Source organism: Pleurodeles waltl, chromosome 2_1, assembly GCF_031143425.1.
Source record: "Pleurodeles waltl isolate 20211129_DDA chromosome 2_1, aPleWal1.hap1.20221129, whole genome shotgun sequence".
In the NCBI taxonomy this organism is placed as follows: Eukaryota; Metazoa; Chordata; class Amphibia; order Caudata; family Salamandridae; genus Pleurodeles; species Pleurodeles waltl.
Genome location: NC_090438.1, coordinates 16,341,409 through 16,413,497, shown reverse-complemented (window position 1 = coordinate 16,413,497; position 72,089 = coordinate 16,341,409). Strand labels below are relative to the sequence as shown.

At 47.1% G+C, this 72,089-nt stretch overlaps 1 protein-coding gene across 1 annotated transcript; it reads right to left on the bottom strand.

Annotated features, from left to right (window-relative positions):
* Positions 1-15,817: 15,817 nt before the first annotated feature.
* LOC138260390 (nicotinamide N-methyltransferase-like) lies at positions 15,818-66,414 on the bottom strand. Its single transcript, XM_069208830.1, has 4 exons — positions 66,355-66,414; positions 65,613-65,818; positions 42,349-42,556; positions 15,818-17,395 (listed from the first exon to the last, which is right to left on the bottom strand). Exons 2-4 carry the CDS (start codon positions 65,758-65,760, stop codon positions 16,945-16,947), a joined length of 807 nt encoding a protein of 268 aa, XP_069064931.1. The 5' UTR covers positions 65,761-65,818; positions 66,355-66,414; the 3' UTR covers positions 15,818-16,944.
* Positions 66,415-72,089: the final 5,675 nt, after the last annotated feature.

The window sequence follows — 72,089 nt, the reverse complement described above, 5'->3', positions numbered from 1 at the left end:
TTGCTGGGCACCCCCTCTGTCTCCTCATCCAAGTGGCGACATCCTGGTCCCTCCTGGGCCACAGCAGCACCCAAAAACCCTAACCGCGACCCCTGCAGCTAGCAAGGCTTGGTTGTGGTCTTTCTGCGTGGGAACACCTCTGCAAGCTTTTTCACGACGCGGGACATCCATCCTCCAAAGGGGAAGTTCCTAGTCCTCTTCGTTCTTGCAGAAACCAAAGCTTCTTCCATCTGGTGGCAGCTTCTTTGCACCCTCAGCTGGCATTTCCTGGGCATCTGCCCACTCTCGACATTGTCGCAACTCTTGGACTTGGTCCCCTTGTTTCTCAGGTACTCACGTCTGGAAATCCACTGTTGTTGCTTTGCTGGTGTTGGTCTTCCTTGCAGAATCCCCCTATCACGACTTCTGTGCTCTCTGGGGGTTATAGGTGCACTTTACACCTACTTTTCAGGGTCTTGGGGTGGGCTATTTTTCTAACCCTCACTGTTTTCTTACAGTTCCAGCAACCCTCTACAAGCTCACATAGGTTTGGGGTCCATTCGTGGTTCGCATTCCATTTTTGGAGTATATGGTTTGTGTTGCCCCTATACCTATTTGCTCCTATTGCAATCTACTGTAAATTTACATTGCTTGCATTACTTCCTTTTGCTATTACTGCATATTTTTGGTATTGTGTACATATATCTTGTGTATATTTGGCATCCTCATACTGAGGGTACTCACTGAGATACTTTTGGCATATTGTCATAAAAATAAAGTACCTTTATTTTTAGTATATCTGTGTATTGTGTTTTCTTATGATATTGTGCATATGACACCAGTGGTATAGTAGGAGCTTTGCATGTCTCCTAGTTCAGCCTAAGCTGCTCTGCTATAGCTACCTTCTATCAGCCTAAGCTGCTAGAAACACCTCTTCTACACTAATAAGGGATAACTGGACCTGGTACAGAGTGTAAGTACCCCTTGGTACCCACTACAAGCCAGGCCAGCCTCCTACAATAGGGATCTCCTGGAACCATAATACCCTGGATACCTAGGTACCATATACAAGGGAATTATAAGGGTGTTCCAGTGTGCCAATCAGAATTGGTAAAATTAGTCACTAGCCTGCAGTGACAATTTTAAAAACAGAGAGAGCATAAACACTGAGGTTCTGGTTAGCAGAGCCTCAGTGATACAGATAGGCACCACACAGGGAACACATACAGGGCATACTTTATGAGCACTGGGGTCCTGGCTAGGACAAATAGGCAAAAACAAACATACATACAGTAAAAATGGGGGTAACATGCCAGGCAAGATGGTGCTTTCCCACACAACACCGCCCCCCTCCAAACGAGGGACAATAAGGCTAACCTTGAGTGTTCATTGTCAGGGATAACTGGACCTGGCACAAGGTGTAAGTACCACAAGGTACCCACTGTAAGCCAGGCCAGCCTCCTACACTTTTGCCATCCTCGATGACATCATCCAGTGAGTGTAAGTGGTTGTATTGATGTGTTAGTGGAAGTGAGAGTAGCTGTACAGGTGAGTGTGTGTGTGTTTGCTTTTATGGGTTGAGTGACGAAGTGTGTTTGTGACTGTATCAGTAAGTGAATGAGTAACTCCGCGGCTGTAAAAGTGAAACAGTAGATGTACCACTAGGTTATTGCATAAGTGTGTTCTTTTATTAGTGTGTTTATGGGCATTGAATGGATGTTTAAGTAGATATACTTTTATCTATCTTATGTGGTTGTTGATTGGTGTTACTTTGTATATTTCATCTGCTTTTATGATTGTGAGATACAATCGAATAAAGTATTGTTTGATGATTAAGTAGATATACTGTTTATTCATTGGGTGTGTTAGTTTGTTTATTAGTGAGAAGGTGGGTGTATACATTTCTGCCTGGATACATTAGTGGGTCTGTGATTTGTTGCATAGGTGAGTAAATGGATGTATTAATGATTCTATTACTTTGTGGTTGGATGGTAACTGTATGGGTGAGTATGTGGGTTTATGAGTGACTTTATACAGAAGTGAAACAGTGCATCAGTGACTTTTTAGGAGAGTGAGTGTATGTGTGAGCAGTTCTCAGTAAGTGAGTTACTTTGTTAGTCTATGCATGGCTGAATGACTGGGTGTGGCAGTAATTGTAGAAGTGAGTGACGGGGTGTGGTCGTTCTTAAATTGCTGAATTTCTTTGTATGTAAGTGTCTATATCTGAGACTGACCAGTTGTGTATGTCACTAGATCAGTGAGTGTGTGGCTGTGTAATTGCTTAGATGTGTGTGTGCGTGGTTATATTAGTGCTTGCCTGAGTATGTTATTTGTTTGTTTCAGTAGTTTTACAGATGTATGAGTGTGTGTCTGGATGTGTGACTAGCTGTGTTGCTGTGTGATTAGCTGAGTTAGTAAAGTATGGTGAGTCAAATGTTGTCTTAGTGTCTATGTCAATGAATGAGTGTGTGTTTGTTAGTAGTGGTATTGGTGTATCAGTAAGTATGTGATTACGTTTGTGTGTGTGGATATGCAATTCCTTGTACAGCAGTATGAGAGAATGTGTGAGGTTTTTTGTGTGGATGATGTCATAAGTTATGTCATTTGAGATGTCATCAGTGATGTTACTGACCATGTTATGAGTGATACAATATGTGCGGTCATAAGCAGTGCATTACTGGGGCGCAAGGTACAGTTAGCTGACGTAACTATTGCTGGGCAATTTCAGTGGTTTTGTACATGTGAAATGAGAGCCTAACTATAACTTCACTTTAACCTTTGGGTTTTTTAGTGACTTTGTACGTTTTTTTATATTCCATTATATATCTATAACGTCCATATAACCTTTGTTTCTTTCAGTGAATTGCAAAGGTTTTTTTTAAAGATGTTTATGTATCTATAACATTCCAGTATTTTTTACATTTTCACTATTTTTTTCTATTTTTTGTCAAATGTATTTTTTTCTTCAAAAAAATAAGTTACGTACCGTATGTGAATCTTTGTGCACAATACGTGACTCCACCATGATTTATAAAAGTATAAAATGCATACATATATCTATAATAATATATGTTGAACACGTTCCACATGAGTTCATTAATAATGGCTTTATTTAACTTTGATACTAATAATTGTGAAAAGGTTCTTTTGAAATTCGCGACAATGTCACGCAGCATGTCTGCACGTATTTCCGGATTCGCAGTCGGTACGCGACTTCAGCATTTTTATAATCACCTTAGACACATATTTACTGCTCTATAATTTTGACATTGCATATACAAGTTTACTAGAATATCCCTAAAACTAACCTTTTTACACTAGAAAAACATTTCTAACAACATTTAAATACTTTTTGAGAATTCATGCTTCTGTTGCGGCGGAAGCGCGATGACGTTGCATACTTCATGTGACAAAATAAAAGATTTTGATTGGCTTAAATCATTTTTACCTTTCAAACTGTGACCCAGTCCCACCTATTTCAACTGATCTAGGGAGTGGATGTGTGGTTTCATACTTGTCTAGGTGATAATGCATGAGTAAGTAGGTGTATGGTTTAGTGACTTGGTGAATGAGTTACTGTATGAGTGATTTAGTGGATGCATGAGTGACTAAATATGTGAGTCTCTAGGTGTATGAGTGGCTGTACAGATGAGTGAGTGAGTGTCTCAGTGTCTATAGCAGTAAGTACATGGATGTATCAGTGCTGTATAGTTGAGTGACTAGGTGTATGCATGATTATATTGATGAGTAACTGCATGTATGAGTGCTGAATGGTGAGTGTCTGGATGCAGAACTGTCTGCGTGGGTAAGTGAGTGGATGTGTGAGTGCCTGCATGGGTGACTGACTTGATAAGTCAATGGCTTTACAGGTGAGTGACTGAGTGTGTAAGTGGCTGTATGGGAGAGTGACTTGGTGAATCAGTGTCTGTATGGGTGAGTGAATGGGTGCATGTGTGCCTGTATGTTTGAGTGACAGAGTGTGTGAGTGGCTGCATGAGTCAGTTACTGGGGGTATACATGTATTAGACCTGACAGCCTTAGGGTGGTCATCCCCCTACTTCTTGCCTGCCTCCCCCCATTATTCTGACTCTTACTCTGCGCACTTTACCACTTCTGTCCAGTGCTAAAGTGCATGTGCTCTCTCCCTTAAACATGGTAACATTGGTTCCTACCCCATTGGCAGATTTAATTTACCTGTAAGTCCCTAGTAAAGTGCAATACATGTGCCCAGGGCCTATAAATGAAATGCTACTAGTGGGCCTGCAGCACTGATTGTGCCACTCACATACGTAGCCCGTTAACCATGTCTCAGGCATGCCATTGCAAGGCCTGTGTGTGTGTAGTTTCACTGCCACTTCAACTTGGCATTTCAAAACTATTTGCCAAGCCTTAAACTCCCCTTTTTCTACATATAACTCACCCCTAGTGTAGGACCTATGTAACCCATAGGGCAGGGTGCTACATAAGTAAAAGGCTGGACATGAACGTACCAGTTTTACATGTCCAGGAAGTGAAAAATCCTCAAAGCCATTTTTCACTACTCTGAAGCCTGCTCCTCTCATAGGCCAGCATTAGAGAGTTCCTTATATGCTTTTAAGTGTTAATTTCTAATCTGAGAGAAATAAACTTTTCATATTTGGTATGGTTGGATTAGTACTAAGAAATCCTACTTTCCGGGGAAGTTGGATTTTACATTACTATTGCAGAAATGCCACTTCTATATTCATTTTGCACTACTGTGAGGCCTGCTCCTCTCATAGACTAGCATTAGAACAGCCCTGACATACTTTTGAGTGGTAGATTCTGATCTGGAATGAGTGGCCCTGTCATGTTTAGTATCGCCAGAATAGTAAAAGAAAATCCTGCTTACTGGTAAAGTTGAATTTAATATCACTATTTTAGAAATGCCACTTTTGGAAAATGGGCATTTATCTGCACTTACTGCCACCTGTGCCTTACAGTCTGTCTCCAAACAACGTCTGGTCTGTGCTGGTTGATAGCTCCCCTTGTGCATTCCACCCAGAGTCATAAACACAGGACACTCAGTCACATCTGCATTCATCTGCAGACTGAATGGATTTCCCTGGGCAGGAAGAGTGGGGGTGCTCCCTCTTACATTTCAAAGGCCAGTGGCCTGCTCTCAGACAAAGGACTGATAACCCCCCACATGGATCCTGGCAGACAGGACTGGGCTGAAAGTGGAGCCTGTGCACTTCAAAACCACTCTTTGAAGTTTCCCCCACTTCAAAGGCATTTTGGGCATATAAACTGGGTCTCTGACCCTACCAAATCAGACATTTCTGGATCTACACCTGAACTCTGACAAAGGAGCTGCCCGGCTGCCCAAAGGACTCATCTGGACTGCTTTACTTAGAAGGACGGGTGCCCTGCTTGTTGCCCTGCTGCCTGCTGGCCTCTGACCTTGATGGAAGGACTCTGCCTTGCCCAGAAGTGGTCTCCAAGGGCTTGGTTTGAGCTTGCCTCCTGCTTCTGAAATCTCAGGGCCAACAAAGACTTCACCTATTAGCTTCTAGCTAGTTTTCTGACTTCAGCACCAACTTCAGTGACTCCAACACCGCTGCCTGACGCCACACCGCTGCCTGCTCAGGCTCCATGCTCATTGTTCAGTTGCGTAACAAACTCTTCTAGATCTACAGATTCTTGTCTACCTTGTTCCATTGCAGTTTGCACTTCATTCATAGCTATTGTACCTTCACTTTCAAGAATACATTTTTCCAAGAGGATCCTGACTTGAAGGTGCTGAACTTTGGCTGCTTTGAGAGCTATCCTTAGCTACCTCAGCAGCAACCATTTCTTCCTGTTGAATCCGATCATTTAACATTTGTAAATAGATATTGAACATGGGACACTGAATACTCTCATTGACAGCATTAAAACAACCTTCGTAGCAGTCGTAATCCCCAAATAATTCCAATTCACTACGGCAAGTTTTGAACAACTGAAGGAGTGCTAGATAGATTCTCTTTTTTCATGAGTTTGACAGGTTAATTTCCGATGGTTAATTCATGTTGCTCTAAGCATCCATCACATCCATTAATTGTATATTTTCTTTCTTCTACATTGTCATAGACATTACTTCGATATCTGTAGTTTTGAAGAATTTCATAAAGACACTTTTCCTCTAGTTGTGGACATCCTATTCGATAGCATGTGTCCAACATATCTAATTTTACAATGTCAGTACTTTGAGGAAAAGTTTGCAATACTCTCTTTCTTGTGTGACACAGACCAAGACTAACCCACAAAATTCCTTTAGATTTTGAGTACAAACTTGACAAATGTAATCTGTCACAGGCCTTATGATTCCCATTTCCCTAAGAGATAGCATTTTCAAACTGGATGAATACAATTTCTTGTTAAGAGTCTTTTCTGCAGAAATCTCCTCCCACATTCCCTTCACTGCAGTTTTCTCAGATTTCGTGTTGTATGATGTCACGTACCAAGCCACAGCAATGGAGTTGTCTGTAAAAAATTGAATGTCCATGTTAGCATTCCACATTTTTAAAATCACAGGACTGTAGTCTTTAATATTTTTGGAATCTTCACTTCTTTTTATGTTATATGTGTTCTTTGGTGATTTCCGTGTTAGTGTATGTCTCACTGAAGACAAGAAGCTGTTTACTCTTCCTTATGAAATAACAGGTTGTGGAAATCCAAATCGACATTGTGTATAGAATTATTTTTGCACCTGTATCTCCAATGACAATGCTTCCCACATCTATGTGTTTGAAAACGCAAACCTTGTTCGCTGAGATCTTTGACAGCACTCTGTTTTGGTATACTACATGTGACATACTGATCTATAAAAGATAACTTTACTTTCGACTCCAAACGTAAGTGCGTCTCTTATCCATAGTAGTATGTGAATATGAGAAGCAACTCTTGCCTGGTACTCTTTCCACCAAAAGAAATCAGTTACTTCTCCAAGAGGAGGATTGGTTTTGTTGCAGTTAAAAGCTAGCATAACTTGGAACATGTGGTTGAAATAGCTGTAAACAATATCAGGATCTAATGAGCAGAGCTCCCCAGCTATCTTCAAATTAAAATCTCTTAGATTAGATTTTGCTTCTGTCAAGAACTCAATGAGATCATCCCATGCATACTCTGCACAACTCAATGTCAAAAACCAGGCTGGTGGTCCTAGTTTTGTCAATATACTTTTTAGTTTTCAACGATGACAGAACCAGTAATCATTGGTACCACATATGCATGCCATGAAATTGATTAAGTTATACTCCAGGTTTTCATCTTTTTTTAAAAACTTTGTTAACAAACTCTCTTGTAGACATATATTGAAAATGTACTCATGTTTTTAAGATATGATTCACTGCGTATGAGAGTCCAGAAAAGTCTCTCTCATATAAAAGGTTGTAGTAGTCGGACCCTCACTCTTAGGCAAGACTGCTTTTTTAGGGATGACAGAACTTTTGTTTGTAGGCGACTAAGTCACTCCAACAACAAGTCACAACGTTTGGCCCAACACCCCGGCTCACAAGCTGTATCCCACCAAAAACCCTAATAGTAAAAGGTGAGTCCTGTCAGCTTATGTATGGACTCTAGATTGTGACATCTCAGGGGAGTCATGGTAGAACGGCAGTTATCCTTTTCTCATGTTAACAATAAGTCTGAGTCACACACAGGCAATAAAGAAAATGCAGGAGAGTTTTCAATAGCTTTATTGAAAATACTGCAATCAATGGTAAAATGCATGAGCTGCAATGTTAAGGATAATGAACAATAAAAGAAGCATAATTGTTAAGATGAGAGTCGTGAATACAAAGACCCCCCCACCATCTTACGATAAACATGAGATGTAAAATCCCTAGCAAAGAGAACCTAATCCCTAACCTAATGAGAGCTAGATGTGACAAACCTAATCTGCCAGTACCATGTCCATGAGAAGCGCCCTTCAACCCTTGTTACCTTGGAATGAGGTCTCTAGGTCAGACTCTGCAGTGGCATGAAGGCTGAGTTCTGCATTGAGGTGACGTGCAGCATAGAGTGCGTAGATGCCATCTGGAAGGAATCCCTCTGATAACCTTGTTTGTGTGAGATGTATTTATATGGATTATGTAGGACCCCTGACGCAGATATGTTCCCAAACAAGTGATAAGGAGGCGGGCTTGTGGTGGCAATTATGTAAACAATCCCCAACAAGTGTACAGTATGTTACTGTCATGTGTAAGTGAGAAAGGGACATGATGTGAATACCTACGTACATCATTTGATTATGATGCGGATAACGACGCCATCACAGAGTGGCACTGATAACAAAAATCAAAACATTTCTCTAGAAACAACTGCAGCCATCTTAAAAGAATTAATAAAAATAAATGGGCTAAATCAGAGCAAACTAAGTTGGTTAAAAGTCACAAGGTGATGGGGGCACAGGTGTGAAAGCCAAATTGCTAAGCTAACCTCCTGTATCCCAATAAAACTAAATAGGATTCACCACAAGGTGGAATACATATGGAATATACTGTCTAAATGTTGGATCTTCTGAGTATAATCTTGTTATTGGTATTCAGCTGCTGGTATTTGTAGAGGCTGCTGGCCATACAGATCTCTTACTCTGTGGGAAACAAGTGTGGAAAGCAGCGAGCCTCCAAGCTCTTTTCCCACACACTCATTAGAGCTCCCTTAGCTTGTTTCTCCTGGTACCGGTCTAAAACACCACCAATGACTTCTTTTAATGTAATGGACGGATGTTGTAATATTCATAGCTTTTTTCTCATGAGGATGCATCTACTTTTTATATTTGTCCCCTCGAAGTTAAATTCTCATCATCTGCAGCAGCATTTTCAATATCATTCTGAACATCAACATTTGTATAATAAACATAATTTTGTACCAGATATAATGTTGCTTGTTTAATATTATTAAAATCCTCTTACTCTTGTCACATTGCCGTACTCTTAGTAGGTACATCGGTTACCAAAATAATAAGAGGTTCTTCGTTGTCTTTCTCTACTCCTAAAGTTTCAACATTTTTTAAAGTCTAATGGCAAATACAATACTCTTCATTTAAGGCCTTTCAATGCCTCTGTTGGATGTAATTTACCTGTCTTTGGTTCCAAATGTATAATTGCTTGAAATGGATGTACAGATTGTGTAAGGATAGATTCATACACATTTAAATCTTGTAGTTGGTCTGGAACAATTATAAGTTCGCTGGTGTTCTCTGATACTCTAACTTGTCATAGCAGTACTTACAAATTATTTGCTGAATCGACAAATCAAAAGGTTCTTCTACAAACAAATAAGCAGCAAGTTCTTGCCACTTCTCCTTGTTTTCCTCTTCAGTTTTTGAAAACACGTCTGCATTTCGTGTTTGTATCTTATAGTGAGTGCATCTACAGCAAATGTAAACATAGTTTGGCTTCTCAGAACTAGTTGTATTGAATGTTGTAATAGCTTCCTGGAAGTTCTCAGTACCCATTCCTGAACTCTCTTCTACAATATCTCTACCTACAAATTCCTCATTCACATTAGAATCCTCTACAGGACTAAAGAACAGAAACTGGACATTGTCACAAACTTTTTCTAGCTCTTGTACAATAACATGCAGAAGTACTCTATTCATCTCTCCTAGACATACTGCTGGAGTCTTCACATAGTAAAGTCTCCTAACCAAACTTCTTATATTTCAATGGTGAACTGCTAACATTCTAAAGTGATGAAAGGTGCTCTTTCACACTTTCCTAGATAAACATACTAAAGAATGTCCTTGTAAAAGTGTTAGAATTCTTACTTTGCAAGGATGTAAGCCTTGCAAAATTGAAATTGTTCTCTGAAGAAATTCACATACAAAAGCTTGTAATAAATCAATAGATTGTTGCCGAATGGTACAAATACTGCGACAGCTCCACTGGTAACCAGGGCCCTGTGTACGTCTCCCCTGAACATCTTCAGCTATCAACGTTTCCTTATCTCTGGGAACAATCCTTTATTTTTCAATTGGACTCACTTCCTTCATTTCATAACATCGGCCAGTTGAATCCACTGTATGTACTAATGTGTTCTTGTGCAAATATGCCTCTTCATTAAAGCAAGGTACTGTGCTGGATGTATGCTTCTATTCACCACTTAATATTTTACAAAAAATACTTCTAGTAACAAGTCTTTACCTTTGGTTGCATCTTATCATACCCAACACCATTTTGTCCAAGGCTCTCATCCTAATAAATATCAAAAGGAAAAGTTTCCTCTTCAACTCAAATACCTTATCATCTATATCCTCAACAATTTTGTTTTGTTTCAACACTTTTGTTCTCCTTCTGTATTTCTTCAAATTCTTAATAAGATTCTGAATTACTCCAGTATGAAACATCCTCACTATAATTTCCTTTAACTGTTGCTGTCTGCTGGGTGAGCTTTTGTCTTTCTTTTTTGACTTCTGCCCTCTATTCCCATAACTTCTTTTATTTTGCAAAACTGATTTAGAAGTTTTCTGTTTCTTTTCTTCATCTTGAAAATATTTCAGTTTGCCACACACATTTAAAAAAAAATGTTTTGGTTGCCTTACCAGCAACTTCTCTGTGTTTACTGACATTCTCCACATGTTGTTTCTGTTTTTCATAAGTTGCAAGTAGATAATATCATTTGCTCACTTTCTTTTTCTGTTGGATTTTCTTTGGCATTTTTCAAATGCCTTCTACTGCAGAAATGGATCTAGGCAAATTAAGAATATTTCAGAATTGCTTCTTTATAGAATAGTCTCATTTCGTCCATAACAAAAATATTATTTTCCACAGCTCAACAACTCATGCACCATGGTGAAAGATTCTCTGCATTAGACATACCCACACATTTCTACATCATCACAACAAACAGGAGAAATTCATGTTAATATTACAATTACTCTAACTTTTTTCAAATGCTAAAATAGAGTTTCACAACAATACACATCAGTACCTACACTTCTTTACAGCATAGCCCCTAGAAATCTGCACCTATATATATTTTATTATAATAATTTACTATACGCAGGGCCACTGAAAGTCCGCAATTATGAGGGTGTGGCAATTTTTGCATAAATACACATTCACCACATTTGCCACATAATCTATCATCTGCCACGTAATCTGCACATTTAAATAAAAATAAAAAAATGTGTTTCTAGCTCAAACTGTAAAATAATTAGTAAAAACACAGCACACTTGTTGCCACTCGGTGTAAGGCCCTTCCCATACTTAGATTTTTGTTGCTATTGCTATATTTGGGTGTTGAACTGGTACTAATTATGTCCAACAATACCCACACAATGTTAACAAGTTTCAAAATAACAACATAATTAAGTAATAGTATCAGAACATCCTGCTGCATTATTCCACATAATTTCCATTAACTTCTAACATAATTTACTCAATGCTGCCTCATAATTTGGCCCATCCCTCCCACATAATTCCAATGGCTCTCACTGTGCCACCTAAACCTTTTGAACCTCCTATTTCAAACATAACCTACATCAAGAAAAAATTTAAACTGTAATGCTTCACGTGCCTTTCCACATAAAAAGTAAATTTCAATTCTCAAACACTGTCCCTAAATGTTTAGTACCATCATATAAATACCTTTTGAACTGGGGGTCCTCTCCGCAATAGTGGGAGATCAACTCCACAGAGAAGGAATACATTACATACTGGGGGTCACTTTCCGTACTATGCAACTTAAACCTACTAATAAATTCATAGACCTGGCACTGATCTTAGGAAAGCGCCAACTGGCTATCTGACCTGCATGTACGTATATTCGCTGAACAACAGGAGGCACTTACTGCCTGTACCCGTGGTACCCCTCCGGCCAGGCCCCCAGACTGGCAGGGATTCCTGGAAATTGTTGAAATGAAATCTACTATACGAGTATTTTGAGTAGGCTCACTGTGCCTCACTGCGTACGGGTCCACATAGGCTAGACACACCACGCACTCGCGCTCAGGCAGCCCCCACCCCTTGATCATGACAGTCGAGAAGGAGCACCACAAACCATTATTACCCACCTCTTCTCCACCCTGATATGTATAGTGGAGCTTGGTGCGGGTATGGCGGGGAGCTGTCCACCCCTCACCACTTGCACAATGCACCACAATTTATAGTTTGCTAGACCCTCCACACGATTTGACGCTCACACAATTTAAATCTGTTCTCTATGATGGTTAATATGGTTAACATGGGTACAATGAGATTACATGCAAGGTCACAGGACACAGCCACCTCTGCCTGTGACACAACACTGAACAGACACTGCTAATGTCTCAAGTATGTTAGGTGTATCCACTTTCTGCCTATTCACAACATCTGGAATGTATATTATACCGCAATGTATGTTTATATGCGGTAAAAAATAGGTGTCATGTACTGTATTGTTTATTTATTTTTCTTTCAATTTATTAATGATATAGTAAAAAAACTAAAAAACTTTTGATGATAGATAAATATCGTTCAAAATGTCACTTCTTTTCTTTTAAAAAGTGAATAAAAACTTACACTAAGAAAGGTAGCCCACTCTCACTCCAAGGAAGAAGTAACAGCAACCTCTTCACCTTTGCTCTCTTTAATACTGAGATGATTATCAAATCACAAGCTCTGCTTCATGTTTTATTTATGTTACACTTCTTTTCAATGGTTACAGTGTGTTAACCCTATCTTGTGCTCTTAGTCAGAAGCCCAATTTCCTACTGTTTACTGCTGGTATCACGACTCCTTTGTGTCCCCCTGCACAGATCCCACGTGTAACATCATGACAGAGTCGTGAATCCAGTCGAGGATAAAAAAAATATTTCTCATTATTTTCTTCAACATTTTGCACTACATTATGAAAATACACATGATATTTATCTGGGAAAATCTTTTGTTTCAAAACCTACTCCACCATATTCTCTACGTTACTGATAAATGTCTCCTTTAAGAGCTGCTCTTCCCCCCACACTGAATGTCCACAAGTGCCATAGCAACCTCCTCTAGACCACTGTACTGTACCAGGAGTTCAAAAGTTCACTACATTTAGTGCTAACAGCGGCTCACAACATCCAATCTAATACATGCATTTTTGAAAAATCTGAAAGTCCCTCCATTTTAACCACCTCACATTTTCAGATCTTCTTCATTCAGCTGTAGCCTTCTCCTGTGTGCAACTGCTCGCTCCTTTCCTTCAAAATATCCAGAGTGTGGATTGTAGGTCACAGCTATGTTTTTTAAGCCAGTGAGTATGCAAGAAAAAGTGACATTAGCAGGGACCTGGGTTTGCCTAGTGTGGATATTACTTGGAGTGGCCAGAGAGGATTAAGGTGGCACCAATTGCTTCCATTGGTTGAAAGTATTAGAGGTACCCAGCCGCCTCACCTCATCATTGTGCACTGTGGTGGTAATGACCTGGGCACACTGACTGGAGTAGGTCTGGAAATACTAATGAAGGATACCTTTGTTCAACTAATGTACCTTTTCCCTTGCATTGCCCTAGTGTTCTCTAATAGATGCCAGATGCAGAAATTGAGTTGGTCAACTCAATTCTGTCCACAAAAACAAAGCCAGGAAACATGTTAATAAAACTGTTTCAGCATTTCTCAGAGACCATAACATGGGCTCAGTGTACAAGAATAGCCTCCACTTTGACATGGATGGTATATATCAGGAGAGATGGAGCGCACTTCACAGATGAGGGAAACAGAGTATTTCTGAGTAACGTAAAACTGTACATTTGCTCATACATGCACTAAACATATACCCAACAAACACAAAGGCTCTTCTTAGAGCCACCCTACATTCCAAACACTTTTAAAATTTAAAAGCAACTCAGATTTTTTTTAAAGAAAAACTTTGAGTCAAGACATCGCCACGGAATCGCAAACCAAAAGCACAATTCAGTGCACACAACATATTTATCATATATCTTTATTCATTATCTATATGTAACAGTACATTTCAGAATGCATCACGGAATTTAATATTACCCATTGTTAGTTAATAGAGAAGGTTCTGAGTGGGTTTATGAGTGGGTGGAAGAGTCTCTGAGTGGGTATGTGAGTTGGTGCATGAGTGTATGAATGGGTTTGTCAGTGGGTAGGGTCTCTGAGTGGGTGCATGAGTGCCTGAGTTAATCTGTGAGTGGGTCCATGAGTCTCTGAGTGGGTACGTGAGTGACTTTCTGAGTGTCTCTGTGGGTTTGTGAGTAAAATAGTGAGTGTTTCAGTGGGTATGTGAGTGGGTGCATGAGTCTCTCAGTGGGTCTCTGAATGGGTGCATCAGATTCTGAGTGGGCATGTGAATGGCTGCAAGGCTATCTGAGTGGGTAAGTGAGTGGGTGTCACAGTCTCTGAGTGATTCTCAGAGTGTGTGTGTGTTTCAGTGGATCTCTAAGTGAGCGCATGAGGCTCTCAGTGCATCTGTGAGTGAGTGTCTGAGTGTTTCAGTGGGTCTGTAAGTGAATGCATGAGGCTGTGAGTGGTTCTGTGAGTGGGTGCATGAGCCTCTGAGTGGGTTTGTGGGTGGGTGGAAGAGTCTCTGAGTGGGTCTCCGAGTGGGTGGAAGAGTGTCTCAGTGGGTGTCTCAGTGGTTACATGACTGTCTGAGGTCTGTGATTGGGTGAGTGAGTGTCTGTGTAGGTCTGTGAGTGGGTGCCTGAGTATCTGAGTGAATCTGTGAGTGGATGCATGAGATTCAGAGTGGGTTTTTGAGTGGGTGGAAGAGTCTCTGAATGGGTCTGTGACTGGCTGCACGTCTGCCCGCAGACAGACAAGAATGCATCTTCTCGCTCCCACAGAAGCACACTGGATTGCTGCCAGCACCTCCAATGAGGATGAAGTTTGTGGGGTGCCCGAGTGGGACAAGACACCCCCGCAAGTAGACATGCAGAGCAAGACCACTGTATAATGAAAAGAAACAAAGAGGAAACCTGAAGGGGCTGTCTCAGGCGCAGCAGGAGAGTCGCTGCTATGATATTCACCTCAATGCCAAATTGCCCCATAATGCCATGCCCAGCTAATTACCCTACATCAGTGGTTCCCAACCTATAGTCAAGGGAAGCCTGGGGGTCCGCAAAGCCTCCACAGGGGTTCCCGACTACTTAGAAAAGTAAATATATTAATAGATTAATAAGGTGCTTTTAAATAAAGTGGCTAAATGTACAACTGAACATTTTAAAACATACTGTAAATGTCAAAGATTTTGAAATTGGGGGCTAGAAAGTAAATTAGCATCCTCAGATTGATTTATGGGAGCAGTGCAGGTGCATGAAACAGAATTTGGTATGGACGATGTACGACTTCAATTGAATTTAAAAATGCTCCAACCTTCCTATTAAATTTAAACTTGTATTTTTTTATTTATATTTGTTTTCACATTAAATAAAATGTGTTATCATTTGTGATGCGTTTGATGAACGCTTGTTTCTGAATTTTTTGTGCATTGTTTTGCATTTTAAATCATTGACAATCTTTACGCTGGGGTCTCCGACTTCCAGTAATGACTCAGTGGGTGGTCACTGGATTACAATAATGATTCAGTGGGGGTCCCCAGGATCCAGTAATGATATAGTGGGGATCCACAGAGGTCAAAAGGTTGGGGAACACTGCCCTACATATTACATTATTGATGACATCTTCCATGGCATCATTGATATTATCACTGCAACATTTATAATAAAATTATTGATGAAAAAAGTGTGCATGGCGGGCGCACCCAGATGGACACAGATGGGCTTTCCTTTGGCGCAGGACCACCTTCCCCCTGCATGGATCTCTAGGGTCCTCACCCGAAGGTGGAGGGTACTCCTAAATTATCACTTCCCATTGGATTTCCTTCATGTTTTCAAGCACTCCCATGGCTGGAGCTTTTGCTCTGCAGCTGGGAGTGTTACACTCTCTAGGGGCCAGGTGTATGGTGACATTCATGAGGGTCTAGAAGTCCTAAAAGTGCATTTATGTAATGCTGGTATTATTACACCTTCTAATGGCCTCCGATATGGTTGCACTGCAAAGTTATTTTCATGTGATGCCCTATAGGGACTGTATTCATGAGTGGAATTTGGTATCAAATGCATGAAAAGTACACAAACACAGGATTTACTCTTGACAAATATTTTATTGCTTCACTACAATGATTTAAATTGCATTATTGATTATTGTAATAATGACAATGACTTCTGCAAAAGGTATCTAAATGTGTTTTATTCCAAAACAAAATGATTAAGCTCACTTGATATGTTTGGGTGACTCCTCTAGGGGGTCACTAGTGGTTACACAAATGTCACCCATGGTATGTTTCATCGTTCAATGTATATATTTGTATTTATTGTGTAGTATTTAGTAGTGTGTGTGCAATCAATGTACTTCTTCTGTTCTAATGTACTGACTGGACAATCATTTATTGAGGGTCACTGTTGAGTGCCAGTGATAGGCCTTGGACTACTCTGCTCCCCTACCCTGTGAGAGTTTAGCGCTACAATGGGGTGCTTAGATCCCAGGTAGGCCATCTGTGGATCTATTACTTGTGCAGTGACAGTCATTCAATCAGCTCTAGTAAGAAAGGATGCATCACTCCGTGTACAGACTGTGTGAACCCAATCCATAGGTGAACTCGACGTGCGTGGCTCCTGAGGTGGGTAATCTGAGCTCAGTACAGTGTGACTCTGTTGGTCAGATGAGAATGTGGACCTTGTCATTCATGCTTATATATACAATCACACAACTTGCCAAGAGAGTCTTAGGACAGAAAGTGGAGCAGGATGAGGTAGAGGGACATCATGGGTTATTGAGTGGGTTTTTGTTCCGACCCCCTGTGATGTTTGTATACTTTATTTTTACTCAACATTGTGTGTCCAGATTGCTAGATCATGTTAACCCCATGTTAGCATTCTGGTATTGCTTTAAAAGAAGTGAAAAAAGCAATATGAAAAACGTGATGCAGGTAAGATTTGGCCTCTTTGTTACAGTTCCCTCTGATGCCCCCTTTAAGTACCTGAACACTTAATATCACTTTCTTTGCATGCTTTTAAAATCATAACCGCCCTGTAATCTGCTATATCGTACAAACTGTTCATCTTCCGATTATAAATGTGATGCTCCTTAATGACAAAACCAGCATTGGTGAAAGCATCCCTCAGAAACCCCTCATTTAAGCAAAGATGAGGAAACTTCACATCGCCAACCATGTAAAACGTTGCTTCGAGGCCTATAGTCATTATTAGGTGTCCTCCTGGTTTCAATAGCGATGAGAGATTTTTCAGAGCATCGCAGAAGGTCGTCTTGCTTTCGCAAAAGAACTCCAGAGAGTGCACCAGGAGCAGACAGTCAGCCTTGGGCAGGACATTTGGAGACAATGGGTCACTTCTCTCGATATCACATTTAAAAACATTTTGGACTTTTTGCTGTATCACGTTTTTCTTCTCAATCCATGTTTCGCTGAAAAGAAATAATTTTACATGATCAACAAGGATTTCATCACTGTTTGGAAACATGAAACTAACCATCATGGTTGTTATTCACTGCACGCAAAGAGTTATAGAACATTTCAAGATGGCGGCCCCAGAGGCATCTGCTGCACTTTTTCTCTCACATGCTTCTTGTGAAGTTGACAAACATACAAGTAACGAGGTTGGTCTTAAAATCAGAGTTTATTTCCTAACACACCATCCATTCTGCCAGTCTCTCCATACCTGACACTCCCCCCACCATTTCAGAATGCCTTTTAATTTAGAGTAGAAGCGAGTGCCATGTCCAGTAGGTGCATGCTTTCGAGTGGGCACCATACCTCTCCATTCCCATAGAATGATTCAGTGTCAAATTACAATATGCTTTACAAATTACATTTTACAAAGATGAAAGAGATACTAGATATATGCTCTTGAACCAAGTATTATACAGAATATATGCATACTTAGAATCAACACATTAAGTGACATTACTTGCAGTTGACATAATCCTGAAGATAAAATGGGGTCTTATGCTCTCTGAGAATCAATCTTCTATTGACCAAATCATGATTCTTAGATTAGGATTGAGAATCAGCTCATACTCTGGAACATGCTCCTGCTCTGGTCTTATATTGTCTATTTTTTGTAACTTTCACAGCCCTATTCAGGTTCCACATCCTATCATCACTTGTTTTGATTGTATTCTTGAAAACCTTTATCACTTTTTTATTACTGTAGGAGGCTGGCCTGGCTTATAGTGGGTACCTTGTGGTACTTACACCTTGTGCCAGGTCCAGTTATCCCTTATTAGTAGATTAGTAGTGTCACAGCAGCTTAGGCTGATAGAGGTAGCTATAGCAGAGCAGCTTAGGCTGAACTAGGAGACATGCAAAGCTCCTACTATACCACTTACATCATAAAGCACTATATCATAAGAATCACAATACTCAGAGTTACTAAAAATAAAGGTACTTTATTGTAATGAAAATGTGTCAGAAATATCTCAGAGGATATACTCCCTTAGGAGGTAAGTAAAATACACAAAATATATGCACACAAACCAAAATCAGGTAAGTAAACAGAAAAGTAGTGCAAGCACTGTAGAATACAATAGGATGCAATAGGCCTAGGGGCAACACAAATCATATACTAAGAAAGTGGAATGCGAACCACTTAGGGACCCCAGGCCTAGTGTAGTGTGTAGAGGGTCGCTGGGAGTGTAAGAAAACACTACGGGTGTCCAAGATACCCAACCCCAAGACCCTGAAAAGTAGGAGTAAAGTTACCCTACTTCCCAGAAACACACTAAAGTCGTGATAGGAGATTCTGCAAAGACCACAACTGACTGCAAAGCACTGAAGATGGATTCCTGGACCTGAGGACCTGTAAAGGAAGGGGACCAAGTCCAAGAGTCACAAAATTGTCCAGGGGGCAGGAGCCCACTAAACACTGGATGAAGGTGCAAAATGGCTGCCTCTGGGTGGAAGAAGCTGAAGATTCTGCAACAAGGGAAGATGCCAGGAACTTTTTCTTTGCACAGAAGATGTCCCATGGCGTGCTGGAGGATGCAGAGTTGTTTCCACGCAGAAAGACTGCAAACAAGCCTTGCTAGCTGCAAAGGTCGCGTTTTAAGAAAAAGGGTGCTGCCCGGGCTCAGGAAGGACCAGGACGTCCCCCCTTGGAGGAGAAGACAGAGGGGGCGCTCAGCAGCACAGAGAACCCACGCAGAAGCAGGCACCACCTGCGAAAGCACTTGAACAGGCATTCACAAAATCTCAGCATGGCGGTCGTCTCAACACTACAAAGGAGGGTCCCACGAAGCCGGTGGTCAACTCAGCGAGTTGAGCAATGCAGGATGGAGTGCTGGGGACCTGGGTTATGCTGTGCATGAAGGATTCCTTGCAAAAGTGCACAGAAGCCCTAGCAGCTGCAGTTCACGCAGTACACAGGCTTACTGTCTGGCGTGGGGAGGCAAGGGCTTATCTCCACCAAATTTGGACAGAAGAACCACTGCACTGTCAGGGTCACTTGGATCCAGCTCCTGTGTTCCAGGGACCATGCTCGTCAAGATGAGAGGGGACCGAGAGGACCGGTGATGCAGAAGTTTGGTGCCTGCGTTAGCAGGGGGAAGATTCTGTCGACCCACAGGAGATTTCTTCTTGGCTTCCAGTGCAGGATGAAGGCAGACAGCCCTCAGAGCATGCACCACCAGGTAACAGTCGAGAAAGCCGGCAGGATGAGGCGCAACAATGTTGCTGGTAGTCTTCTTGCTACTTTGTTGCGGTTATGCAGGCGTCTTGAAGCAGTCAGCGGTCGATCCTTGGCCAGAAGTCGAAGAGGGAAGTGCAGAGGAACTCTGGTGAGCTCTTGCATTTGTTATCTGGTGAGATGCCCACAGGAGAGACCCTAAATAGCCCACAGAGGAGGATTGGCTACTGAGAAAGGTAAGCACCTATCAGGAGGGGTCTCAGACGTCACCTGCTGGCACTGGCCACTCAGAGCTGTCCATTGTGCCCTCACACCTCTGCATCCAAGATGGCAGAGGTCTGGGACACACTGGAGGAACTCTGGGCACCTTCCCTGGGAGGTGCTGGTCAGGGGAGTGGTCACTCCCCTTTCCTTTGTCCATTTTCGCACCAGAGCAGGGCTGGGGGGGATCCCTGAACTGGTGTAGACTGGCTTATTTAGAGAGGGCACCATCTGTGCCCTTCAAAGCATTTCCAGAGGCCAGGAGAGGCTACTCCTCCCAGGCCCTTCACACCTATTTCCAAAGGGAGAGGGTGTAACACCCTCTCTCAGAGGAAATCCTTTGTTCTGCCTTCCTGGGACCAGGCTGCCCAGGCCCCAGGGGGGCAGAAAACCTGTCTGAGGGGTTGGCAGCAGCGGTAGCTGCAGTGGAGACCCCGGAAAGTTAGTTTGGCAGTACCCGGGCTCTATGCTGGAGACCCAGGGATGCATGGAATTGTCCCCCCAATACCACAATGGTATTGGGGTGACAATTCCATGATCCTAGACATGTTACATGGCCATGTTCGGAGTTACCATTGTGACGCTACATATAGGTAGTGACCTATATGTAGTGCACAAGTGTAATGGTGTCCCCGCACTCACAAAGTCCGGGGAATTTGACCTGAACAATGTGGGGTCACCTTGGCTAGTGCCAGGGTGCCCACACAATGAGTAACTTTGCACCTAACCTTCACCTAGTGAGGGTTAGACATATGGGTGACTTATAAGTTACTTAAGTGCAGTGTAAAATGGCTGCGAAATAACGTGGACGTTATTTAACTCAGGCTGCAGTGGCAGTCCTGTGTAAGAATTGTCTGAGCTCCCTATGGGTGGCAAAAGAAATGCTGCAGCCCATAGGGATCTCCTGGAACCCCAATACCCTGGGTACCTAGGTACCATATACAAGGGAATTATAAGGGTGTTCCAGTGTGCCAATGAGAAGTGGCAAAAATAGTCACTAGCCTGCAGTGACAATTGTAAAAGCAGAGAGAGCATAAACACTGAGGTTCTGGTTAGCAGAGCCTCAGTGATACAGTTAGGCACCACACAGGGAACACATACAGGGCATACTTTATGAGCACTGTGGTCCTGATTAGCAGGATCCCAGTGACACTCAGGCAAAAACAAACATACATACAGTAAAAATGGGGGTAACATGCCAGGCAAAATAGTACTCTCCTACACAAACCCCCCCCACAAACGAGGGACAATAAGGCTAATCTTGCCCAGATGAGTCTTCATTGTCTAAGTGGAAATATCTGAAGAGTCCATCTGCATTGGAGTGGGTACTCCCAGGTCTATGTTCCACTGTATAGTCCATTCCCTGTAGGGATATGGACCACCTCAACAATTTAGGGTTTTCACCTTTCATTTGTTTTAACCAAAGTAGAGGTTTGTGGTCTGCCTGAACAATAAAGTGAGTACCAAACAGGTATGGTCTCAACTTTTTCAGTGCCCAGACCACAGCAAAGGCCTCCCTCTCTATGGCAGACCAACGCTTTCTCTAGGGGTCAACCTCCTGCTGATAAAAACAACAGGTTGATCCTCTCCCTCGTATTCAGCTGTGATAGCACTGCCCAACCCCTAATTCAGAAGCATCAGTCTGGACTATTAATTTCTTGGAGTAGCAAGGGCTTTTTAGGACAGGTGCAGAGCACATGGCCTGTTTGAGCTCATCAAAAGCTTTTTGACAGCTAGCTGTCCACAATACCTTTTTCGGCATCTTTTTGCTAGTGAGATCATTAAGAGGAGCTGCTATGGAGCCATCATTCTTGATGAATCTCCTATAGTACCCTGTGAGGCCTAAAAAGGCTCTCACCTGGGTTTGAGTTGTAGGGGGAGTCCATTACATAATGGTCTGGATCTTCCCCTGCAGTGGTGCAATCTGTTCCCCACCTACCAGGTGGCCCAGATAAACCACTTTCCCCTGCCCTATCTGGCACTTTGAGGCCTTGATAGTGAGGCCTGCCTTTTGCAGGGCCTCCAAAACTTTCCATAGGTGGACCAGGTGATCATACCTGGTTGAGCTAAAGACAGCTATATCATCTAGATATGCTGAACTAAAAGCTTCCAACCCTTGCAGGACTGTGTTCACCAAACTTTGAAAAGTGGCAGGTGCATTTTTCAGACCAAAGGGCATTACTGTAAATTGATAGTGCCCTTCAATGGTAGAAAATGCAGTCTTTGGTTTAGCATCTTCTGATAACCTAATCTGCCAATACCCTGCAGTTAGATCAAAAGTGCTTCGATACTTGGCAGAAGCCAGTGTATCTATGAGCTCATCTGCCCTGGGTATAGGGTGAGCATCTGTCTTGGTTACTTGGTTGAGCCCTGTATAGTCAACACAAAACCTCATCTCTCTTTTTCCATCTTTACTGTGAAGTTTAGGGACAAGCACCACTGGGCTAGCCCATGGGCTTTCTGAAGGCTCAATCACTCCTAAGTCTAGCATTTTCTGAACCTCTTGTTTAATGCAGTCCCTGACATGGTCAGGCTGCCTATAAATCTTACTTTTGACAGGTAAACTGTCTCCAGTATTAATTGTATGCTCACACCAAGTACTGGTACCTAGTATCAGTGAGAAGAGTGCTGAAAACTGACTTAAGATATTTATACAGTTATCTTTCTGCTCTGCAGTAAGACATTCTGCAAGTACTACTCTCTCCACTAAGCCATCACCTTCAGTGGTGGAGAAGAGATCAGGAAGAGGGTCACTCCAATACCCACACCTTCTGTCCTGGGTGGTACTGAGTCAGGACAGCCTTCTGGTCATGCCATTGCTTTTGCAGCTCCTGGCTGGCCTGAAGGTTTTTACTGGCCTTTTTTATATACTCAGCCATGCTTGATCTTAGGCCAAGTACATAGTCCACAATGTCCTGTTTAGGAACTTTTAAGGGTTGTTCCCAACCCTCCTTAACAAGAGCAAGGGGACCTCTCACAGGGTGCCCAAAGAGGAGTTCAAAGGGGCTGAAGCCCACTCCTTTCTGGGGTACCTCCCTGTAAGCAAAAAGGAGGCAAGGTAACAGGACATCCCATCTCCTTCTGAGTTTTTCAGGGAGTCCCATTATGGTACCTTTGAGAGTTTTATTAAACCTTTCAACCAGACCATTTGTTTGTGGATGGTAAGGGGTAGTAAACTTGTAAGTTACACCACATTCCTTCCACATTGCCTTGAGGTATGCAGACATGAAGTTACTACCTCTGTCTGACACCACTTCCCTAGGGAAACCCACTCTGGAAAAGATTCCCAGGAGGGCCTTTGCCACTGCAGGAGATGTAGTGGTCCTTAAGGGAATGGCTTCAGGGTACCTAGTGGCATTGTCCACTACCATCAGGATACATCTATTGCCTGAAGCTGTTGGAGGGTCAAGGGGGCCAACTATGTCAACCCCTACCCTTTCAAAGGGCACCCCAACCACTGGAAGTGGGATTAAGGGGGCCTTTGGAGTGCCACCAGTCTTGCCACTGGCTTGGCAGGTCACATAAGAGCGACAAAACTCTTTAGTGTCCTCTGACATATGAGGCCAGTGAAACAGGGGAACAAGCCTGTCCCATGTTTTCGTCTGGCCCAAATGCCCAGCCAAAAGGAATGTCATGTGCCAAGGTAAGAAGAAACTCTCTGTACTGCAATGGAATGACCAATCTCCTGGCAGCTCCAGGTTTAGGGTCCCTTGACTCAGTATACAATAGGTTGTCTTCCTATTACACCTTATTGCTATCACTGACATCCCTATTCTGCTGCTTGACAGCTTGCTGTCTTAAACCCTCTAGTATGGGACAGGTCTGCTGTGCCACACTCAGCTCGTCCCTAACAGGTCCCCCTGCACCCAAAAGCTCAGCAGTGTCTGCTGCCAGCTCATCTGGTGTAGGTTCTGCACAGGGAGAGGAGTCTTCTTCCTCAAAAGGCAAATCTTCTGGAGAGGGAGGGAGAGTGGGCAAGGATTTACCATTTCTACCCCTAGCTTTTGAGAGCACTTGGTCCATTGTCACAGGATCCAAGTTTCCCTGTCCTTTTTGCTTTTTGGCCTGAGCCCTGGTTAAAGCAAAAATATGCCCAGGAATGCCCAGCATTGCTGCATGAGCCTCCAACTCCACTTCAGCCCAAACTGATGTCTCCAAATCATTGCCTAGTAAGCAATCTACAGGTAATTCAGTGGCTACCACAACTTTCTTTGGACCAGTAACCTCCCCCCCACCCAGTTGAGATTCACAACAGCCATGGGGTGGCTAAGTGTGTTATTATGAGCATCAGTCACTTGGTACTGCTGACCAAGTAGATGTTGATCAGGGTGAACCAGCTTCTCTATCACCATAGTTACACTGGCTCCTGTGTCCCTGTAGGCCTCAACCTCAACACCGTTGATTAGGGGTAGCTGCTTGTACTTACCCATATTAAGGGGACAAGCAACCAAGGTGGCAAAGTCAATGCCACCATCAGAGACTAAAACAGCCTCTGTGGTCTTCCTAACAAGACCAACCCCAACTACACTGCCAATAGTGAGCCCAGCTACACCCTTGGATTGGCTATTTGTAGTAGACGTCCTACCACCACTGCTATTACTAGGGGCACTAGAGGTTGGTGTTGGGGTTGTGGTGGTGGGAGGTTTGGTGCTTTTCTTTGGGCAAGTGGAATCACTTGCCCAATGGCCTTTTACTTTACATAAATAACACCAAGGCTTTTTCTAATTGTTAGAAGAGGATTTGGACCCATCACCCCCAGAGGATTTTTGTGGGCCTGATGAAGACTCAGAATGTGTTTTTATCTTTGTCCCCACCCTTGTCAGAAGACTTACCATCCTTCTTCTTGCCATCCTTGTCACCCCCTGTATGAACTTTTCTGTTCACTCTTGTTCTGACCCATTTGTCTGCCTTCTTTCCCAATTCTTGGGGAGAGGTCAGATCTGAGTCTACCAAGTACTGGTGTAACAAATCAGACACACAATTGTTAAGAATATGCTCTCTCAGGATTAGATTATACAGGCTTTCATAGTCAGTCACCTTACTGCCATGCAACCAACCCTCTAAGGCCTTCACTGAACAGTCTACAAAGTCTGTCCAGTCTTGAGAGGATTCTTTTCTGGTGTCTCTGAACTTAATCCTGCATTGTTCAGTGGTTAAGCCAAATCCATCCAAAAGTGCATCCTTCAAAACTTTGTAATTATTAGCATCACTTTCTCTAACAGTAAGGAGCCTATCCCTACCAGTGAAAGATAGCCACAAGATAGCAGCCCACTACCTTTGAGGGACCAACTGTACCATACAGGCCCTCTCAAGTGCAGCAAACCACTTGTTAATGTCATCCCCCTCCTTGTAAGGGGGGACTATCTTATGCAGGTTTCTGGAATCTTGCTCTCTAACATGATTGCTATCAAAAACACTGCTGCTGCCACCATGGGGAACTAACCCCAATCTCTGTCTTTCCCTCTCTAGATCCAGAGATTCCCTGTCTAAGGCCAGCTGTTGCTGTTTAAGCTTCAGCCTGGCCTCTTCCAACCTCAGCTTTCTGAGTTCCCTTTCCATTAAGTTATCCTCAGGATGGGAGGCTTGGGAATGTTTAGATACAGAGGAAATTTTGGAATTGGCAGAGAGAGACCTGTCTCTAACTGGCTGAACTCTAGTAACCTGACCTCTAGGGGTGAAAGGTGCCCTACTAATGTGTGACCCACTACTAGTGTCACTAGGTGGCCTGCTAGGTGGCAGGTCTTTGAAAGAACCCTCCCCAGTCTCTTCAGGGAACTCCTCTGAGTCTGACTGGGCACCCTCCCCTCCTACCTCCTGTTCCTGGGATGGGGCAGACTGGTTCTGGTCACTCTCTAGGAGAAGGTTAAAGAGAAAGGCTTTTATAGGATTCTTACCAATGCTTAAACCTCTTTCTCTGCAGAGAACCCTCAAACTTTTCAAGTTTAAACTCTCATAGGTTGCTTGAACAATTTTGGGAGTGAGCTCTACTGCAGATATGATAGAAAAGGTTTAAGACAGAGAGAGAAAAAGTTTTAGAACTTTTGAAAGCACAGAGAAAAAAACTTTTTCAAACTTTTTGAAAACGTTTAAAAATGTTTTCCAAACTTTTCAGAAACTTTGTTGAAAGTTTTAGAGCAGAACAGTAAACTGTTTTGGTTCCATGTGTATATATTGAAATATTTTGTATATGTTTTTCTCATGAAAAGCTCCAATGACAAAGTGGTAAAGCAGTTATAAGTACTTATCCCACTGTTGCCACCAATGTAGGAGGCTGGCCTGGCATATAGTGGGTACCTTGTGGTACTTAAAACTTGTGCCAGGACAAGTTATCCCTTATTAATAGATTAGAGGTGTTCTAGCAGCTTAGGCTGATAGAGGTACCTATAGCAAAGCAGCTTAGGCTGAACTAGGAGACATGCAAAGCTCCTACTATACCACTTATATCTTATAGCACTATATCATAAGAAAACACAATACTCAGAGTTACTAAAAAGGTACTTTATTTTAGGGACAATATGCCAAACGTATCTCAGAGGATATACTCCCTTAGGAGGTAAGTAATATACACAAATTATATGCACACAAACCAAAATCAGGTAAGTAACAGTTAGAAAAGTAGTGCAAACAATGTAGGACACAATAAAATGCAATAGGGAGAAATAGGCCTTGGGGCAACAGAATCCATATACTCCAACAGTGGAATGCAAACCACGAATGGACCCCAGGCTTAGTGTAGTGTGTAGAGGGTCACTGGGAGTGTAAGAAAACACTAAGGGTGTCCAAGATACCCCACCCCAAGACCCTGAAAAGTAGGAGTAAAGTTACCCTACTACCCCATAAAGACAGTAAAGTCAAGATAGGGGATTCTGCAAGGACAACAACTGACTGCAAAACACTGAAGACGTATTCCCCTGAGGACCTGTAAAGGAAGGGGACCAAGTCCAAGAGTCACGAAAGTGTCCAGGGGGGGCAGGAGCCCATTAAACCCCAGATGAAGGTGCAAAAGGGCTGCCTCCGGGTGGAAGAAGCCAAAGATTCTGCAACAACGGAAGGTGCCAGGAACTTCTCCTTTGGTCAGAAGATGTCCCACGGCGTGCTGGAGGATGCAGAGTTGTTTCCACACAGAAAGACTGTAAGCAAGCCTTGCTATCTGCAAAGTCGCAGTTGATGTTTTTGGGTGCTGCTAGGGCCCAGGAAGGACTAGGAGGTCGCCCCTTGGAGGAGGAGATAGAGGGGGCGCTCAGCAACACAGAGAGCCCACGCAGAAGCAGGCAGCACCCACAGAAGTACCTGAACAGGCACTTAGAAGATCTGAGGACAGCGGTCGACTCAGAGTCACAAAAGAGGGTCCCACGATGTTGAAGTCCAACTCAGCGAGTTGGCCCATGCAGGACGGAGTGCTGGGGATCTGGGCTAGGCTGTGCACGAAGGAAGTCTTGCAAAAGTGCACAGAAGCCCGGGCAGCTGCAGTTCACGCACTTACTGTCTGGCATGGGGAGGCAAGGACTTACCTCCACCACATTTGGACAGATGGGCCACTGGACTGTCGAAGACATTTGGACCCAGCTCCTGTGTTCCAGGGACCACGCTCGTCAGGATGAGAGGGGACCCAGAGGACCAGTGATGCAGAAGTTTGGTGCCTGCGTTGGCAGGGGGAAGATTCGGTCGACCCACAGGAGGTTTCTTCTTGGCTTCCAGTGCAGGATGAAGGCAGACAGCCCTCAGAGCATGCACCACCAGGAAACAGTCGAGAAAGCCGTCAGGATGAGGCACTACAATGTTGCTGGTAGTCTTCTTGCTACTTTGTTGCGGTTATGCAGCCGTCCTGGGGCAGTCAGCGGTCGATCCTTGGCAGAAGTCGAAGAGGGAAGTGCAGAGGAACTCTGGTGAGCTCTTGCATTCGCTATCTGGTGAGATGCCCACAGGAGAGACTCTAAATAGCCCACAGAGGAGAATCGGCTACTGAGAAAGGTAAGCACCTATCAGGAGGGGTCTCTGACGTCACCTGCTGGCACTGGCCACTCAGAGCTGTCCATTGTGCCCTCACACCACTGCATCCAAGGTGGCAGAGGCCTGGGACACACTGGAGGAGCTCTGGGCACCTCCCCTGGGAGGTGCTGATCAGGGGAGTGGTCACTCCCCTTTCCTTCGTCCATTTTCACGCCAGAGCAGGGCTGGGGGATCCCTGAACCGGTGTAGATTTGCTTATGCAGAGAGGGCACCATCTGTGCCCTTCAAAGCATTTCCAGAGGCCAGGAGAGGCTACTCCTCCCAGGCCGTTCACACCTATTTCCAAAGGGAGAGGGTGTAACACCCTCTCTCAGAGGAAATCCTTTGTTCTGCCTTCCTGGGACCAGGCTGCCCAGGCCCCAGGGGGGCTGAAACCTGTCTGAGGGGGTTGGCAGCAGCGGTAGCTGCAGTGGAGACCCATGAAAGTTAGTTTGGCAGTACCCGGGCTCTATTCTGGAAACCCAGGACTCATGGAATTGTCCCCCCACTAACAGAATGGTATTGGGGTGACAATTCCATGATCCTAGACATGTTACATGCCATGTTTGGAGTTACCATTGTGATGCTACATATAGGCAGTGACCTATATGTAGTGCACGCGTGTAATGGTGTCCCCGCACTCACAAAGTCCGGGGAGTGCAGTGTAAAATGGCTGTGAAATAACGTGGACGTTATTTCACTCAGGCTGCAGTGGCAGTCCTGTGTAAGAATTGTCTGAGCTCCCTATGGGTGGCAAAAGAAATGCTGCAGCCCATAGGGATCTCCTGGAACCCCAATACCCTGGGTACCTAGGTACCATATACAAGGGAATTTTAAGGGTGTTCCAGTGTGCCAATGAGAATTGGGAAAAACAGTCACTAGCCTGCAGTGACAATTTAAAAAGCAGAGAGAGCATAAACACTGAGGTTCTGGTTAGCAGAGCCTCAGTGATACAGTTAGGCACCACACAGGGAACACATACAGGGCATACTTTATGAGCACTGTGGTCCTGATTAGCAGGATCCCAGTGACACTCAGGCAAAAACAAACATACATACAGTAAAAATGGGGGTAACATGCCAGGCAAAATAGTACTCTCCTACACAACCCCCCCCAAACAAGGGACAATAAGGCTAATCTTGCCCAGATGAGTCTTCATTGTCTAAGTGGAAATATCTGGAGAGTCCATCTGCATTGGAGTGGGTACTCCCAGGTCTATGTTCCACTGTATAGTCCATTCCCTGTAGGGATATGGACCACCTCAACAATTTAGGGTTTTCGCCTTTCATTTGTTTTAACCAAAGTAGAGGTTTGTGGTCTGCCTGAACAATAAAGTGAGTACCAAACAGGTATGGTCTCAACTTTTTCAGTGCCCAGACCACAGCAAAGGCCTCCCTCTCTATGGCAGACCAACGCTTTTCTCTAGGGGTCAACCTCCTGCTGATAAAAACAACAGGTTGATCCTCTCCCTCAGTATTCAGCTGTGATAGCACTGCCCCAACCCCTAATTCAGAACCATCAGTCTGGACTATTAATTTCTTGGAGTAGCAAGGGCTTTTTAGGACAGGTGCAGAGCACATGGCCTGTGTGAGCTCATCAAAAGCTTTATGACAGCTAGCTGTCCACAATACCTTTTTCGGCATCTTTTTGCTAGTGAGATCATTAAGAGGAGCTGCTATGGAGCCATCATTCTTGATGAATCTCCTATAGTACCCTGTGAGGCCTAAAAAGGCTCTCACCTGGGTTTGAGTTGTAGGGGGAGTCCATTACATAATGGTCTGGATCTTCCCCTGCAGTGGTGCAATCTGTTCCCCACCTACCAGGTGGCCCAGATAAACCACTTTCCCCTGCCCTATCTGGTACTTTGAGGCCTTGATAGTGAGGCCTGCCTTTTGCAGGGCCTCCAAAACTTTCCATAGGTGGACCAGGTGATCATACCTGGTTGAGCTAAAGACAGCTATATCATCTAGATATGCTGAACTAAAAGCTTCCAACCCTTGCAGGACTGTGTTCACCAACCTTTGAAAAGTGGCTGGAGCATTTTTCAGACCAAAGGGCATTACTGTAAATTGATAGTGCCCTTCAATGGTAGAAAATGCAGTATTTGGTTTAGCATCTTCTGATAACCTAATCTGTCAATACCCTGCAGTTAGATCAAAAGTGCTTAGATACTTGGCAGAAGCCAGTGTATCTATGAGCTCATCTGCCCTGGGTATAGGGTGAGCATCTGTCTTGGTTACTTGGTTGAGCCCTTTATAGTCAACACAAAACCTCATCTCTCTTTTTCCATCTTTACTGTGAGGTTTAGGGACAAGCACCACTGGGCTAGCCCATGGGCTTTCTGAAGGCTCAATCACTCCTAAGTCTAGCATTTTCTGAACCTCTTGTTTAATGCAGTCCCTGACATGGTCAGGCTGCCTATAAATCTTACTTTTGACAGGTAAACTGTCTCCAGTATTAATTGTATGCTCACACCAAGTACTGGTACCTAGTATCAGTGAGAAGAGTTCTGAAAACTGACTTAAGATATTTATACAGTTATCTTTCTGCTCTGCAGTAAGACCTTCTGCAAGTACTACTCTCTCCACTAAGCCATCACCTTCAGTGGTGGAGAAGAGATCAGGAAGAGGGTCACTCTCTGCTTCCTGTCCCTCATCAGTTGCCATGAGCAGGGTGAGATCATCCCTGTCATAGTAGGGTTTCATGCGCTTGACATGGAGTACCCTAAGGTGACTCCTGGCAGTGCCAATGTCTACCAAGTAGGTAATCTCACCCTTTTACTCAACAATTAGATGGGGTCCACTCCACTTGTCCTGGAGTGCTCTTGGGTCCACAGTCTCCAATACCCACACCTTCTGTCCTGGGTGGTACTGAGTCAGGACAGCCTTCTGGTCATGCCATTGCTTTTGCAGCTCCTGGCTGGCCTGAAGGTTTTTACTGGCCTTTTTCATATACTCAGCCATGCTTGATCTTAGGCCAAGTACATAGTCCACAATGTCCTGTTTAGGAACTTTTAAGGGTTGTTTCCAACCCTCCTTAACAAGAGCAAGGGGACCTCTCACAGGGTGCCCAAAGAGGAGTTCAAAGGGGCTGAAGCCCACTCCTTTCTGGGGTACCTCCCTGTAAGCAAAAAGGAGGCAAGGTAACAGGACATCCCATCTCCTTCTGAGTTTTTCAGGGAGTCCCATTATGGTACCTTTGAGAGTTTTATTAAACCTTTCAACCAGACCATTTGTTTGTGGATGGTAAGGGGTAGTAAACTTGTAAGTTACACCACATTCCTTCCACATTGCCTTGAGGTATGCAGACATGAAGTTACTACCTCTGTCTGACTCCACTTCCTTAGGGAAACCCACTCTGGAAAAGATTCCCAGGAGGGCCTTTGCCACTGCAGGAGATGTAGTGGTCCTTAAGGGAATGGCTTCAGGGTACCTAGTAGCATCGTCCACTACCATCAGGATACATCTATTGCCTGAAGCTGTTGGAGGGTCAAGGGGGCCAACTATGTCAACCCCTACCCTTTCAAAGGGCACCCCAACCACTGGAAGTGGGATCAAGGGGGCCTTTGGAGTGCCACCAGTCTTGCCACTGGCTTGGCAGGTCACACAAGAGCAACAAAACTCTTTAGTGTCCTCTGACATATGAGGCCAGTGAAACAGGGGAACAAGCCTGTCCCATGTTTTCGTCTGGCCCAAATGCCCAGCCAAAGGAATGTCATGTGCCAAGGTAAGAAGAAACTCTCTGTACTGCAATGGAATGACCAATCTCCTGGCAGCTCCAGGTTTAGGGTCCCTTGACTCAGTATACAAGAGGTTGTCTTCCTATTACACCTTATTGCTATCACTGACATCCGCATTCTGCTGCTTGACAGCTTGCTGTCTTAAACCCTCTAGTATGGGACAGGTCTGCTGTGCCACACTCAGCTCTTCCCTAACAGGTCCCCCTGCACCCGAAAGCTCAGCAGTGTCTGCTGCCAGCTCATCTGGTGTAGGTTCTGCACAGGGAGAGGATTCTTCTTCCTCAAAAGGCAAATCTTCTGGAGAGGGAGGGATAGTGGGCAAGGATTTACCATTTCTACCCCTAGCTTTTGGGAGCACTTGGTCCATTGTCACAGGATCCAAGTTTCCCTGTCCTTTTTGCTTTTTGGCCTGAGCCCTGGTTAAAGCAAAAATATGCCCAGGAATGCCCAGCATTGCTGCATGAGCCTCCAACTCCACTTCAGCCCAAGCTGATGTCTCCAAATCATTGCCTAGTAAGCAATCTACAGGTAATTCAGTGGCTACCACAACTTTCTTTGGACCAGTAACCCCCCGCCCCCAGTTGAGATTAACAACAGCCATGGGGTGGCTAAGTATGTTATTATGAGCATCAGTCACTTGGTACTGCTGACCAAGTAGGTGTTGATCAGGGTGAACCAGCTTCTCAATCACCATAGTTACACTGGCTCCTGTGTCCCTGTAGGCCTCAACCCCGTTGATTAGGGGTAGCTGCTTGTACTTACCCATATTAAGGGGACAAGCAACCAAGGTGGCAAAGTCAATGCCACCATCAGAGACTAAAACAGCCTCTGTGGTCTCCCTAACAAGACCAACCCCAACTACACTGCCAATAGTGAGCCCAGCTACACCCTTGGATTGGCTATTTGTAGTAGACGTCCTACCACCACTGCTATTACTAGGGGCACTAGAGGTTGGTGTTGGGGTTGTGGTGGTGGGAGGTTTGGTGCTTTTCTTTGGGCAAGTGGAATCACTTGCCCAATGGCCTTTTACTTTACATAAATAACACCAAGGCTTTTTCTGATTGTTAGAAGAGGATTTGGACCCATCACCCCCAGAGGATTTTTGTGGGTCTGATGAAGACTCAGAATGTGTTTTTATCTTTGTCCCCACCCTTGTCAGAAGACTTACCATCCTTCTTCTTGCCATCCTTGTCACCCCCTGTATGAACTTTTCTGTTCACTCTTGTTCTGACCCATTTGTCTGCCTTCTTTCCCAATTCTTGGGGAGAGGTCAGATCTGAGTCTACCAAGTACTGGTGTAACAAATCAGACACACAATTGTTAAGAATATGCTCTCTCAGGATTAGATTATACAGGCTTTCATAGTCAGTCACCTTACTGCCATGCAACCAACCCTCTAAGGCCTTCACTGAACAGTCTACAAAGTCTGTCCAGTCTTGAGAGGATTCTTTTCTGGTGTCTCTGAACTTAATCCTGCATTGTTCAGTGGTTAAGCCAAATCCATCCAAGAGTGCATCCTTCAAAACTTTGTAATTATTAGCATCACTTTCTTTAACAGTAAGGAGCCTATCCCTACCAGTGAAAGATAGCCACAAGATAGCAGCCCACTACCTTTGAGGGACCAACTGTACCATACAGGCCCTCTCAAGTGCAGCAAACCACTTGTTAATGTCATCCCCCTCCTTGTAAGGGGGGACTATCTTATGCAGGTTTCTGGAATCTTGCTCTCTAACATGATTGCTATCAAAAACACTGCTGCTGCCACCATGGGGAACTAACCCCAATCTCTGTCTTTCCCTCTCTAGATCCAGAGATTCCCTGTCTAAGGCCAGCTGCTGCTGTTTAAGCTTCAGCCTGGCCTCTTCCAACCTCAGCTTTCTGACTTCCCTTTCCATTAAGTTATCCTCAGGGTGGGAGGCTTGGGAATGTTTAGATACAGAGGAAATTTGGGAATTGGCAGAGAGAGACCTGTCTCTAACTGGCTGGACTCTAGTAACCTGACCTCTAGGGGTGAAAGGTGCCCTACTAATGTGTGACCCACTACTAGTGTCACTAGGTGGCCTGCTAGGTGGCAGGTCTTTGAAAGAACCCTACACAGTCTCTTCAGGGAACTCCTCTGAGTCTGACTGGGCACCCTCCCCTCCTACCTCCTACCTCCTGTTCCTGGGATGGGGCAGACTGGTTCTGGTCACTCTCTAGGAGAAGGTTAAAGAGAAAGGCTTTTGTAGGATTCTTACCAATGCTTAAACCTCTTTCTCTGCAGAGAACCCTCAAACTTTTAAAGTTTAAACTCTCATAGGTTGCTTGAACAATTTTGGGAGTGAGCTCTACTGCAGATATGATAGAAAAGGTTTAAGACAGAGAGAGAAAAAGTTTTAGAACTTTTGAAAGCACAGAGAAAAAAACTTTTTCAAACTTTTTGAAAACGTTTAAAAGTTTTCCAAACTTTTCAGAAACTTTGTTGAAAGTTTTAGAGCAGAACAGTAAACTGTTTTGGTTCCATGTGTATATATTGAAATATTTTGTATATGTTTTTCTCATGAAAAGCTCCAATGACAAAGTGGTAAAGCAGTTATAAGTACTTATCCCACTGCTGCCACCAATGTAGGAGGCTGGCCTGGCATATAGTGGGTACCTTGTGGTACTTAAAACTTGTGCCAGGACAAGTTATCCCTTATTAATAGATTAAAGGTGTTCTAGCAGCTTAGGCTGATAGAGGTAGCTATAGCAGATCAGCTTAGGCTGAACTAGGAGACATGCAAAGCTCCTACTATACCACTTATATCTTATAGCACTATATCATAAGAAAACACAATACTCAGAGTTACTAAAAAGGTACTTTATTTTAGTGACAATATGCCAAACGTATCTCAGAGGATATACTCCCTTAGGAGGTAAGTAATATACACAAATTATATGCACACAAACCAAAATCAGGTAAGTAACAGTTAGAAAAGTAGTGCAAACAATGTAGGACACAATAAAATGCAATAGGGAGAAATAGGCCTTGGGGCAACAGAATCCATATACTCCATCAGTGGAATGCGGACCACGAATGGACCCCAGGCTTAGTGTAGTGTGTAGAGGGTCACTGGGAGTGTAAGAAAACACTAAGGGTGTCCAAGATACCCCACCCCAAGACCCTGAAAAGTAGGAGTAAAGTTACCCTACTACCCCATGAAGACAGTAAAGTCGAGATAGGGGATTCTGCAAGGACAACAACTGACTGCAAAACACTGAAGACGTATTCCTGGACCTGAGGACCTGTAAAGGAAGGGGACCAGGTCCAAGAGTCACGAAAGTGTCCAGGGGGGGCAGGAGCCCATTAAACCCCAGATGAAGGTGCAAAAGGGCTGCCTCCGGGTGGAAGAAGCCAAAGATTCTGCAACAACGGAAGGTGCCAGGAACTTCTCCTTTGGTCAGAAGATGTCCCACGGCGTGCTGGAGGATGCAGAGTTGTTTCCACACAGAAAGACCGTAAACAAGCCTTGCTATCTGCAAGAGTCGCAGTTGACGTTTTTGGGTGCTGCTAGGGCCCAGGAAGGACTAGGAGGTCGCCCCTTGGAGGAGGAGATAGAGGGGGCGCTCAGCAACACAGAGAGCCCACGCAGAAGCAGGCAGCACCCACAGAAGTACCTGAACAGGCACTTAGAAGATCTGAGGATAGCAGTCGACTCAGAGTCACAAAAGAGGGTCCCACGACGTCGAAGTCCAACTCAGCGAGTTGGGCAATGCAGGACGGAGTGCTGGGGACCTGGGCTAGGCTGTGCACGAAGGAAGTCTTGCAAAAGTGCACAGAAGCCCGGGCAGCTGCAGTTCACGCAGTTACTGTCTGGCATGGGGAGGTAAGGACTTACCTCCACCACATTTGGACAGATGGGCCACTGGACTGTCGAAGACATTTGGACCCAGCTCCTGTGTTCCAGGGACCACGCTCGTCAGGATGAGAGGGGACCCAGAGGACCAGTGATGCAGAAGTTTGGTGCTTGCGTTGGCAGGGGGAAGATTCGGTCGACCCACAGGAGGTTTCTTCTTGGCTTCCAGTGCAGGATGAAGGCAGACAGCCCTCAGAGCATGCACCACCAGGAAACAGTCGAGAAAGCCGTCAGGATGAGGCACTACAATGTTGCTGGTAGTCTTCTTGCTACTTTGTTGCGGTTATGCAGGCGTCCTGGAGCAGTCAGCGGTCGATCCTTGGCAGAAGTCAAAGAAGGAAGTGCAGAGGAACTCTGGTGAGCTCTTGCATTTGCTATCTGGTGAGAGGCCCACAGGAGAGACCCTAAATAGCCCACAGAGGAGAATCGGCTACTGAGAAAGGTAAGCACCTATCAGGAGGGGTCTCCTCCGTCACCTGCTGGCACTGGCCACTCAGAGCTGTCCATTGTGCCCTCACACCACTGCATCCAAGGTGGCAGAGGTCTGGGACACACTGGAGGAGCTCTGGGCACCTCCCCTGGGAGGTGCTGGTCAGGGGAGTGGTCACTCCCCTTTCCTTCGTCCATTTTCATGCCAGAGCAGGGCTGGGGGATCCCTGAACCGGTGAAGATTGGCTTATGCAGAGAGGGCACCATCTGTGCCCTTCAAAGCATTTCCAGAGGCCAGGAGAGGCTACTCCTCCCAGGCCGTTCACACCTATTTCCAAAGGGAGAGGGTGTAACACCCTCTCTCAGAGGAAATCCTTTGTTTTGCCTTCCTGGGACCAGGCTGCCCAGGCCCCAGGGGGGCTGAAACCTGTCTGAGGGGTTGGCAGCAGCGGTAGCTGCAGTGGAGACCCATGAAAGTTAGTTTGGCAGTACCCAGGCTCTATTCTGGAAACCCGGGATGCATGGAATTGTCCCCCCACTAACAGAATGGTGTTGGGGTGACAATTCCATGATCCTAGACATGTTACATGGCCATGTTCGGAGTTACCATTGTGATGCTACATATAGGCAGTGACCTATATGTAGTGCACGCGTGTAATGGTGTCCCCGCACTCACAAAGTCCGGGGAGTGCAGTGTAAAATGGCTGTGAAATAACGTGGACGTTATTTCACTCAGGCTGCAGTGGCAGTCCTGTGTAAGAATTGTCTGAGCTCCCTATGGGTGGCAAAAGAAATGCTGCAGCCCATAGGGATCTCCTGGAACCCCAATACCCTGGGTACCTAGATACCATATACAAGGGAATTTTAAGTGTGCCAATGAGAATTGGGAAAACCGTCAATAGCCTGCAGTGACAATTTAAAAAGCAGAGAGAGCATAACCAGAGAGAGCATAAACACTGAGGTTCTGGTTAGCAGAGCCTCGGTGATACAGTTAGGCACCACACAGGGAACACATACAGGGCATACTTTATGAGCACTGGGGTCCTGCCTAGCTGGATCCCAGTGACACACAGGCAAAAACAAACATACATACAGTAAAAATGGGGGTAACATGCCAGGCAATATGGTACTTTCCTACAATTGGCATATGAGTAAACAAGAGTGGCACAGGCCTGTGAGTAAGGTTACTTTGCTGGACAGTGAAAGTGTATTACTGACATTCCTGTGACTACAGCAAGTGAACCTAGACACTGAAGTGGGAAAAGAGGACAGAGGCTCCCCCTTACAAATGGAATTAGATCGTTTGATGCAGAGGGCTGCTTATTGCTCTTCCTGGAGGCTGACAATTGGTAGAGAGCAGTCCTTTTGTCAGTATGTAAAGGGTCCTTTGAATGGGGCCAGCTTTTTGTGTCTTTTCCTGTTCGCTATCAGGTAGGGTGGTGATAGTCAGCTGCAGGCTACTCACAACTCTTTGTGCCTCTGTTGTAGGTGCTCCAACCTGGAGACTACCCTGCTTTGAAGAGCATCAATTGAGGCAAAGGCTGAGTCTGGAAGACAGCTTGAGAAGGACACATGAAAAGAGAATTGACCCGGCCTAGTGCAGAATGAGAATACACATTTACTGGCTGCGGAACTTGTGTAAGAGTGTGAGCTGTTGACCCACTTGTCGTTCCAGTTCCAAGTTCTCACTGACCAAAGAGGATGTGCTCTGGAGAGTACCCAGAAGACTACTGTGCAACCAGACCTGGTGTCTACCTGAGAGCCAGGGCCCCACAGGTGAGGGGAGATCGACTGGAGCCTTACCTGGAGGAAGATCCGTTTCTCCTTTCCGGCAATGCCTGGAGAGTTCTGCCTGAACGAAGATGGAAACAGCAAACAATGTGACAACCATGTAGGAAGAGCTATTGATGTGGACAAGAGAAATTGGCACAGTGCTGTGGTCCATCCACCAGAGACTCAAGAAGTGCCTGACTGGTGCGTTTTCAACTTAGAGCCAGACACTCAACTAGAGCAGAGGACCCTCAGCACTGGTGCGGTACATCAGAGTGAACTCAATCATCACTCCTGCCACTGCAGCCATAGTAAAAGCCCAAATGTACCTGACTGGCCTGGCGTTGGCCTGGCACTGGTTGGTGTGCCCAAAGTCACTGTTGTTGGCATGACCATTGCATTTAAGTAGTGCACAAACCCTGTCCACGTCGCTGAAGAATATTGTGAACCTGAGACACCCACCCCAATTTGCCTTGAATGGACTGAACATGGGGCTAACCCAAGCACTTGCCAGTTGTCGAAGCATCGTTTCTTTCCACACTGTAAGTTGATGCGTCAATTTCCGGGATATTTTGATGCTCAGTGATGATGCGATGAAAATCCTGGACCTGCTGGTAGAAAGGAGCAGGTGCTGCATCGATCCGGTAGGTGTTGCAGAGATTTTTCAGCTGTGAGCCAGGAGCTGCGTCAGATTTCCAGTTGCGAGTCCGGTGCTGCGTTGCTCCGGTCAGTGATGCATCGATTTTCCAGCAGAGATGCAGGTATTGCGTCCATTTTCAAATGCACAGGGATTTCCTGAAAGAGTGAAGTCTTTATTGGCCCTGATGCTTCAGAAACAGGAGGCAAACTGAAGCCAACCCCTTGGAGATCCCTTTTGGAGGAAGGCAGAGTCAGGAGCACCAGGCAGCAGGGCAACAAGCAGGAAAGCAGTCCTTCAGCAAAACAGTCTAGATTAGTCCTTTGGGCAGCCAGACAGTCTCTCTGACAGAGTCCAGGTGTAGGTCCAGAAGTGTATAATTTGGTGGGGTAAGAGACCCAGGTTATATACCCCAAAATGCCTTTAATGTGGGGAAAACTTCAAAAAGTGGTTTTGAAGTGCACCAGTTCCCCTTTCAGCCCAGTCCTGTCTGCCAGGATCCTTTGCGGGGGTTATCAGTCCTTTGTGTGAGGGCAGGCCACTGGCCTTTGAAATGTAAGTGTGAGCCCCTCCACCCTTCCTGCCCAGGGAAACCCATGCAATATGCAGATGAATGCAGATGTGACTGAGTGTCCTGTGTTTATGGCTGTCTGGCTGTAATGCAGAAGGGGAGCTGTCAACCAGCATAGACCAAACAGGGATTGGAGACAGGCTGTAAGGTACAGATGGCAGTAAGTGCAGAGAAATGCCCACTTTCTAAAAGTGGCATTTCTTCAATAGAAATATTAAATCCAACTTCACCAGGAAGCAGGATTTTCTATTACCATTCTGGCCATACTAAACATGACAGAGCTACTCCTTTCAGATCAGAATCTACCACTTAAAAGTACATGGGGACAGTTCTAATGCTAATCTACGAGAGGAACAGGCCTCATAGTAGTGGAAAATGAATTCGTGAGTTCTTCTCTACGAGGACATGTAAAACACATAAGTGCATTTCCTGCCTTTTACTTACATAGCACCCCGCCCTTTGGATTACCTAAGGTGTACCTTAAGGGTGACGTATGTGTAGAAAAAGGGGAGTTTAAGGAGTGGCAAGTAGTTTTAACACACACAGGCATTGCAATGGCAGGCCTGAGATATGATTAAGGGACTACTTATGTGGGTGGCACAATCAGTGCTGCAAGTCCACTACTAGCATTTATTTTCCAGGCCCTGGGCACATGTAGTGCACTTTACTAGGGACTTACAAGTACATTAAATATGTAAATATGCCAATTGGGTATGTTTTTAGGGAGAGAACACATGCACTTTAGCACTGGTTAGCAGTGGTAACGTGTTCAGAGTCCTAAAGCCAACAAAAATGAGGTCAGAGAAAGGGGAGGAGGAAGGTGAACATTTTGGGGTGACTCTTCAGAGAGGGCCATTTTCCAACAGATTCTTTTTGTTTAAATCTGTAGTATTGCATCTTATAATGTAATAATGTAAATGTACTTTTGTATTTGTTAAGAGAAGCTCTGGAGGGAAAACTCATAATATTGTGCTGTTGAGTCTCTGTTGAGCTCTGAACTTGCTATGCCCTCACACTAACATCTCTGAGAAGTCAGTGTATTGAAGATGTTTTAACTGTCCCAGTTTTTTAGCCATAACAGGATGGAACTGGGACAGTAGAGGCTAACAACCCCAGTCCCTTGGCTATGGCCGGTAGCCCCTGCCTGCCCCTCACTCCTGAACAAAGTCTGTCAGCACCCCTGTGATGAACTAAAACAGAAATAATGAAGGTGTCTCATGGGTCGTGAACACCGAATACAAGAAAAACAATGAGGGCCTCATTTATGAGGTTTTGGCGCAGGGCAGCGCAACATGGATTCTTGCTACGCTGCTTGCATCAAAAGAAAAGGGCAGGAATGTACCGTATCTATGACATAGGACGCATTCCTGCCCTTTTCCTCTGTGCTGGCACACAATGGGCAGCCATGCACCAATGTAGGCATCCTTGCACCATGGGGCAAGGGTGTCTGTTTTGTGGAGATGATTGTTTTTGTGCAGGAAGGGACGCCTTCCTGCACAAAAACAATCATGAGAGGCCTTTTCCTCTTTCAATGCAAAATGAAGCACACATAGAAAAAGAAAAAAAGAGGAGAAATAAAGGTATTTCTCCTCGTTACGCCTCCTCTGGCGAAGTGTAGACTGTTGACGCATTCCTGGGTTTACAAAAGCTAGTAAATCTGGGGATTTGTCATGTGCCATGCGTGTTATGTATCACCGTAATGCCCATGGCACACGTCCCTGTCGCAGTGTGAGGCAAGGCAGCAACTTGCGGTGTGTTGCCCCGGTCCCTATCTACAAGGCCATGAAAAGCCACGCAGGGTGGCCTTACGTGGCCTTGTACATATGGCCCTGCAGAGTGCACCGTTGGACCATCACTAAAAGTGACATTCTGGTGGCCTATAGGGGCTTGTAAATAAGCCCCTGAATGTATAAATAAAGATGAAAGGCAAAGGCAGGTACTGCCTACAGCAGGGATACTCAAAAAATGCCCCAGAGGCCGCATGCGACCCTCCTAACATTTAATTGCACCCCCCTGGTGAAAAGCAGCATTGGGTTGCCATTCACTTCACAGAGCAGGAACAGTCAGAAAGCCGAACGGTAAAGAAGAAAAGAACACCTTTAGTTTTAAAGACATCTTACATTAAACATGTAGAAACATGATAAACTCTGCAAACTTCAAAAAAGTGTATTTTATTAACATGTATGAACTTTTTAGCTTAGTAGACTATGGCCCTCATTACGAGTCTGGGGTTTTTAAGACCGCCAGACTCGCAGTGGCGGTCAGACCGCCGCGGATGTGGCGGTCTGAATGTCACATTACGACTGTGGCGGAGCCACCATAGTGTGATCACGAGACTGCCAGGTTGCCGCCAGTCGACAGTCTGGCGGTCTCGGCGGTTGTAATCCGCAAGGGTGGCGCTGCATGCAGTGCCGCCCTTGGGATTACAACTCCCCAATCCGCTAGACTTTTCATGGCGGGTGGACCGCCATGGAAAGGCTGGCGGAATGGGGGCATCAGGGCCTCCTGGGGGCCCCTGCACTGCCCATGCACTTGACATGGGCAGTGCAGGGGCCCCCATGGACAGCCCAGTCGTGCTTTCCACTGCCCGAATTACGGACAGTGCAAAGTGCGACGGGTGCTGCTGTACCCACACCACTTTATAAAGTGGTACACCAACAGTGATGGTATGTGTAGCGTGACATCATCAGGAAAGTGAGTATAACTCAACTGACTTCACACCTGAAAGCAAAGTAAGCCGAAGACTGGGCCCACTGCAGGTGAACTTCAGGAGCAGGCTCACAAAGACAGAGTATATTCACAAACAGCGGAAGGGTCAGTATGATCAACCGCAACATATACCGGCAACCAAGTGTATAAGGACTAAATGTACTCCAGAGACCCACAGCCGGGCCAGTTAGCATTCTCTTCCAACTTGGGGAGGGGGCAGAGAACTAGGACTGTACCCCATAATATATGAACCCCCAGTTGCCATTATACATTAGCGGTGCCACACTGGAGGGCAGTCACCCATGTTAAAACGAGTAACGCTTTGGAAGAACCTCATCCCCAGAAAAGTCAAATGTCCTCTTGTGGTGGAACATATTTCACAAAAACATGCAGAGGGCCTGCCAGAAAACCTGTAAAATGAGCCTTTTGTGCAAGAATCATCCCAGGTCCATTAGACTTGTTGAAAATAAAAGCAGTGTAAACGAGTCCTACTGTGAAATGAACCTTCAACCATACATTCAGCATTACTTGACACAAGGATTGACCAGTACCTCTGACTCCCCTCCAACTGGGAGAAGGTGCCTCACATACACCGTGGCACTTTCAGGAGTATTACATTGAATATTTACTTACACTCTACCCTTGACATTTGGGTTCCACTCAAGAGCACTTAGGCTTTTTTATAATGGTTTTAAAACACCATACTCTAAAGAGAAAAAGAAAGAGTTTGGTTCACACAGAATAGGATCCATACCTGCTGCCCTGCAATTCACAAAAGAACTGTATTGCGTGACTACAGTCCATGGCATCAGGGTCATTCTTCAGCCATTTCTGTAGCTCCTCTATGGACTTGTCATTCAAACAGGCAAAGGTGATCTCAGCGAAATACTCAGAGGATGGGATGGTGTAATGGATGAGGGGGCCGATGGAAACTAGAATCAGAGAGCCCCCTTTCGCAGCACCTGCTCAGAGAAATATTCACACATCAGTGTACTACAGAGCTATCAAATGATGCTTTCACATCTGCAAATCGAGAAAACAGACATTTCCAGTGCTCTTTTCATCACAACTTCTATGTTACATTGTGTGTCCTGCTCTCCCCCCAGTGTAAAGATAACAATACAATATAATCAAATCAAAAGTGTGGGGAAGCTATTAGGGAGAAGCTCCAAACCATTACAAGTATGAGTTTCTAATATTCTGAAGTTAGGCCTAGAATTTGTAATACCCATCTCTGGAAGAGGCTGGTCCAGCTTTTTAAACATAATGTAGATCTCTTGGCCTTGATTGCTTCCAAGCTACTTAATGTTGCTAGTGAATTAAAGTTTCAAGCTCTTGGTCACAACAATCATATGCAAAGCCAACAGGTCTTGTCTATGGAAGAGTGTGTTTTAGCCATGTTGTACACTATCTTGGCTGCTGCTTAGCATGGCTAAATGTTAATGACGTACAGTCGAGTGGCAGAGAGTGGAGTGGAGTGGAGGTGCATAGAGTGGACTAAAGTCTCATAGAGTAGAGTGCCATAGAGTGGAGTGTCATAGAGTGCCCTAGAGTGGAGTGTTGTGGGGTGGCACTGAGTGGAGTAGAGTCATACAGTGGACTGCTGTAATGTGAAGTAGTCATAGAGTGGAGTGGTGTAGAACGGAGTAGGGTCCTTGAGTGGAGTGGCGTATAGTGACATGGGATGGAGTAGAGTGTTGTAGAGTGGAGTGTAGTAGAATGGATTAGAGTCATAGAATGGAGTTGTGTGTCAGGGTGGAGTGGCATTGGGTGGAGTAAAGTACAGTGTCATAGAGTGGAGAGAGTAGAGTAGAGTGGTATAGAGTGCAGTAAAGTGTTGTGGCGTAGAGTGGAGTAAAGTGTCACGAAGCGTCATAGAGTGAAGTGTCGTAGAGTGGAGTGGCATGGAGTGTCCTAGCTTGAAGTGGCATCGAGTGAAGTGGAGTGTCATGTCATGGAGTACAGTTTTGTAGAGTGTCGTAGACTGGAGTGGCTTAGAGTGGAGTGGCATAGAGTAGAGTAGAGAGTTGTACAATAGAGTGGTGTAGAGTGGAGCGGCGTAGTGTGGAGTATGCTAGGTGTGGTAACACAATGCCATTACAGACAACATATTTTAAAAGGAAACGCCAATTACAATTGCAGACACAGTTTTACTGATAAAACTATACAGTACGCAAACGATAATGTGTGGAAATGGCATCACCTACATGGACGTCATTTAGGAGTCACCAGGGAGCGCAGCTGCAACCCCTGCCTTGCTCCTTGCGACCCCTGGCACTGCCTTTGAGACCCCTGGCCTCAGAGATGGCAAAATCAGTATAAAGAGCACATCCACATTTGCAGCGTCTGACTCCAAACTGATTTTCTGCTAATTTTTATTACACTCTTAATAAATAATAGCCATTATTCACTATTAGTGTAATAAAACATGGAGCAGCAGCATCTAAAACGGACCTTCACTGGCATTTAAGGCAAGAAAAGTAAAATGGCTTTGAATGTATGCTGAGTACATAGAATTGAATGAAGAGTGAATTTGTTTGAGAAAAGAGAATGTGTATAAGTCTAAGCATTTATCTTGGTATGTGCGATTGTGTGTGTGTGTTGTGTGTGAATTAAAGTTTCCACACTCTAGGTTACAATCGCTAATAATCCTTGTGTACAACAACCATTTGCAAAGCCAATAGGTCTTGTCTATGCAAGACCATATTTTAGCCGTGTGTGTTTGAGTAAATATAAGTGTGTTAGAAACTGGGTTTCTGATTGTCAGACTATGCACCCTGTACAACCACGAACCACAATCCTAGTGAAGGTAAGCCAGATACACACTACAAGATAACCTGTGTCCAGCCTCTGGTAGCTTGGCACATATCAATCAGGCTTATCTTAAGAGGCAATGTGTAAAGTATTTGTGGAACACAACACACAGTAACACAATGAAAACATCACAATAAGACATCATAACAGGTTACAAAAATAGGCAATAATTTTGTAAATAAATCAAAACCAAAATGACAAAAATCAAATAAGTAGAAGTCGAGTTATGAATTTTTAAAGAATAAAAGGAGTTCTAAAGCTTAGAAGCAATATGCGCCAAAGGGGGTTATCTGGTCATGCTGACTGGGGCAAAGTCAAGAGTTGAGGCTGACTGCAATGAACTGCAGGCGAGGGACAAGAGCCTTGGAGGCCCGGTGAACAGAGTACCTTGATCCTGTTCACAACACTGAGATGCAGGGTGCAGACGAACGATGTATCGAGTGATGCACAGATGTCAGGCTTGCAATCAGGTCGATGTGTTGATTTTCTTCATGCACTGGTGGCGATGCATCAGTTGTCAAGACAAAGCACCGAGCCAAGAGATGTTGGTTCCAAAGTATGATGTGCTGGGTTTCTCTGAGCAGTTGTAGGAGGCTGGCCTGGTGTGTGGTGGGTACCTATGATACTTACACCTTATACTAGGTCCATTTGTCCCTTATTAGTGTAGTGTAGTCAGTCTCTAGAAGCCAGGCTCTCTAGAGATAGCTGTGGATGAGCAGCCAATGCTTATCTAGGAGACATGCAAAGCTCATGCAATACCACAGTAGTCACACAACACTTACACACATGAAAGAAAACATTCAGTGTTACGAAAATAAAGGTACTTTATTTTGGTGACACAAACACCAAAAATACCATAGAGGCTATACTCCATTAGGGGGTAAGTAATACACAAATTATATACACTAGTATGCAGAAATAGGCATAAGAACGGTTAGAAAACAGTGCAATTAGTGAAAACCACAATAGAGAGAAATAGGCCTAGGGGGAGCACAAACCATATATTAAGAAAGTGGAATGTGAAAGTCGGTCCCCCACTTGGTAAGTGTAGTGTGAAGAGGGGAGCTGGGAGGACTAAGAAAGCCCAAAGGTAAGTACCACAATCCAATCCAGCGACCAGGAAAGCAAGAGTAAATCACAGTAAGTTTCCTAGAACACACACAAAGAAGAACAGAAGAATATTGCAAAACCCAGAAGAGACTGCAAGACACCAACAGTGGATTCCTGGACCAGAGGAACTTTGGAAAGAGGGGATCAAGTCCAAGAAGCACAGAAGTGTCCAGGCAGAGCAGGAGCCCCAACCCACAAGGATGAAGGTGCAAGAAGTGAACCACCTGTGAGGAAGAAGAGTCAGCACTGCACCCAAGAAGGTGAAGTCGGGTTCCTGGAGGGTGCAGGTGATGTCCCACGCCGGATGGAGGATTGCAGTCAGGTTTGCGTTGTCAGAGTCTGCCAACAAGCCTTGGCCCACGCAAAGCTCGCGGGCAACGGAAAATGGTGCTGCCGGCGACCAGGAAGGACCAGGTGGACTCTACCCAAGAGGGAGAGCCAGAGGGGGCCCTCAGCAGCACGGAGAGCCCACAGAAGACCTGGCAGCAGTCACAGGAGTCCCACAGGATGAGGACAAGAGAGTCACAGAAGAGGCCCTTGCAACACTACAAGAAAGGCTCTAACGCCGCCAGAGAACCACTCAGGGAGCTGTGTGTCGCAGGAAGGAGTGCTGGGGGCTGGAGTTGCAAGATGCATGAAGATCTTGGGGGAAGGATGCCAAAAAGCCTTGGCAGCTGCAAATGATGAGGTGCTTGGGGGTACTGTCCTGCGTGGGCAGGCAAGGGCTTACATTCACCCAAGTTGGAAAGTTGGAAGAGAGGATCGTCGGGGCCACTTCAGTCCACCACCCGTAATTCAGAATCCACGCAGCTCAGCAGGAGAGGGGATCAACGCAGCGGGTCGTTGTCGCAGTTGGTGCCTGCAGAAGCAGAGGAGTGACTCCGTCACCAAAAGGGAGATTCCCTCTTCCTTCTGATGCAGACTGAAGATGGGCTGTCCTCAAAGGATGCGCGACCAGGGAAATGTTGCAGTTGTTGGAAGGAGCTGGAGATACAATGTTGCAGAAGGCGCCTTGCTTCTTTGTTGCAGCTCGTAGGCTCCTGAGGAGTCCAGATGCAGTTTCTTCGGTCGGAAGTCGAAGTGGAGAGTGCAGATGATTCCTGCTAGAGTCTTGCAAACCGAATCTGAGGAACCACCCAAAGGAGAGACCCCAAATAGCCCTGAAAGGGGGATTGGTCACCTATCCAGGTAAGCACCTATCAGGGGAGGGCTCTGATGTCCCCTGCTGGCACTGGCCACTCAGATGCTCCCAGAGTTCCCTGCCACCCTTGAATCCAAGATCGCAGAACCCAGGGACCCTCTGGAGGAGCTCTGAGCACCACCCCTGGGGTGGTGATGGACAGGGGAATGGCAACTCCCCTTTCCTTTGTCCAGTTTCGCACAAGAGCAGGGGCTGGGGGTCCCTGAACCGGTGTAGACTGGTTTATGCAAGGAGGGCACCAACTGTGCCTTTCAAAGCATTGCCAGTGGCTTGGGGAAGCTACCCCTTCCCAGCCTGTAACACCTATTTCCAAAGGGAGAGGGTGTAACACTCCTCTCCCAAAGGAAATCCTTTGTTCTGCCTTCCTGGGCTTGAGCTTCTCAAGCAATAGGAGGTCAGAGACCTGACTGGGAGGTGGCAGCAGCTTGGGCTGCCTGGAAACCCTCAGAAGGCTGAAATGGCAATATTGGGAGTCCTCCAAGGAGCCCCCATAGTGCATGGAATCGTACAACCAAAGCTTGCAAAAGCCTTGGAGTATAATTCCAACATGTTTGATACCAAACATGCCTATGTTCAGAGTTACCGTTATGTAGCTGGACATAGGTAGTGACCATAAAATTGTGTCCTCGCACTCATGAAGTCTGTGAAAATGGGCCTGGAGTTCGTGGGGGCACATTTGCTAGTGCAGGGGTGCCCTCACACACAGGTACCCTGCACCCTGCCCTCTGGGCTGGAAGGCCTGCCATAGGGGCGAATATAAGTGACCTGGTGCTGTGAAAAGTGGCAGTGAAAGGGTGCTTGCACCCTTTCACACAGGCTGCAATGGCAGTCCTACATAAGCCTTTGCATGGGCTTCCTATGGGTGGCAAAATATATGCTGCACCCCATAGGGATCCCCTGGAACCCCAATGCCCTGGGTACCTAGGTACCATATACTAGGGACTTATAAGGGGCACCAGTGTTCCTATTGTGGGTGAAATACAGACTTTTGGGAGAGAGAGCATAATCACTGGGGCCCTGGTTAGCAGGATTCCAGTGAACACTGTCAAACACACTGACATCAGGCAGAAAAAGGGGGTAGCCATGCCAAGAAAGAGGGTACTTTCCTACAGCAGTCAAGGGAATTCCTCCAAGCTACTGCGATGGTGATGGCTAGTTCTTAGCACTGGGCTGTCAAGGTGATGCGTTAGTTGTTTATTATCGGGAAGGCATTTTAGAACATAGGCTTTTGCGTATTTTGGAAGGTAATAGGTGTTTTTTTTTTTGGGCACGTTTGGTATATGGTATTTTTAGTAAAATTTTTTCTTTATCATATACATTCTCTTTTCTAATTTGTTTATCTTTGGAGGTGAGATCTGCACTACTGGTGTTTTATTCTTTTTTGACTATTGGTTCAATGGTTATTTCTAAAGATAATTCAAAACGTCATCTTTTTCTATTTCTTGGTGATAGCTGCGTTGTTTTCACTTTGATGGTCAGCCTGGTTCACACATGTTGGATTGTTGTAATGTCAAGATTTTTAACTGTTGTGGATGTACGCCCTTTTGTTCGTTGTATGATATGTGTGTCTTTGTGCTTTTACAGCCCTGAGGAAGTCTTGGATAGGACGAAACACATGTTGGTTATTCTTGAATTGAACAACATATTCATGACATCAACTTCTCAGATGTGAAGTGTAATGGGGGTGGTACATATGTCTCACGCTGCCAGGAGCGGACACTTGAGCTGTGAGACTAGTTAAAGACCCATATGTATTACCAGATCCACGGGCAGCACTATTACCTGAACACACAGAATGTGTTTACCTGCGTTTTGACTTGCGCTATACTTTTTAGGACTGGTGTTAACCAGGACCTTTTGATTCTTTTTAAAAATATATTTAAAATATTCTTAATTAAGGGTTTTCAGCCACCTCTCTTCATCCATTGCTCTGTTGGTGTATCAATCACATTCTGCTTCCGCCCACTCAGCATACAGCATGGGGCAGTGGGTCAGCCCACTTCAGCCACTGGTTCACTTCACATTGTCACTCCATTTTGCTCTCTTAAGTGGAGTACATCCACGCACAAGCTAATTCCTTTCTGTGCCAGCGTTTATGTTTCTAATTTAGTACTTTGATGTTGCCTTTGTGTTTAGAGTCTAAAGTTACAGCAGAACTAATACATCAGATGGGAGAACAGACCACATTCCATGCATTAGTTGCTCTAGTCTTCTGCCAAAGCGCGTGTACGTTCCTTTGTACTGTGCTTTATCAGACTGCTGTTATCTCGCAGCGTAACAGATTATGTGCCTGGGGACCCCTTCCCATTTGCAAATGGGTTACCATCAGCTTGAAGTTGGTGGAAACTGCAAATGTTTTGCAACCTCATTCACGGTCGCAAAACTTTTTTACATGCCAGTGTGATTCAGTATTAGGAAGGGACACTGTGAGAAGGTAGCCTCTTTCTAGCCTTGTTACCCCCACTTTTGGCCTGTTTGTGAGTATATGTCAGGGTGTTTGTCACTGTTTTCACTGTCTCACTGGGATCCTGATAGCCAGGCCTCAGTGCTCATAGTGAAAACACTATGTTTTCAGTATGTTTGTTATGTGTCACTGGGATCCTGCTGGTCAGGACCCCAGTGCTCATAGGTTTGTGACCTATATGTATGTGTCACTGGGACCCTGTCACACAGGGCCCCAGTGCTCATAGGTGTGCATGTATATGTTCCCTGTGTGGTGCCTAACTGTCTCACTGAGGCTCTGCTAATCAGAACCTCAGTGGTTATGCTCTCTCATTTCTTTCCAAATTGTCACTGACAGGCTAGTGACCATTTTTACCAATTTACATTGGCTTACTGGAACACCCTTATAATTCCCTAGTATATGGTACTGAGGTACCCAGGGTATTGGGGTTCCAGGAGATCCCTATGGGCTGCAGCATTTCTTTTGCCACCCATAGGGAGATCTGACAATACTTACACAGGCCTGCCACAGCAGCCTGAGTGAAATAACGTCCACGTTATTTCACAGCCATTTTACACTGCACTTAAGTAACTTATAAGTCACCTATATGTCTAACCTTTACCTGGTAAAGGTTAGGTGCAAAGTTACTTAGTGTGAGGGCACCCTGGCACTAGCCAAGGTGCCCCCACATTGTTCAGAGCCAATTCACTGAACTTTGTGAGTGCGGGGACACCATTACACGCGTGCACTACATATAGGTCACTACCTATATGTAGCTTCACCATGGTAACTCCGAATATGGCCATGTAACATGTCTATGATCATGGAATTGCCCCCTCTATGCCATCCTGGCATTGTTGGTACAATTCCATGATCCCAGTGGTCTGTAGCACAGACCCTGGTACTGCCAGACTGCCCTTCCTGGGGTTTCACTGCAGCTGCTGCTGCTGCCAACCCCTCAGACAGGCAGCTGCCCTCCTGGGGTCCAGCCAGGCCTGGCCCAGGATGGCAGAACAAAGAACTTCCTCTGAGAGAGGGTGTGACACCCTCTCCCTTTGGAAAATGATGTGAAGGCAGGGGAGGAGTAGCCTCCCCCAGCCTCTAGAAATGCTTTGTTGGGCACAGATGTGCCCAATTCTGCATAAGTCAGTCTACACCGGTTCAGGGACCCCTTAGCCCCTGCTCTGGCGCGAAACTGGACAAAGGAAAGGGGAGTGACCACTCCCCTGACCTGCACCTCCCCTGGGAGGTGTCCAGAGCTCCTCCAGTGTGCTCCAGACCTCTGCCATCTTGGAAACAGAGGTGCTGCTGGCACACTGGACTGCTCTGACTGGCCAGTGCCACCAGGTGACGTCAGAGACTCCTGCTGATAGGCTCCTTCAGGTGTTAGTAGCCTTTCCTCTCTCCTAGGTAGCCAAACCCTCTTTTCTGGCTATTTAGGGTCTCTGTCTCTGGGGAAACTTTAGATAACGAATGCATGAGCTCAGCCGAGTTCCTCTGCATCTCCCTCTTCACCTTCTGATAAGGAATCGACCGCTGACGGCGCTGGAAGCCTGCAAACCTGCAACATAGTAGCAAAGACGACTACTGCAACTCTGTAACGCTGATCCTGCCGCCTTCTCGACTGTTTTCCTGCTTGTGCATGCTGTGGGGGTAGTCTGCCTCCTCTCTGCACCAGAAGCTCCGAAGAAATCTCCCGTGGGTCGACGGAATCTTCCCCCTGCAACCGCAGGCACCAAAAAGCTGCATTACCGGTCCCTTGGGTCTCCTCTCAGCACGACGAGCGAGGTCCCTCGAATCCAGCGACGCTGTCCAAGTGACCCCCACAGTCCAGTGACTCTTCAGCCCAAGTTTGGTGGAGGTAAGTCCTTGCCTCACCTCGCTGGGCTGCATTGCTGGGAACCGCGACTTTGCAGCTGCTCCGGCCCCTGTGCACTTCCGGCGGAAATCCTTCGTGCACAGCCAAGCCTGGGTCCACGGCATTCTAACCTGCATTGCACGACTTTCTAAGTTGGTCTCCGGCGACGTGGGACTCCTTTGTGCAACTTCGGCGAGCACCGTTTCACGCATCCTCGTAGTGCCTGTTTCTGGCACTTCTCCGGGTGCTACCTGCTTCAGTGAGGGCTCTTTGTCTTGCTCGACGTCCCCTCTCTCTGCAGGTCCAATTTGCGACCTCCTGGTCCCTCTTGGGCCCCAGCAGCGTCCAAAAACGCCAAACGCACGATTTGCGTGTAGCAAGGCTTGTTGGCGTCCTTCCGGCGGGAAAACACTTCTGCACGACTCTCCAAGGCGAGAGGGATCCGTCCACCAAAGGGGAAGTCTCTAGCCCTTTTCGCTCCTGCAGAAACCTCAGCTTCTTCTGTCCAGTCGAAGCTTCTTTGCACCCGCAGCTGGCATTTCCTGGGCATCTGCCCATCTCCGACTTGCTTGTGACTTTTGGACTTGGTCCCCTTGTTCCACAGGTACCCTAGATTGGAAATCCACAGTTGTTGCATTGCTGGTTTGTGTCTTTCCTGCATTATTCCTCTAACACGACTATTTTGTCCTTAGGGGAACTTTGGTGCACTTTGCACTCACTTTTCAGGGTCTTGGGGAGGGTTATTTTTCTAACTCTCACTATTTTCTAATAGTCCCAGCGACCCTCTACAAGGTCACATAGGTTTGGGGTCCATTCGTGGTTCGCATTCCACTTCTGGATTATATGGTTTGTGTTGCCCCTATCCCTATGTTTCCCCATTGCATCCTATTGTAACTATACATTGTTTGCACTGTTTTCTAAGACTATACTGCATATTTTTGCTATTGTGTGTATATATATCTTGTGTATATTTCCTATCCTCTCACTGAGGGTACACTCTAAGATACTTTGGCATATTGTCATAAAAATAAAGTACCTTTATTTTTAGTATAACTGTGTATTGTGTTTTCTTATGATATTGTGCATATGACACTAAGTGGTACTAAAGTAGCTTCACACGTCTCCTAGTTCAGCCTGAGCTGCTCTGCTAAGCTACCATTATCTATCAGCCTAAGCTGCTAGACACCCTATACACTAATAAGGGATAACTGGGCCTGGTGCAAGGTGCAAGTACCCCTTGGTACTCACTACAAGCCAGTCCAGCCTCCTTCAGACACCCTAAACACGCCCCTTCCTAGCACCGAATCGCAAAAGCAAGTTACTGAGTCGCATTTTGCTTTGGTACATAGAAAAAAGCATTTTTCTGGTCACAAACAGTTAGATGGGTCGTTTGCGACCGAACAAATGCTTCCTACATCTAGCCCATAGTTACTTATTGGGGGTTTTAGCCACACTTCATCCATTTGTCTGTGATAGTGTCATCCACATTTTTCTTCCACCCACTCCAGAAGCATGAAGGGGCAACATGTCACCCCGTTTCAGCCCTTGGCTGACTTCACTAAGAGTTATGTCATGCTTTCCTTTCACAAAGTAATTCCCTTCAGTGCCAGGAAGTATTATGGTAATGTGCACTTGTTTGGAGACCAAAAAATATGTTTGCCTTTATTCACTGTTTTGTTTAGATTGCCAAAGATCCAACAGTTTCCCAAACAAAAAAGTTTTGCAAAAGCCATGACAAAACAAAACAAGAACTGCACAAAAATGCTGGTAGGTGACACCAGAGCTACTGGCTTTGTCAATGGTTGTTGATACTGGCAGAGATCACTAAACACAGTTTGGACGGAAGCTTCTCAGGTCTAATGGACCTCATCCATAGTTGGATTGTCCAGTCTTGTACCCGGGTCCACCATGACTTACCCAGAGAGTAGACATACACCGAGGCCGATTCACTGTGTTTTAATGCGAGGCGGAGGCGAGGAGGACATTGGCTATAGTTGCACTCTAGTGCCTAGTTTGTGAATGCTATGACATATATATGTATGTGTGCTGTGGCCGATGCTATATATATGTATGTGCACTGTGTTCTCCACACAGTAGGAACCCTCTTCTGCATGTGTGCTGACAACGCTCAGCTTACCAAGGGGAGCTGGGGCTCATTCACAGACAGTGACGACACAAAACTAAACCCTCACGTCATTCTTTCTTCAGATGCTGGAGATCAAACGAGGATGAGACTGAAGCCAAGAGTCGTCTCCCCACCTCAGATGCACCACTGCTGTGCTCCAGACTGTGTCCTTCCCCTCAGCCAGCTAAAGCCATCAGAGACCTGGGAGCTGATACTGGCTTTCAGCTCTCCCTGGAGACATCCTCACTGTGGAGCTCCTCCTTCTACCACAGGAAGGTGCTGAGACGGGCACTTCCCCTCCCAGAGGCCAGTGGTGGATGCATTTATTTCATCTCACAGGACCTGTGGTAAGTGGTTGTCTCTAGCAGCCCTGGTGAGGGCATTGATCCACCCAAGGCAGGTAGTCCAGCTTGAAGTTCCTCCATAAAAAGGACTATATTTAGGTTATTTTGAGAGCTCCCTATGTTTTCAATCAAGAACAGAATTATGAATAAAGTGCTAGTTCATAAGATTGTCTTGACAACCTCTCCATGTTCTATGGCAGATTCCAGTGATGCACATCCACCTGGGCCCTGGGGTCAGAGAACCCATCCCTTCTGTCACCCCTCCACAAGAGATGCCCAGGTTAGGAGGAAGAGTTATCTCTGTGGCCACCGCCAAACTGCACTAATTCCTTCAGCAGCACTCCCTTCTGCAGCACCCCCCTCAGCAGCACTCTCTTCTGCAGCACTTCCTTCAGCTGCATTCCCTTCAGCAGCTCTCCCTTCTGCAGCTCTCCCTTCAGTAGCACTCCCTTCTGCAGCACCCCCTTCAGCAGCACCCCTTCAGCAGCACTCCCTTCTGCAGCTCTCCCTTCTGCAGCAGTCCCTTCAGCATCAGTCCCTTCATCAGCACTCCCTTCATCAGCACTCCCTTCAGCTGCACTCCCTTCAGCTGCACTCTCTTCAGCAGCTCTACCTTCAGCAGCTCTACCTTCAGCAGCACTCCCTTCAGCAGCACTCCCCTTAGTAGCACTCCCCTTAGTAGCACTCCCTTCAGCAGCACCCCCTTGTGCAACTGTCCCTTCAGCAGCACCCCCTTCAGCAGCACCTCCTTTAGCAGTTCTCCCTTCAACAGCACTCCCTTTTTGAGCACTCCCTTTACCAGCACCACCTTCTGCAGCACCCCCTTCAACAGCACTCCCTTCAGCAGCACTCTCTTCAACAGCTCTCCTTTCAGCAGCACGCCCTTCTGCAGCACGCCCTTCCGCAGCTCTCGCTTCAATAGCACTCCCTTCAGCAGCACTCCCTCCAGCAGCTCTCCCTTCAGCAGCTCCCGCTTCAATAGCACTCCCTTCAGTAGCAATCCCTTCTGCAGCTCTCTTTTCAGCAGATCTCCCTTCAGCAGCTCTCCCTTCAGCAACTCTCCCTTCAGCAACTCTCCCTTCAGCAACTCTCCCTTCAGCAGCACCCCCTTCCGCAGCACTCCCTTCAGTAGCTCTCCCTTCAGCCGAACTCCCTTCTGCAGCATTCCCTTCCGCATCCCTCCCTTCCGCAGCTCATCCTTCACCAGCACCCCCTTCAGCAGCACTCCCTTCTGCAGCTCTCCATTCAGCAGCTCTCTCTTCAGCAGCACTCCTTTCAGCAGCACTCCCTTCAGCAACACTCCCTTCAGCAGCACTCCCTTCAGCAGCACTCCCTTCAGCAGCACTCCCTTCAGCAGCTCTCCCTTCAGCAGCACCCCCTTTCGCAGCACTTCCTTCAGTAGCACTCCCTTCAGCAGCTCTCTCTTCAGCAGCACTCCCTTCTGCAGCTCTCCCTTCAGTAGCACTCCCTTCAGCAGCACTCCCTTCAGCAGCTCTCCCTTCTGCAGCTCTTCCTTCACCAGCACCCCCTTCAGCAGCACCCCTTCAGCAGCACCCCCTTCAGCAGCACTCCATTTAGCAGCTCTCCCTTCGACAGCACCCCCTTCAACAGCACCCCCTTCAACAGCACTCCCTTTTTGAGCACCCCCTTTACCAGCACCACCTTCTGCAGCACCCCCTTCAGCAGTACTCCCTTCAACAGCACTCCCTTCAACAGCTCTCCCTTCAGTAGCTCTCCCTCCACCAGTACTCCCTTCAGCAGCACTCCCTTAAGCAGCACTCCCTTAAGCAGCACTCCCTTCCGCAGCACTCCCTTCCGCAGCACTCCCTTCACCAGCACTCCCTTCAGCAGCTCTCTCTTCAGCAGCACTCTCTTCAGCAGCACTCTCTTCAGCAGCACTCCCTTCTGCAGCACTCCCTTCTGCAGCTCTCCCTTCAGCAGCACCCCCTTCAGCAGCACTCCCTTCAGCAGCACTCCCTTAAGCAGCACTCCCTTAAGCAGCACTCTCTTCTTCAGCTCTCCCTTCAGTAGCACTCCCTTCTGCAACACTCCCTTCAGCAGCACTCCCTTCAGTAGCACTCCCTTCACCAGCAATCCCTTCAGCAGCTCTCCCTTTAGGAGCACTCCCTTCAGCAGCACCCCCTTCAGCAGCACTCCCTTCAGCAGCACCCCCTTCAGCAGCACCCCCTTTAGCAGCTCTCCCTTCAACAGCACCCCCTTCAGCAGTACTCCCTTCAGCAACTCTCCCTTGAGCAGCTCTCCTTCCAGCAGTACTCCCTTCAGCAGCACTCCCTTCAGCAGCACTCCCTTCAGCAGCACTCCCTTCAGCAGCACTCCCTTCAGCAGCACTCCCTTAAGCAGCACTCCCTTAAGCAGCACTCTCTTCTTCAGCTCTACCTTCATTAGCACTCCCTTCTGCAACACTCCCTTCAGCAGCACTCCCTTCAGTAGCACTCCCTTCCGCAGCTCTCGCTTCAATAGCACTCCCTTCAGCAGCACTCCCTTCAGCAGCTCTCCCTTCAGCAGCTCCCGCTTCAATAGCACTCCCTTCAGTAGCAATCCCTTCTGCAGCTCTCTTTTCAGCAGCTCTCCCTTCAGCAGCTCTCCCTTCAGCAACTCTCCCTTCAGCAACTCTCCCTTCAGCAGCACCCCCTTCCGCAGCACTCCCTTCAGTAGCTCTCCCTTCAGCCGAACTCCCTTCTGCAGCATTCCCTTCCGCATCCCTCCCTTCCGCAGCTCATCCTTCACCAGCACCCCCTTCAGCAGCACTCCCTTCTGAAGCTCTCCATTCAGCAGCTCTCTCTTCAGCAGCACTCCCTTCAGCAACACTCCCTTCAGCAACACTCCCTTCAGCAGCACTCCCTTCAGCAGCTCTTCCTTCAGCAGCTCTCCCTTCATCAGCACTCCCTTCAGCGGCACTCCCTTCAGCAGCTCTCCCTTCAGCAGCACTTCCTTCAGTAGCACTCCCTTCAGTAGCTCTCTCTTCAGCAGCACTCCCTTCTGCAGCTCTCCCTTCAGTAGCACTCCCTTCAGCAGCACTCCCTTCAGCAGCTCTCCCTTCTGCAGCTCTTCCTTCACCAGCACCCCCTTCAGCAGCACCCCCTTCAGCGGCACCCCCTTCAGCAGCACTCCATTTAGCAGCTCTCCCTTCGACAGCACCCCCTTCAACAGCACCCCCTTCAACAGCACTCCCTTTTTGAGCACCCCCTTTACCAGCACCACCTTCTGCAGCACCCCCTTCAGCAGTACTCCCTTCAACAGCACTCCCTTCAACAGCTCTCCCTTCAGTAGCTCTCCCTCCACCAGTACTCCCTTCAGCAGCACTCCCTTAAGCAGCACTCCCTTAAGCAGCACTCCCTTCCGCAGCACTCCCTTCCGCAGCACTCCCTTCCGCAGCACTCCCTTCCGCAGCACTCTCTTCAGCAGCACTCTCTTCAGCAGCACTCCCTTCTGCAGCACTCCCTTCAGCAGCACTCCCTTCAGCAGCACTCCCTTAAGCAGCACTCTCTTCTTCAGCTCTCCCTTCAGTAGCACTCCCTTCTGCAACACTCCCTTCAGCAGCACTCCCTTCAGTAGCACTCCCTTCACCAGCAATCCCTTCAGCAGCTCTCCCTTTAGGAGCACTCCCTTCAGCAGCACCCCCTTCAGCAGCACTCCCTTCAGCAGCACCCCCTTGTGCAACTGTCCCTTCAGCAGCACCACCTTTAGCAGCTCTCCCTTCAACAGCACCCCCTTCAGCAGTACTCCCTTCAGCAACTCTCCCTTGAGCAGCTCTCCTTCCAGCAGTACTCCCTTCAGCAGCACTCCCTTCAGCAGCTCTGACTTCAGCAGCACTCCCTTCCACAGCTCTCACTTCAATAGCGCTCCGTTCAGCAGCACTCCCTTCAGCAGCTCTCTGTTCAGCAGCACTACCTTCAGAAGCACTCCCTTCAGCAGCACTCCCTTCACTAGAATCCCCTTCTGCAGCACTCGCTTCAGCAGAACTGCCTTCTGCAGTGCTCCGGTCAGCAGCACTCCCTTCCACAGCTCTCCCTTCAGCAGCACTCCCTTCAGCAGCACCCCCTTCGGCAGCACGCCCTTCGGCAGCACGCCCTTCAGTAGCACATCCTTCACCAGCACTCCCTTCAGGAGCTCTCCCTTCAGCAGCACTCCCTTCTGCAGCAGTCCCTTCACCAGCACTCCCTTCACCAGCACTCCCTTCACCAGCACTCCCTTCACCAGCACTCCCTTCATCAGCACTCCCTTCATCAGCACTCCCTTCTGCAGCATTTCCTTCAGCAGCACTCCCTTCAGTAGCACTCCCTTCAGCAACACCCCTTGTGCAACTGTCCCTTCAGCAGCACCCCCTTCAGCAGCACTCCCTTCAGTAGCACCCCCTTCATCAGCACTCCCTTCAGCAGCACTCCCTTCAGCAGCACTCTCTTCAGAAGAACTCCCTTCAGCAGAACTCCCTTCACCAGCACTCCCTTCAGCAGCTCTCCCTTCACCAGCACCCCCTTCTGCATCACTTCCTTCAGCAACACTCCCTTCAGTAGCACTCCCTTTACCAGCTGTCTTCACCAGTTCTCTCTTCAGCAGCTCTCCCTTCAACAGCACTCCCTTATGCGGCCCTTCCTTCAGTAGCATTCCCTTCTGCAGCTCTACCTTCAGCAGCATTCCCTTCAGCAGCACTCCCTTCAGCAGCACTCCCTTCAGCAGCTCTCCCTTCCGCAGCTCTTGCTTCAATAGCGCTCCCTTCAGTAGCAATCTTTTCAGCAGCACTCCCTTTTGCAGCTCTCCCTCCAGCAGCACTCCCTTCAGTAGCACTCCCTTCAGCAGCTCTCCCTTCTGCAGCTCTCCCTCCAGCAGCACTCCCTCCAGCAGCACACTCTTCTCCAGCTCTCCCCTCAGCAGCACTCCCTTCTGCAGCTCTCCCCTCAGCAGCACTCCCTTCAAAAGCACTTCCTTCAGCAGCACTCCCTTCAGCAGCACTCCCTTCAGCAGCACTCCCTTCACCAGAACCCCCTTCTGCAGCTTTCCCTTCAGCAGCACTCCCTTCAGCAGCACTCCCTTCAGCAGCTTTCCCTTCAGCAGCTTTCCCTTCAGCAGCTCTCCCTTCAGCAGAACTGACTTCTGCAGCTCTCCATTCAGCAGCCCTCCCTTCAGCAGCACCCCCTTCTACAGCTTTCCCTTCAGCAGCACTCCCTTCACCAGCACTCCCTTCAGCAGCTCTTTCTTCAGCAGCTCTCCCTTCAGCAGCAATCCCTTCAGCAGCAATCCCTTCAGCAGCACTCCCTTCACTAGCACCCCCTTCAGCAGCACTCCCTTCAGCAGCACTCACTTCACCAGCACTCCCTTCACCAGCACCCCCTTCAGCAGCACTCCCTTCAGCAGCACTCCTTTCGGCAGCACTCCTTTCGGCAGCACTCCCTTCACCAACACTCTCTTCAGCAACACTCCCTTCAGCAGCACTTTCTTCAGCAGCAGTTCCTTCAGCAGCACCCCCTTCGTGAGCACTCCCTTCAGCAGCACTCCCTTCAGCAGCACTGCCTTCAGCAGCTCTCCCTTCTGCAGCTCTCCCTTAAAGCACTCCCGTCAGCAGCTGTCCCTTCAGCAGCTCTCCCTTCAGCAGCTCTCCCCTCAGCAGCACTCCCCTCAGCAGCACTCCCCTCAGCAGCTCTCCCTTCATCAGCACCCGCTTCAGCAGCACCCCCTTTGAGTACGGTCATCTAAGGAGTCCCGTCTACTGTATTTCTGGAAAACTGCAGGCATGGCTCATTATTTTGTGTGTCTCCGTCCGCGTGTCCTCCAGTCTGAGTACCTCTCATGAATGATTATTTAGAGCTGGGAAGCTTGGAGAACGCCCTCTTATGATTCTCGTGCTACATCAAATATTTATTTTTTAAAAAGACAGTGGGATCGTCATTTACGGGGATTCGGCGTAAGGCAGTGGAGCAAGGCAGGTATGCCCAGGGATTTAAGCAGGATGAAAAAACTGGGGGTTCTCTCAAAGGGGTGTGGCCTTTATATAAAGAGCGTGGCCTAAAAACACATAAGCTAAAAATCTGCACTTAGCATAGTGTGCGAACAGACTGTTTTTTTGTTGCTTCTTTCAATCACTGCATCTAGATATATAATACAATAAGTAACATTACACCTACAAAAAAAGCTAGGACTATTGGCTTTGTCAAGAGTTGTTAGCTGCTTAAGGTAAACAAATACAACAATGGTTTCATTGTATATAATACTAAAAATGATTCAGTTCTGAAATGATAAGACTGAGAAAGAACTCTAACCCGTCTCTTTGAAGTTGCTTCAAAGGCAGGGATGGGTGGTCCTGCTGCCCAGTTACGATTTTGATTTCATCCGGAGGATGAAGACAACAGTGGAGAGCCCGGTAGAGTGTGTAAGCATGTTACAACCATCCCTTGTCTACTTGCAAACCTTTCCCATACTTAGTCTAGTGCCAAATAATAGTGTAGTAATTGCAGTAGTGGTCACATATTTCAGGCCAGTGTATCACTTTCTTACAATCCTCCCACAAATCTCTTGGTACAGTAATGCTAAACAATGTATCCAGATCCTTCCAAAGCAGCCCTCCCATGGCTATTATTCTGTTTAACTCTGTACATTTGTATGCACGTCAAGATACTGTGGGGGTCATTCTGACCTTGGCGGTCTTTTCGCAAGACCGCCGAGTTACCGCCGCGGTGAAGACCGCCGACCGCGGAGGTATGCCGCTGTGCGCATTCTGACCGCTGGGAGCGTTCCGCCGGAAAACCGCCAGCAGCCACACTGGCGGTCGGCGGGAAAGTGGAGACTGGTCAACCTCCACCGCCACGCCAGCAGAACACTGCCCACAGAATTACGACCCACATTTCTGTGTGGCGGTCTTCTGTTGGCGGTCTTCTGTTGGCGGTCACCTCCCCATGGCTCCTGTCGCCTCCCGGAGGACCAACGCACAAGGTAAGTTGATCGTCCGTGAGGGGAGGGGGTGGGGGGGTGTTGTGTGATGTGTGCGTGCATGGGGGTGTGCGTGTGAGTGTGTAGAGGGGGTGTGTGAGTGCGTGCATGCGGGCGGGGAGTGCTGCTGTGCCTATGGGCAATGTGTGTAGTTCGGCGGGTGCGCATGTCGGCATGTATGTGTGCGGGTATGTGTCCCCGTTGTGTATGTGTGTGTGTATATGTGCATGTTGGGGGTGTGTGCATGTCGGGGTGGGGGTGGGGAGGGGGTTCGTACCACCTCTGGGGAGTGGCAGGGGGGTGGAGGGTGTGGGGGGAGGACTCGGGGGGGCAGTGGGGGGTGGGGGAGACCCCTATCAGTGCCAGGGAAGGAATTCCCTGGCCCCGATAGTGCCTACCGCCATGGTTCGCATGGCGGTTCCCGACCGCCAGAAACCGCGGCGGTAAGCAGGGTCATGATACCGTTGGCGGTCTTGGGTCGACCGCCGGACCGGAGTGCGCAGACTCCAGCCCGTCGGTCATGACCGCCGTGGCTGTCGGAGTGGGGAAGTGGCGGTCAGAATGCCATTTTTTTTACCGCCGGTCTGTTCGCGGTCCGACCGCCGCCCCTCCGCCGACCGCCAAGATCAGAATGAGGGCCTGTGTCTTGTGATCTCCAGCTGTGTGTTTGTATTGCTGAGCACCTCCTTCCACATCTTGATGTTATGGATTGTGTGATGTGCATACGTGGACATATCCCATAGTAAATTGTGTGATCTCTCACGCCCCTTGCCAATGCACCCTTACATTTCATTTGATATCTGTTTGTACTTCTGTTCATGTTTTCTGATGGCGTTAGCCACTTCCTCTTTACCCTGGCTATGAAATAACTGTCTAATTCTTTCATAAGGTCTCTTACTTTTTTGCTTTTATTTTTCACTTCCTCATCCATCAAACGCCATGCCAGGGTGCGGCTTTCACGTTCCGTCTCTGCCTGCTGCTGTGGAAACAGCTCAGAGTGTTTGGTCCCTGTTGTGGTGCCCTGAGGCTGTAGTGTATTTCCCAAATGTCCTCAAGCAAAATCGATGTTTTGTTCCCGTGACTGTGCACTCGCCACAGGAAGAGATCTTGCCAAGCCCTTATTATCTCTAATTGTTTCATCCTCCAATCTTCCCTGCCCTTGTTAGCCCCCCCACTATGTGGAGGAAACCATTCTTCAGTTCAGCCATTTTTTATTTTTAGATTATCCTCCACATACAGGACAGCCCCACATTCACTGCTGCCCCGTTAAGATTTTGATTTCATCCGGAGGATGAAGACAACAGTGGAGAGCCCGATAGAGACCCATCTCAGCAGCTGCATTTTAGAACTGCTGGTGCTGAGCACCAGCAGGACCCAGCCCACTTAAAGTCCTGCCTACGCCAAAGTGAAAGGGCAGAACCTATGGCATGCACCACATTCCTGTCCCTTCCCCCTGAGCTCAACGCAGGCACCCTTACACACATGGAAAGGGGAAACAACGGACGCATCTCTTGGGGAGGCGTAAGGTTTTGACGCATCTCCAGGTTTACATGGCCTTGTTAATCTGAGAATGCGTCAAAATCCATGGGTGTTGCGTGGGAACACCCACTGCAACGCCCATGGAACGCCTCTCTGGCGCAGAGTAAGGCAACACAGTGGTTTGCACTACCTTGACTTACTCAATATCTTTCAGGCTATACAAAGCCACGCACAGTGGTTTTGCGTGGCCTCATAGATATGATTTTGTAGTCTGCGCCACTGAAGCTTCAAAGAAAGTGAGGCTCAAGCAGCGCACAAAAACAATCCTCATTACGCTTCTCCTGGGAGGCGTATCTTTTTGACGCTGCATTGCACTACTCCATATTTTTGCAGCCACACAAAGTGGCTTCAAAAATATGACTTAGAGGTTTGAGTCATGCATGTACCACGATGTGTGGTGCAAGCATGACGCAAAGCTCATGCAAACATGCCTCTGAGTTTCTAAAGCCCTCCACCCCCAGAGGTAAAACTTGATGCCCCTTCCCCTCCTGTATCCTTGGAGGGACAAGTACCTAAAGGGAGTGACCAAGCTATCCAAGCACTGGGATAACGGCAGCGGGACACCAGTGGCAAATGACAGTACCAACACAAGATACTGCCCTGTAACCACTCACCCCCACAGGACCCACACAGGATACTGCCCTGTAACCACTGACCGCCACAGGACCCACACAGGATACTGCCCTGTAACCACTCTCCCCCACAGGACCCACACAGGATACTGCCCTGTAACCACTGACCCCCACAGGACCTACACAGGCTACTGGTCTGTAACCACTGACTGCCACAGGACCCACACAGGATACTGCCCTGTAACCACTGAGTGCCCCAGGATCCAGGCAGGGTAATGCCCTGTAACCGCTCACCCCACAGGACCTACACAGGATACTGCCCTGTAACTACTGACCCCCACAGGACCTACACAGGATACTGCCCTGTAACCACTCACCCCCACATTACCTACACAGGGTACTGCCCTGTAACTACTGACCGCCACAGGACCCACATAGGATACTGCCCTGTAACCACTGAGTGCCCCAGGATCCAGGCAGGGCAATGCCCTGTAACCACTCACCCCCAAATGACCTACACAGGATACTGCCCTGTAACCACTCACTCCCACAGGACCTACACAGGATACTGCCCTATAACCACTGACCCCCCCACAGGACCTACACAGGATACTGCCCTGTAACCACTGACCGCCACAGGACCCACACAGGATACTGCCCTGTAACCACTCACCCCCACAGGACCCACACAGGATACTGCCCAGTAACCACTCACCCCCACAGGACCTACACAGGATACTGCCCTGTAACCACTAACTGCCACAGGACCTACACAGCATACTGCCCTGTAACCACTCAGTGCCCCAGGATCCAGGCAGGGCAATGCCCAGCAACCACTGACTGCCCCAGGACTGCACAGGATAGTGCCCTGTAACCACTGAGTGCCCCAGGATCCCCGCAGGGCAATGCCCAGTAACCACTGAGTGCCCCAGGACTGCACAGGATACTGCCCTGTAACCACTGAGTGCCCCAGGATCCCTGCAGGGCAATGCCCAGTAACCACTGAGTGCCCCAGGACTGCACAGGATACTACCCTGTAACCACTGACTGACAGGATAACATTCAACGCTGCCCTTTAGCCACTGACTGCCCCAGGCCTCATACACAGGATACTGCCCGGTAACTACTGACTGCCCCAGGACCTTACATGATACTGCTCTGTAACCACTAACTGCCCCCAGGACTCACAGAAGACAAACATTTCTGAAATAACTGATTGCCCCAGAACCTCTCAGCAGACTGCCCAGTAACCAATTACTGCTCCAGGGCTCACAGAAAAGGCTTCAAAGTTTGCATGACATGTCCCTCGTTGTAAATCTTACATGCTTGAAATAATGAATACATACATTGGGTCAAGTGAACTCCTGTCCCATGATATTACAAAATCTACACCTTTCTCAGAAGCAGCAGCTTTTTCTGCAGGTCTGTAACTGATAACCCCTTGTAAAAATGCCCTCTTTTTATCAAGTGAATACTGTCCATCCACAAAGGGTCTGTGTTACAAGGCATAGATTTGACTTATGGCTCTAAAATGTCATGAAGTACTCTGGATTAAAAAATAGTCAACTAAGTGTAAACACATGATATATGTGATTGCAAACTACTCACTCCTCTGTTGACTGTTAGACCTAATTTACACATGTGAGTGTTCCTAGCGGCAGTGGCTAGGCCAGTGTGCCATCAGCTCTTGTGCAAGGAAGGAACTGCCTCCAAGATACTGTTAGAATTGTAAAATACACCAGTGGTTAGGGTTCAGTGGGCCACAGAGGCCCGGTGTCACTGCACCTCCTGTACCCGTGGAGCATTGGGTTGCATCATGAACCGTTCCGTCAAGATTTAAAATTGCCTCCTTTGGATTTCTTGTAATTTTTGTGTCTTTTTTATGTCTGTGTACAAACATGACTGCCTTAGTATAGGGATGTGACCTAAACTTGGGACCTTCAGATCCTTAAGTCCTGTTGAAGGCTGGTGACCCGGGTTGGGTACTGGAGAATGATCACAACATGTTGATAGAAAGCTCTGTGTTACTGGCCAGGGCAGTCAACAATAAACTTACATTGTGGGCACATGACCTGCAGTTTGGTTTAAACAGCCCTGAAACATGCTGGTCAGTAATCAGGATATTCCGGGCTCCCACCGCGTGGTTCAGACCATCCACACACAGTCATGTGCCCACCATGTGGTGGAGAAGCCCTATGATGAAGCATGCCACAAGATGTGGGTGAGGGCATCTCCTACAGTGAGTGAGCTCCTTCACACTAGCAGAGCAGCACTGGAGTCAGTGGGGCCTGGGGCTCATCATACCACGCGGATGATGTATGGGGGTGTTCGAGGGGGCAGGACCAGTGAGCTTTGCAACCCTTCGCCCCTCTCCTGCAGTGCAGAGGTGTAAATTACACGTATAAAAAACCATGGGTTGCACTTGCTGTAATCTGCACAAGTCTGTTTTGGCAGAAGTGAAACATTCAATAAAGTTGTTGATTACAAATGTATTTTTGGCACCTGGTTATCTAGAGAAGTATTTGATAAACTTGGTTTAGGCGTCTGCTGAGAGGACCATGGGTTGGCTGCCTCGTAACAGTAGATGTGTAAATTACGTATACCAGACATGCACCGTCCTTCAGTGTTTGAGCGCAGGTGAATGAACCCAAAGGAAAGGAGGACAGACTTGAATGTATATGGAGACTCCAATCTCAGACCCCACTCGTGACCCAAGGGTCAGGAGAAGCTTCACTGTCCAGACCACATCACTTCCCTTCTTAGTTTGTGGAGTTAGTTACATCATCAGACTGGCTGGGAAGCCTCAACTGTCCCTTTGTTGTGGGTACAACACCATTCCTAGAAAAGAAGCTATTTCCATTGACATATGGGCATTCATACAATCATGTCTTACTCTGAAACCTAAAACAGAATTATAAAGTTAAAACAATAACAATTCAGTTTCTCCACTGCGCCTGTTCTCGGACCAATCCACTGTGGTTTACTGCGGGTGACTTGGAGCACGGCCAACAGAACATAAACAACACGAAACACGGAGTATGTGGTGAGGAGTAGCACAGACTGTACTCACCCGACGATAGCATCCTCAGGTAAGCAGGGAACAGTTCGTGAACAGAATCTTCCACAAAGTCATTGTCTTGTACAAAGTACCCCTGGATCAGCTTCCGGGGATCAAATAACTCGTCGTACATTTCCTTCAGACTCATGCCAGAGGCCATGTTCTCAGCTGTGCAGCTCTCCTGCTTTCAGTGTTTGCAGCCTGCGCTCACACAATATCTGCAGGAAATCCACACAATAAAGAACATTTACTAGACATCTACATTGTAAATATCTACAAGAAATCTATATTGTCAATGATACCCCACAAACATCTACATTATAAGGGATATTCACTAGAAATCTACATTATAAAGAATATCTACAAAATATCTATATTGTAAATAAATAATATCTACATTATAAAGAACAGCTACTAGAAATCTACATTGTAAATTATATCTTCAAGAAATCTACTTTATAAATATCTACAAGAAATCTACATTATTAAATAGGATCTACTACAAATGTACATTCGAAATTATATTTACTAGAAATCTACATTGTAAATGATATCTACAAAAAATCTTCAATGTAAATGATCTTTGGAAAGCATCCGTGGAGGGAGAGCGCTGCTCACAGAAGCCGGTCACCTCAGCTCTAATCAGGCTTCACTTTCAGATTCAGGGTCAGACCTGCTTGACACACTGCCCTACAAACTATACTACCAAGAGCTGTTCACAAGCCGGGTGCAGAGTCCATCCCTCCACGGTTACCTGTGCGTGTGTGTAGAGGTCCCCGCCCGACTGCGCAGTCTCCACACATGTAGGTGTTTTAGTAGTAAATGTGGGTGGGGCCGGAAGGAGTGGGTGGGACTTACTTCCAGAGGGGGTGGGGCGAGGGAAGACCAAGAGTGATCTCATGAGAGTCAGGGAGGTGTCATGCTCCATGACTTCCGATGCAGAGCCCAGGCGACGCTCGTCTAGTAGTCCTCTCGATGCTCACACATCAAGGTTGTAGAAGGAGAGCCTTGAAGTAAATATGAGCAAGAGATGACACAAATGCTTAGGGGCGTGTTTCACATAGGTGACATTAAGCCAGTCCGCTTAGATCTAGTGTCTTCAAACCCCAGTTGTGCAAGGCAGACTAAATGTCAGTAGTCAGTCCTGTGTAAGGCCCCAGAGCTGAGCACTGAGGAGAGGGACGCCCCACCCAGGTGCACCACACCACCTGTTGCTCTCCCAGTAGCCTGTGTTGTCATCACGGCGCCTCTATGTTCCAAGACACAAGATTACCACAAAGGGATTTAGGAAGGGGCGTCCCTCACCCACACAGGAGTAAAGCAGTTGCTATACTCCTGAGGCCCAGACACGTATCTTACACTTTTGTAGTAAATTTACACTCAGAGTTTGTGAATACAGAAAAATAGTAAACACCTTTCAAAGTGTAAATTACTCCCATTGCTTACACATTCATGGCGACTGTCTCCCCTAGACTGGCACCCCTTGACTCCTGCATAGGCACCGCTCATGAAGCCAAGCGCTTCGTCTGAATCCCCAGACCAGCAGTGATGACGAGGGGTGAACATTCTTGCAGCCAATGCTGGATTTCTGATTGTGCCAGTGTGGAGAAGAAGAAACTCTTCTTTGGTGACCCTCGGTTCAGTAAAAGGGAGACAAACAGGTTTCAGGTTTTCAGAGGAAGCTTTTTAACCTTTCAGTCTGTTTTACAGATGTTAATAATTGAGCGATCCTAGCATAGAGATGAATGATTACATCGTATTTACCTGGCAACAGAGACCCCGGTGGAATCAGTTTAGTGGTGTGAAGACGCTGTTGCTCGTGGAGTGGATTTTAGCCGCGTGGTGCAGGGCCACACAGCAAGTGACCGTGCTGCTCTACTCTGTGCCACAGGGAAAGGACAGAAATGTGTCATACACGAGAATGTGCATTCCTGTCCTCTCCCCCTGCGCTGGCACACAATTCGCTGCCTAGCGTCAACGCAGGCACCCTTGCACCATGATGCGAGGATGCCTGCATCGTATGCAGGGTTGTTTCTGTCAGTAAGGGACACAGAAGCGTTTTACCTCTTTCTGTGTGTGCTGCAGATTACAGCACACATAGAAAAAGGAAAAAAAACAAGGAGAAATTAAGATATTACTCCTCATTATGCCTCCCCTGGGTAGGCGTACGATTTTAACGCATGACCAGGTTTGCAGATTCTTCTAAATCTGGGAATGCTTCAAAACCCATGGGTGTTGCACGGGAAAGCCCACCGCAACGCCCAAGGAATGCCTCCCTGATGCAGCGTAAGGCGATGAGGCGACTTGCGTTGCGTTACACCACATCTGCATGGTCATGAAAAGCCATGCAGTGTGACTTTGCATGGCCCTGTAGATATGGGCCTGTACTACACACTGTAAATAAGCCCCTATGTCCTCAGTTGGATAGGAAATCTGGAATGAAAGAGCAGCTATGGACAAGTGCTAACCGTGGCATGGGACATACCTTGTCTAACTTCACCAGTTTGTCTAATGTCCGTCTGTGGACCTTAAGGTCTGGACATTCTGCAGATGGGTAACCCATACAGCAATGGTATACGGGGGTGAGAGGTGCACTTTGTGGAGGATCAATCAATGATCAAAAGCATTGTTTTCTGGTTTTAATAATAAGGATGCTTCAATGTAATTTTACTATAAAAAGAAGCACCCAAACCTTTAGCACATTAAACTTCAATTGCCAATTACAGCTGACCTATCCCTGAACAGGGAGGTTTTGTACATTTTCAGAACAGACGTTGGTCTGTGGGGTTTATACCATCTGCCTCTTTGTTGCATTAGGAATCCAGGATAATGATTCAAATAACTACTGGCCAAGGTAGTCAAAATGTCTAACCCTATGCAGCACAATCTGTCCTAATTTTCGACCACTCCTGAATTTCCATTGGGGATTGAAACACGTATATTTTGTATTTTCTGGATTAATCACCAGCACCTGCCTAACTTAAAAGTCTTTGAACTTGTTCAATAACAACTGTGTACCCATTAGTGTTCTGGAGATCAGGAGAGTGCCATCAGCAAACATTAGCACAAACGTTTCAAGGGGAATCAACACAAGCCAGCAATGATTTAACAACCCTTCTGATGTAAAAGGAGAATAGCTTGGTGGCCAGGACACAACCCTGCCTCGCTCCTCTCATGATTGGAATTTGCTTGATTCATTTTCCGTAGATGCCCCATCTAACCTCTGCGTACTTGTCCTCGTGCAAGTGGATTACACTCAACAAGATGTTGTCTGATACCCCCAGTTATGTTCATTACTTCCGCAGGGAGGCTCTCAGAAGAAGGTCAAAGGCTGCTTGCAAGTCAACAAATGTGACTTAAAGATATTCATGTGTTATAGACACATAGGTGGTCATTACAACACTGGCGGTCGGTGTTAAAGCGGCGGTAAAACCGGCAACAGGCCGGCGGAAAAAAAATTGGAATCACGACCGTGGCGGAAACCGCCAACATAGACAGCCACTTTAACACTCCGACCGCCAAGGCGGTACAAACAAACACCGCGGCGGTAACCGCCAACAGACAGGCGGAGGACAATGTACCGCCCACAGAATTACAACAGTCCAATCCGCCACCTTTTCCGGGGCGGATTCACTGCGAACAAAAACACAGCGGAAACAGGACTTGGAAGGGAAAACACTCACCTCTACACACCCCATGAGGAATCAGGACGCCATGGAACCCGAGCTCCAGATACTCCCAGCCTTTATCTTCCTGCTTTTCTACCAGGAACAACAAAGACGGCGGCGAAGACCACGGTGAGTACTGCACCTACGACACAGGGGAGTGGGGAGGGAAAAGAGAGTGACACACACATGCAACACGCAACACCCCTACCCCCACCCTCACCCACGACAACACACACACTAATACATCATGATAAATTAGAGTTACACCCCCCAACCTCCCCTGGAAGAATGCAAAGACAAAAGGAAATTAGTCAAATGATTGTAATATATTCAAATCCATGAATCAAACATATATACATATATAAAGATATTCACACTATAAACAAATATATACACCAAGAATACAAGTCCAAGGGATTCCACCACCATAGTCCGTGGACCACTGGGCCCAAAATGCATGGGCGAGGCCCACACTCAATACCCGAACAAGACGGAGAGAACACTGCTGGGGCATCTGATAGAAATAAAACAGGCACCTCAAGGGGAAGGGAAGGGGGGCACCTCAGCTGGATGAGTGCACGGCACCAGCTCCACGAGGGGGCTCCATGCCCACTGCTTTATCCTGGGGAGTGCAAAGCCACAGTCTCTCAAGTCTCTCCAGTGGGTGGTTTGCCCACTGCTTTATCCAGGGGAGTGCAAAGCCACAGTCTGTCAAGTCTCTCCAGTGGGTGGGTTGCCCACTGCTTTATCCTGGGGAGTGCAAAGCCACAGTCTGTCAAGTCTCTACAGTGGGTGGGTTGCCCACTGCTTTATCCAGGGGAGTGCAAAGCCACAGTCTCTCAAGTCTCTCCAGTGTGTGGTTCGCCCATTGCTATATCCTGGGGAGTGCAAAGCCACAGTCTCTCAAGTCTCTACAGTGGGTGGGTTGCCCACTGCTGCATCCTGGGGAGTGCAAAGCCACAGTCTCTCAAGTCTCTCCAGTGGGTGGTTTGCCCACTGCTTTATCCTGAGGAGTGCAAAGCCACAGTCTCCCAAGTCTCTCCAGTGGGTGGTTTGCCCACTGCTTTATCCTGGGGAGTGCAAAGCCACAGTCTCCCAAGTCTCTACAGTGGGTGGGTTGCCCACTGCTTTATCCTGGGGAGTGCAAAGCCACAGTCTCTCAAGTGGATAACAGTCTCCACTGGTTCTGGAGGGGGCCTGGTGCCCAGAGTACTTTCCCCTGCCAAGTACTGAGCTAGTGGATGTCATTCTCCACTGGTTCTGGAGGGGGCTTTGTGCCGAGAGTGCTTCATCCTGCCAAGGACTGAGGTAGTGGATGTAAATCTCCACTGGTTCTGGAGGGGGCTTTGTGCCCAGAGTGCTTCATCCTGCCAAGGACAGAGGTAGTGGATGGATCTCTCCACTGGTTCTGGAGGGGGCTTTGTGCCCAGAGTGCTTCATCCTGCCAAGGACAGAGGTAGTGGATGGATCTCTCCACTGGTTCTAGAGGGGACTTCATGCCCAGAGTGCTTCATCCTGCCAATGACTGAGGTAGAGGATGTCATTCTCCACTGGTTCTGGAGGGGGCTTTGTGCCCAGATTGCTTCATCCTGCCAAGGACTGAGGTAGTGGATGCCATTCTCCACTGGTTCTGGAGGGGGCTTTGTGCCCAGAGTGCTTCATCCTGCCAAGGACTGGGGTAGTGGATGGATCTCTCCACTGGTTCTGGAGAGGGCTTTGTGCCCAGAGTGCTTCATCCTTCCAAGGACTGAGTTAGTGGATGTCATTCTCCACTGGTTCTGGAGGGGGCTTTGTGCCCAGAGTGCTTCATCCTGCTCGTGGCGGCCTCAGTAGCGTCGGAATCTTTGGCGTTCACTGGCCTGCGGTGCTTGTTGCGGCGGTGTCCTGTTCAGTGGTGCTGGCGGCGGCGGTGTCCTTGGCAGCAGTGCTGGTGGCGGCAGGGTCCTTGGCAGCGCTGTTGGTGGCGGCGGTGTCCTGTTCAGCGGTGCTGGTGGCGGGGGTGTCCTTGGCAGCGGTGCTGGTGGCGGTGGTGTCCTTGGCAGCGGTGCTGTTGGCAGCGGTGCTGGTGGCGGCAGTGTCCTTGGCAGCGGTGCTGGTGGCGGCGGTGTCCTGTTCAGCGGTGCTGGTGGCGACGGTGTTCTTGGCAGCAGGGCTGGTGGCGGCGGTGTCCTTGGTGGCAGCGGTGTCCTTGGCAGTGGTGCTGGTGGCGTCAGTGTCCTTGGCAGCGGTGCTGGTGGCGGCGGCATCCTGTTCAGCGGTGCTGGTGGTGGCGGTGTCCTGTTCAGTGGTGCTGGTGGCGGCGGTTTCCTTGGCAGCAGTGCTGGTGGTTGCAGTGTCCTTGGCAGCGGTGCTGTTGGTGGCGGTGTCCTGTTCAGCGGTGCTGGTGGCGGCGGTGTCCTGTTCAGCGGTGCTGGTGGCAGCGGTGTCCTTGGCAGCGGTGATGGTGGCGGCGATGTCCTTGGCAGCGGTGCTTGTTGCGATCTTGTCCGCCGTGCAGGTTTTTCCAGACTTGATGGTTTTACTGTGCCCCTTCCCCACCTTGGATGGTGGCGCAGCTGTCTCCACACTGCCAACTGTACCCCTGGGAGCGGCTTTGGTGGCAGATTTATTTCCTCTTTCCCGACGGGCACTGGCCAACTTTTTATGCTTTTGAGGTGGGGGACTGTCCGTGCTCTGGCTCCTTGCCACACTGGCTGCCCTGCTGCCAGGCGCACTCCAGAAGCCGGTTACTACTGGCACCACTGTTCCCGCAGATGTTGTGGCTGAGGCGCTGGGTTGGGACCTGGAGAGGCGGGCCCTAGGAGACTGAAGGGGTGGGGGA

Bases quoted from the DNA above. Each gene is read 5' to 3' on its own strand.
- LOC138260390 (XM_069208830.1), bottom strand. From the start codon at position 65,760: ATGGCCTCTGGCATGAGTCTGAAGGAAATGTACGACGAGTTATTTGAT. The intron at 42,557-65,612 runs GTGAGTACAGTC...TTCTCTGAGCAG, and splicing joins CCTGAGGATGCTATCGTCGG to GTGCTGCGAAAGGGGGCTCT. The intron at 17,396-42,348 runs GTATGGATCCTA...ATTTCTTTTCAG, and splicing joins TGTGAATTGCAGGGCAGCAG to CGAAACATGGATTGAGAAGA.